General features: G+C 42.5%; 4 protein-coding genes across 4 annotated transcripts; 2 read left to right on the forward strand and 2 right to left on the reverse strand.

The window, feature by feature from the left end:
- The first annotated feature begins 7,845 nt into the window (after positions 1-7,845).
- LOC101834193 (dehydrodolichyl diphosphate synthase complex subunit Nus1-like) lies at positions 7,846-10,298 on the forward strand. The gene has a single exon (XM_040740499.1). The coding sequence runs from the start codon at positions 7,846-7,848 to the stop codon at positions 8,722-8,724; it is 879 nt and encodes a 292-aa protein (XP_040596433.1). The 3' UTR covers positions 8,725-10,298.
- Positions 10,299-15,246: 4,948 nt separating this feature from the next.
- Defb131a (defensin beta 131A) lies at positions 15,247-20,295 on the reverse strand. Its single transcript, XM_005075277.1, has 2 exons — positions 20,238-20,295; positions 15,247-15,401 (listed from the first exon to the last, which is right to left on the reverse strand). The coding sequence occupies exons 1-2, from the start codon at positions 20,293-20,295 to the stop codon at positions 15,247-15,249; spliced, it is 213 nt and encodes a 70-aa protein (XP_005075334.1).
- A 14,863-nt stretch (positions 20,296-35,158) lies between these two features.
- Positions 35,159-38,790, reverse strand: Defb130b (defensin beta 130B). Its single transcript, XM_005075278.4, has 2 exons — positions 38,720-38,790; positions 35,159-35,706 (listed from the first exon to the last, which is right to left on the reverse strand). Exons 1-2 carry the CDS (start codon positions 38,775-38,777, stop codon positions 35,525-35,527), a joined length of 240 nt encoding a protein of 79 aa, XP_005075335.1. The 5' UTR covers positions 38,778-38,790; the 3' UTR covers positions 35,159-35,524.
- Positions 38,791-52,651: 13,861 nt separating this feature from the next.
- On the forward strand, positions 52,652-58,907 carry Defb109b (defensin beta 109B). Its single transcript, XM_005075279.2, has 2 exons — positions 52,652-52,816; positions 58,699-58,907. Exons 1-2 carry the CDS (start codon positions 52,759-52,761, stop codon positions 58,902-58,904), a joined length of 264 nt encoding a protein of 87 aa, XP_005075336.1. The 5' UTR covers positions 52,652-52,758; the 3' UTR covers positions 58,905-58,907.
- The last annotated feature ends 12,650 nt before the right edge of the window (positions 58,908-71,557 follow it).

Consider the following 71,557-nt stretch of genomic DNA (forward strand, 5'->3'; position numbering starts at 1 on the left):
TGGTTAGGGTCAGTGGCCACCTTCAATCTCCTCACACACCAGACTAGACTAATGGGACCATCCCTTTGTATTGAAGAACACCAACTTACAATGTTATCATAGTCCATCCATTTAACAGATGTAAATCATGTGACTTGTGAGTTTTGGGTAGATATGAATAAGTTTCTGAGCAGCTATCTATATCTGTATTTTTCTATCTCCAAGCTGGAGAGAATATAAGTTTCTATGTCCACAAATGGCTGGGAGTAAGGATATTAGATTATATAAAAACTGTATCTTTAGTCTTTTTAGGAGCAGCATATTTCCCAAACTGTACTATTTTGCATTTGTACTAGCAGAGAATATTAACTGGTGCAGTCTTACTGACACTTGGTATTTTCAGATAAAAAAAATTACCCTTACTTGTATATGTAGTGTTAATTCATTGTGACCTTGGTGGTTCCTTAATGATCGAACACTCCAGCAATCTTTTTATGTGTTTGGCAAACTTCAGTCATGTGATTCTAGAGGCTGAGAAGTCCAGGCACCTTCCATTCACAAGCTGGAAACATGTGGAAACTCTACACTAATTCAGCCTGAGTCCAGAGGTCTGAGACCAAGGAGTCAGTGATGAAAACTTGAGACCAAACAGTGGTGAAAACAAAATGCTGTATCCCTGTTCACGCACACTGGTGGGAGGGTGTGCGGCAACTTACCTTATGTTTCATCATGGCTGTGTTCTCGATGGCCATGCGTGCTACTGGGGCTGCTCCCCAATTCTTACAGGCTTGTTCTGTCCTGCCGCACCTCCACCAGCCTCACCTGGCTGTTGGAAGGGCCCTAGGCTGTGCAAACAACGCCCCCTCCCTCCGTCCAGTATACATTTTTGGCAGAGGAAAATTTACATAGTATATTCTCTGTAGAAAATAGCTGTTCACCTCTAGGACAAGTTTAATTTATTTTATCTTTTTATTTTTAAATTTAAATTTAAATTAGAAACAAGGTTGCTTCACATGTCAATTCCCGGTCCCTCTCTCCCTTTCCCTCCCCTCATTCCAAACCCTCCCACCAACCCCTCCAATATCCCCTCCTTTCCCCAGGGAGGGTGAGGCCCTCCATGGGGGTATCCGTAGTCTGTCATTTCATCCAGGGCAGGGCCTAGACCCTCCTGCAAGAGTCCAGGGTGAGAATGCATCTCTCATTGTTGGATGGGAGTCCAAAGTCCATGTGTATACCTGGGATAAATACTGATCTACTACCCAAGGCTCAATAGATTACCTACGCCTCCTCACTGACACCCACATTCAGGGGGTCTTGATCAGTCCCATGCTGGATTCCCAGCCATCAGTCTGGGATTCAAGAGCTAACCCTTGTCAGGTCAGCTGCTTCTGGGGGTTAAACCAGCCCAGTCTTAATGCCTTTGGTCATCAGTCCTCCCTCTCTGTCACTGGGTTCCTTGACTTCAGTTCAGTGCTTAGCCATGGGAGTGTGCCTCTGCTTCCATCAGCCATTGAATGAAGGTTCTGTTTCCCAGACTCTCTGGACCATGGGACTGTAGGCTGGCACTCCCCAGATCTATGTCTAAAATCCATATATGAGAGAGTACATGCTATGTTTCTCTTTTTGTGACTGGGTTACCTCACTCAGGATGGTTTCTTCTAGTGCCATCCATTTGCCTGCAAATTTCAGGATTCCATTGTTTTTTTTTTCTGCTGAATAACACTCCATTGTGTAAATGTACCACATTTTCTCTATTCAGTCTTCGGTTGAGGGGCATCTAGCTTGCTTCCAAGTTCTGGCTATTACAAATAATGCTGCTATGAATATAGTGGAACAGACATCCTTGTTGTATGAATGGGCATCTTTTGGACATATGCCTAAGAGTGGAGTTGCTGGGTCTTGTGGTAGGTTTATTCTCATTTTTCTGAGGAATCTCCATACTGATTTCCAAAGTGGCTGTACAAGTTGGCACTCCCACCAGCAGTGGAGGAGTGTTCCCCTTTCACCACAACCTCTCCAGCATAAATTGTCGTTGGTGTTTTTGATTTCAGCCATTCTGACAGGAGTAAGATTATATCTCAGAGTTGTTTTGATTTGCATTTCCCTGATGGCTAAGGATGTTGAGCACTTTCTCAAGTGTCTCTCAGCCCTTTTAGACTCCTCTATTGAGAATTCTCTATTTAGTTCTGTAGCCTAATTTTTAATTGGATCCTTTGGTGTTTTGGAGACTTGCTTCTTGAGTTCTTTGTAAATTTTGGAGATTAGCCCTCTGTCAGATGTGGGGTTATTGAATATCTTTTCCCATTCTTTGGGCTGCCTTTTTGTCTTGCTGACTGTGTCCTTTGCCTTACAGAAGCTTCTCAGTTTCAGGAGGTCCCCTTTATTAATTGTTGACCTCACTGTCTGTGCTACTGGTGTTATGTTCAGGAAGTGTCTTCTGTACTAATTCATTCAAGGTACCACCCACTTTCTCTTCTAAGAGGTTCAGTGTGGCTGGATTTATGTTGAGGTCTTTGATCCATTTGGACTTAAGTTTTGTGCATGGCGATAGATATGGATCTATCTGCATTTTTCTACATGCCAGCCTCCAGTTATGCCAGCACCATTTGTTAAAGATGCTTTCTTTTTTTCCATTGTATATTTTTAGCTTCTTTGTTGAAGATCAGATGTTCATACATGTGTGGGTTAATATCAGGGTTTTCAATTCGATTCCATTGGTCTACCTCTCTATTTTTGTGCCAATACCAAACTGTTTTCAGGACTATAGCTCTATAATGGAGCTTGAGGTCAGGGATAGTGATGCCTCCAGATGTTGTTTTGTTGAGTAAGGTTGTTTTGGGTATCCTGGGTCTTTAGTTTTTCCATACAAAATTGATTATTGTTCTTTCAAGGTCTGTGAAGAATTGTGCTGGGATTTTAATGGGGATTGCATTGAGTCTGTAGATTGCTTTTGGCAGGATTGCCATTTTTACTACATTGATCCTACCTATCCAAGAGCATGGGAGATCTTTCCAACTTTAATTTTTTTAACTTGAACTATTCTGTCATTCACTCCCTCTTTCATCTTCCTAGTAAACTGTTTCCTAGGCTTTAAAGCCTTTCAGAGGGTTTTGGTTTTCTGCTAAAAATTTTTCCCTGGGAACTCTGACTGGAAACAAGTTTTGTCACATCTACTTTTGAAATTGAGGCAGGTTCCATCGTCTGCTCTCCTCCCCATCTCATCTTGGATTCGTTAGCACCTAAAACCCAATTTACATGCTGGTCCAAACCATTCCAGTGTTCCAGAGCCTATCATATCTCATGACAGTCATTCCCCATCATGGGCCTCAGCAAAATAAAGTCCCATCCCCCTCCCAAAGTCCCCATGAGTGGACTTGTGTCTCTTGCTCTAGCAGGCTAGGTAAGGTGGAAATCAAACACTGCCTCTCTCATGTCCAGTTTTCTCAGCAATGCCCATCCTTCCTGGGGACCACAGCCAGCACTGAGCCCTGGCTTGTATGGACCAGTTTCTTACGTTAAGTCACATCACACAGCTTTGGTCTCAAGGAAGGGAAAGCAGCCATATTAATCAGTTTCTGTACTTCTACGTCCTTAGACTGATCCCATCAGTCCCCACACCCCATGACCTCACTGGCTATGCTGTGAGGGGTTCTCTCATTTCTGTTTAAAAGCCTGCTTCAATCCAAAAAGCTCAGATGCAGACTGATAATTTCCAATTATAGTTTCCTATATTGGCCATTGTCAAGGCCCCTGTGTACATGTTGAATCATAGATTTTACATCTACACATTTGTGTGGTGGACTCCATTTATTAAGGAAGCATGACATTCTGCATATAGAGAGAGCATTCTCTGCTTCGTTGAGTGGGACCAGGAGAGAGCTGGGCTTCCCTTTCTCTGCACCACCATGTGAGCAAGAATGTGTTATGTCTTCATGTTGCCCTGCTTCATGTGCAGATGACTTTGTCACATGTCTTATCACTCATAGCAGAGCTCATACCACTTCGTACAATACCATCGGGAAAGGCGGCCACGGCGGGATTGCCCTCATGATTGCTTCACCCTCCAACAGATCAGCCTGAGATGGCTTCTCAGTCACTGCAGGGATGGTGAAACCCTGCTTCTTCTCTGTCCATGTCCGGTCTCTAGCTGAAGAATAAAAGGGTTCTTTGCTCAGCAAAGGTAGTTCAGTCCGCAGAGATGAATCTACCCCGCAGCTAGAAAAGGCTAAACCCTTGAGGTGTCTCTGCACTTCATTCCACAGGCCCATGAACACCCACACCTGGTACACAACATCATCTTTGCTTTTTGCCTGTCCCTGTTCAGGCTCTAACTGTGCTGTGGGACATTTTCTAGGGATATGCCAACAGGTGTCTGTTTCCCCAGAGAGGGCGCCAAAGACACAACCAAGAGATGATTGTACCCAAGTTTATCTTGACAAAACAGTGAGTTTATTGGAGTTACCAATGGGGCGAGGGGGCTTGGGAGCAGGGAGGAACACTGTGATGACAGACCCTCGGGTAGGAGCATCACTGAGAAGCTCCTACAGCTTACCGCAACACCTGGAGGGAGCTCCCCTGAAGCATCTCCTGGAATGTTTGCTGCCTGTGTAACCTCAGAGCAGGCTCTGGGAGTCTCATCATTTCCTAAGCCTTGTGAGCTTTATGACCTCTCTGTCCATGTTACATTAGCTAGTGCTACTATTAATGGATGTTTTCTAGAAATGCAGTTGAGTTTTGCATATTGACCTATTATCTGGTATCCTTGCTGAACTCATTTTTTTTTGTTGTTGTTGTTGTTTTTTGAGACAGGGTCTCTCTCTGTAGCTCTGGCTGTCCTGGAACTCACTTTGTAGAGCAGGCCAGCCTCAAACTCAGAGATCTGCCCCTACCCCCAGTTCTGGGATTAAAGTTGTGCGCTACTATCACCAGGAATGAACTCATTTCTTAGTTCTTATAGTTGTTTTTAATAGATGCCTTGAGATTGTCTATGTGGCTAATCACACACCCTAGACAAGAAGTTTTTCTTTGTATTTAATTGCTGACCTTTGACTTCTCCTCATCACATTGACTAGTAAATCCCCCCAGTAGGACACTGAGCAAGAATTTTGAGACCAGGTATTTTCTTCTTCATTTTTAATTTTTTTCTTTTTAGTATTTGTGTGTGTGAGTTTTTTTGCCTGCAGGTATGTCTATGCACTATGTGCACAAGGAGACCAGGAGGGGCATCAGATACCCTGGAACTCAAGTTACTGATAGTTGTGAGTCACCAAATGGGAGCTGGAAATAAAACTCTAGTCCTCTGGAAGAGCAGCCAGTGCTCTTAACCTCTGAGCCATCTCTGGAGAGATGCCCCTTTGCCTTCTTTTTGATTCTTGTGGCAATACAGTATTTCACCATTCACATGTTAGCTGTAGTTTTTGTTTGTTTGTTTTAAAATTACTTTGAGGAAGCTGCCTTCTTTGCCTAGTTTCTAAGATTTGTCAGCCTGAGTTATTTATATACTTATTTCTGTTAAGCAGAGTTTGTCACTCACAAGTGGCATATGCACTGCCAAACATGGAGTTTCACTCAGATGCCATCCTTACCCACTTGTAGTTTATGTTGAAAAGAACCAGAAGGGATGGACCTTGGAGTCACTTGGGGAGATGACATCTGAAGTTTAAGTTCCTTGAGATGTAAGTCATATGGTGACAAGCACATTATTTCCATCAAGAATTAGATACTAGGAAATATATTTCTCCATATCTATCACTTATATTACTGTCACATTAATTGTGTGTGTGTGTGTGTGTGTGTGTGTGTGTGTGTGTGTGTCGGAGCATCATAGTACATGTGTAGAGGTCAGGACGACTTCTGAGAATTGACTATTTTTTTCTCTCTTCTCTCACGATAGTGGATGGAACCCATGCCATCTGGTTTGGCACTTGCACCTTTATCTACTGAACCATCTTCCTGGCCCTATTTATGTCACTCATATCTTTCATAGTGTGTAGTGACAGTCACTAATGTCTAAATTGTTGCCTCTGAGGTTTCATTGTCCTTAGAAATCATGCTTACATATTTTTTTATAACTCAGATATGACATGTTCCCCAAAGGCCCATCTGTTGAAAGCTTAGCCTTCAACGCAAAAGTTTTAGAGGAGGAATTAGATGCAGAGGACTCTGGCTTCACTAGTCCAACAAATCCTCCTGTGTTGATGAGCTTTGGAGAAGTGAGGGGTACTCTGGAGCTCGGCCCCAGTTGAAGGGAAGTAGTCCTGACTGAACACGCACCAAGGACTAGGTACTGCCCCCCTTCCTCTCACAAACTCCTCTCCATACTGCAAGGTTGACTGCTTTGCTCTGTCACATACTCTCTGCCCTGGTGTTCTGCCTGGTCCTGTTTCAGAAGCAAGGATCCACACGACTGTAGACTGAAATCTCTTCAGTGTGAGTCAAAATAAAGATTCCTCTTTTAAGTGGCATTCCTTGGGGATTTTTGCCACAGCAATGAAAACTAATATGCTAATATGGGCATTTCTATGTTTAACTACATCTGAGAACCAGTGACTGAATGTTTTCTAGATTAGAAAGACATTTAGAACTGGAAAGGACAGCTTTCCCATGAGTTTGCATAGAATCCTTCCTCGTTAGAACTCTAAATGAGGACTCCAGACTAAAAATGAAGGTGCATTAAGGGCTTACTAGTTCCAGAGTCAGCCAGTAGAGCTGTTAAGTGTCCATGAAAGGCCGCTAAGTCAACACAAAGTCATGCAATTTATGCGGCTCAAGAGATTTCCAGCCCAATTACTTTAAATATTAACTCACTTGGAAGCCTAGGGCTAAAATAGGCAAAGGTTAGATCATTGTCTTGGTTCAACAATAATAACGTTGGACAACACTGAGTGAGAGAACATTCCTAGGGACACACCACCTTCATGGCCACCCCCCAGAGTCTCCCTAGAAGTCAATATAGAAAGTTAAATGGCATTTGGAGGTAGGAAGCTTGCTATAAAGTGTCTGAGACCATCTGCCCTTGGACTAGAAACCTTATATAATGGGATTTGGAAAATAGAGAGGAGCGAAAGGAGTTTGTGAACACCGGGGAGAGGAAACAGCTAAAGGTCAGATTGAAATCTATTCTGATGGAGGAGGAACATTGCCCCAGGAGGCTGAACACAGTGACATAACCCTATGATTTATATATATATTAAAAGCTACAAAAATTAAACTTACCAACTCTAATTATCTAATAAGTATCTGTAAGCAAATGAGTTAAATATATAGTCATCAAAAAGAAATCCAAATGACCAATAAAATTCTGAAAACTGTCCAGTCTTTTTATCTGTCAGGAAAATGTAAAATCAGAACTCCACCCCAGGGGCTAAAGAGACGGTTCATTCACTACCTGCACTTCTCGTGCAGAGGACCCTGGCTTGACTCAGCTTCCTCTGCTGCTCACTACTGTAATTCTGGTTCTGTATGGCCTGGCTCCCTCTTCTGGTTTCTACCAGCTCCTGCATCTAAACTTCAGCAAGCACAACACACATTCACCGTTAACATTAAAAAACAAACAAACAAACAAAAACAAAACTCTTTTAAAAAGTATTAAAATGACTGGGCATTGGTGGCGCACGCCTTTAATCCCAGCACTAAGGAGGCAGAGGCAAGTGGATCTCTGTGAGTTCGAAGCCAGCTCTAGTCTACAGAGCGAGTTGCAAGCAACATATATATATATATATATATATATTCCTCCAGATTCCTATCTCACTTGTGTCTGGGTGGCTATAATCAAGCAGTCGCGCAGCAGTGAGGGTGGGGCCGCGTTAGCCGGTCACAGCTGTGCACGTGGACCATGGCAGGAGGTGGCGCCCGGCTTCCAGGGCGATGGCTGGGCTGCAGTCACTGATACAGCGGGTGCTGAGCGCGCTATTGTGGCGGGCACTGCATGCACTGCTCTGCCCGCACCGTGCGCTCGCCTCGGCGCTGTGCGTGCGCCCGGGCACCTGGAACTGGATTTGGTGGCTGCCCAAGCCTCTGGCGAACCGTGGGAACCCTCGTCGCAGTCCGGACCCGCACCTGTACCAGCACTCGCACCGATACCTGCACGGGGACCCCGCACTAGCCGCCATGCATCCGGGGCCGCGCTGGCGCGTGGACCGCCGGACTTTGCATAAGCTGCCGGTGCACCTGGGTCTGTTGATCACGGAGCCGGAGCACAGTTTCTCGGATGTGGCGAGCATCGTGATGTGGTGCGTGTCCGTGGGGATCTCCTACGTTAGCGTCTACGACCACCAAGGTATTTTCAAGAGAAATAATTCCAGACTGATGGAGGAAATTTTAAAACGACGACAGTTACTTTTGGGCTTAGATTGTTCCAGGTACTCAGCAGAGTTGGTAGAGAGTAACGACAAAGACGGTTTAGTTTTAAATTGCCGGTCGGCAGTGCAGGTGCTGTCCCCAGAAGACGGAAAAGCAGGTATTGTGCGAGCAGCCCAGGACTTCTGCCAGCTGGTGGCGCGGCAGCAACGGAGAGCCACGGATCTCAACGTGGATGTATTTGACCGCTTGCTTCGTTCCCATGGCTTCCCGGATCCGGATTTAGTACTGAAGTTTGGTTCTGTGGACAGCACATTAGGCTTTCTCCCCTGGCAAATCAGACTGACTGAGATCATCTCCTTGCCTTCTCACCTGAACCTCAGTTACGAGGACTTCTTCTCTGCCCTTTGTCTGTATGCCATGAGTGAACCGCGTCTGGGAAAGTAGTGGTCACTGCATGATTTGATTCGGGCTTTTGGAACAAAGGACCCGAGTGACTCTAATGTTTACAAAGTACCTATAAAATCCTGTGCACACCTACTTCATATTCCTCATAATTTATCAGCAGACACAAAAAGTGTCTTATTCAGTGCGTGTGCTCACGCGTGCGTGTGTGTGTGTGTGTGTGTGTGTGTGTGTGTGTGTGTGTGTGGTGTGTTTGGGAAGAAACAGGGAGGCTGTAGGGAATGAAGTACTCCAGGATGTGAGCCTTCAGATTTAAAGGACTCAGCCCATACAACTTTCCTGGTCTTCTGAAGTACAGGGAGTGATTAGAACTGCTTGTTTGGAGTGGGGTGAGGTAAATTTTGTTCGGCTTATCCTAGTGACCAAGCTTTAATTTTTAAGAATAATATATTGACTGACTAGACGGGAGTATTCTCATTTTGAGGACAACTCGGAGAAGTGGAATCCTGCACTCATACGTTGAAAGCTTGATTACATTCAGAACATCTCTCTTCAGATTTCTGGCCGTTTCCATCCCTTTATTCTAGTCAGCAATGTGACTTTCGAGTTCTGCTTTGGTGGTCTGTGTTCTGTGTTGTAAAGATCATTTGAAAAAGAAATTTTACATGTTGAATTAGGCAGTCAAAAACTAAATAAAAAATAGTCTCAAAGGTGGAAAATTTCCTAAAAGGACAGTTTTGACGCCTTTGCTGGTATGAAGAGCATGTTACATAACGCCTAAAAACATTTCCATCAGCTTTTTATTTAAAATGGACATCTGGTTCCTCTTTTGAGTAACACCTGGGTTTTTTTTTCCTCCAGTAAATCTCAATAGCAATTTTGCATAGACGATTAAAGAGGATGGAGGCCTTGTCATCAAAGTCTATGAAAATAATTTAACTTGATCATTAATGTTCTCTTGTGTCACAGAGAACAGCACTGGCTCTATTATTTTAAGAATAAGACAATGACAGGGACTTAATGTGTTCCCACACTGCTCACATGTCTATGGAAACAATTCTCTATATGTGAGGGACAGTTTTGAGAAAGCTCTTACCAGCAAAAGCCATGTACTTTTAGTGTGGAGTCATTTGACTACCAGCCCCACAGAATCTGAAAAACAGCAAAGAAGACTGCGCTTGGAAACATGGTCTATTACAGCTTCTCAGACTCTGAGGGAAAGAGTATGTTTCCGCTTGGGATTACAAATCCCGTTTATGATGTAAAAATATTCTTATAATAAAAATTATTCAAATGAATTTTGATCCAGTGACATTACTTTGTACTAAAGTTTTTTTGTGCAAATTCTTTTTTTAAAGGTCTTAATTATTGCTAAAATTTTGTGTGAAGCTACAGCACATGCAAACATTAGAGAATCTCCCATTTCTGGTGTGTCCTGTGCAGTGATCCATGTTCCATTGGTTTTTATTCCCCCTAGGGGGGATGAGCTTAAAAAATTAATGCTTTTCATTAACATGATATATATGTTCTTAATAGAATTTCTGGAGTTTGTATGGCTTCAGTGAATTAAACTTAGCCTAATTAAAATAAAGGGATTTAAGACTTGTTAGCCCAACATGGTGGCTCACACCTTTAATCCTAGCACTCAAGAGGCAGAGGCAGGTGCATCTCTGTGAGCTCCACGTCTAAAACAAACAAACAAACAAACCAAAACCAAACCAAATCAAGCAAATTGTTAAAACAAAGTTGCCCATTAGAATAGAATCAAAATCCTAAGTCTGTTGTAGTCTTAGGAAGAATTGCTTAAATTCTAGGGTTTGCATTTAAATGTAAACATTCCAGAACTTTCTCACTTGATTGCTAACACAATCTGGACAACTTGAAGCATACTCTTCATTCTGTAATTCTTGCCAGGTCATCACAAGCTTACACCATCTCAATCCCTTTTGAACTTCCAGGGAACCACACGTCTTCGCGTGCATTAAAGGGTATTTTATTTAAGTTGTTTCTTCTTGACATTCTCCAAAATTGGAAAATTGCCAAATGAACCTACTTACAGATGGTACCTTGGAGCACATAAAGAAGTTGAAGGGTTTGAACTCCATTCTGAAGCCGGATTGTGAATTGCCTCTTCAAACTGACCAGCTACTCCTTGACGCTGAAAAGCATATGAAAATGTGAATAGCAAATTCTGGTGCATTGTGACTGAGTCCTGAGTGCCTGTTTCTGACAAGAAAATGCTACAATATTAATGAACAGTGCCAAATAAATTATACTTATCTATAATTCACTCTTTGAATGTATGCTAATTAGCTCCTCTCATCTGGGTGATGGTTCCATTTTTAGAATCAGTGAAATTTTTGTGATGTTTGAGGTAGAAATTTTGGCAACATGTGAGCAATGTATACAGCAGGTTTTTTATGATTAAGGAATCAAATTTATTGAATTTTATTAATAAAAGTTGAAACATGTCTGAATGAATATTCAATAAAAGTATATATTTTCTTCATGGACCATAGTGGCTATATAAATATTATATTTATTCTAAACAGGGACTGCTGAAGGACTGCTTATTTACTTTTCTTTCTTTTTTTTGAGACACAGACTGTTTTTTTTAAAGCTAATATATTCTTTTTTGAACTATATTCTTATTTTCACCAGTTATATCTTTGTAGCCTTAGGGGTTTTTTATTTATTTAAACCAAGAGGGTCGGCTTCCCCTTGCCAGAACTGTTGAATTCCACGGTAACTAAAAGCTGAATTTTCACTTTATCTAGAAATGGTGACTTACACTTTCTAGCCATTGAAGAATGACTTGGACAGTTTTCTGGGCAGGAAATTGAAAGGTAAGAAGTGTGACTTGCCTAAGCTCAGAGTGCTCACTTTCTAACACAAGACCCTGGTGTAGATGGCTTTGTAGGCACAGATTCCATCTAAAACCAGGACCTACCAAAAGCCGTGCTTTGACTCTGATTAATGGGAACCTCCTTTAACCAAAGTGACTGTACTTCAGCTTGAATGAAAACCCAGGGCCTGTGTCAGCAGTTGCCCAGGGTTCTAACTGATAGCTGTAAATGGATAAAAGCTATAAAAAAGCAGAATGTGAAAAGGCTTAAGAACATTTACTATAAATAATGACAATATTTAAGAAAATTAGAGGGTCAGAGAAAAAAAGCCAAGAGACCTTGATTACATCGTGATGACAATCCTTCCAAGATTTCCTTTTATTTAAAAAAACTACATTGGTTGAATAAAAAAGATTCTTTTAAACAAGAGAGAAAGAAAGAAATCAAACAAGTACTGGTGAGGTTGTAGAAGGAAGGAATGTTTATACACTGCCAGTGGGAATAAACTAGTGCAATTGCTGTGGAAGTCAGGCCAGAGGTCCCGCAGAGCACTAAATACGGGATGACCCTGGAATTCAGTTGCTTCACTCCCGGGTCTGTGCCTAAAGGAATCTACGTCAGCAACCGCAGAGATATTACACATCCGTGTCCACTTGCAGAACTAGTCACAATAGCAGTGACACACACCTACCTAGATGCCTACTGAGAGACAAATGAATAAACACAGTCTGTATCCACAATGAAACCATGGATAACCACTAAGAAAAATGAACTTTGGATAAGATGGTGCCTCTGAGCTGGTGAAGGGGCGGGGCGTGTCAGAACAAGACAAAGGAAGACTGCATTACAAGGAGAGAAGTGCTTTGGAGATCCATGCAGGGAGTGGAAGGTACTGGAAACGAGCAGAGGAAATAGTGCAGGGCACAGAGAAGTGAGTCAAACAGCATCAGCCAGGCAGTTGTCTGGCAGAGGGAGGGGAAACAGAAACCACTTCCAAAAGGTCAGCCAAATGAAAGTCACGTAGTCCCATCTCGATAAGCCACAGAAAGGCTTGAAAGCCTCAGATGCAGTCGGAGGTTTTGATGAGAAACGATTCATCTGCCAGATGGGTCAGCAGTGGACAGAACAGTTAGGGGCTGTTTCGTGAGATAATTATATGTTAGCAACTAGACCTGATGGAGGGCCCAAGATTAGGAAGCATCCCCAGGCAAAAGAGCTTCAGTTTGGTCTGCTGTACTTCTGGGAGAAGAAGGACCCAGTGAGGCTGTCTGGGAAAGCAAGAGGGCTGCAAGCCAGGGAGCCTGGCTCGGTCTAGGAAGTGTATAAGGAGAGATAGCTCTGCCTGCAGTGGCCAGGAGCAGATCTCATCAACTGAGAATTACCCTGCAGTTTGATAGCTCTGAGGCTGAGATCAGTGTATGGTTAAAATTCTGGAGAGCTCTGAGCTTGAGGGGGGTACATGACACCCCGAGCTGCATCCCTCCTGCAGGTTATTATTATGTAAGAGGCTCTGCCTGTGCTGATCTCAGTGGTGTGGCAATTTCCCACACAGCCAGTATACTTAAGAGACTTAGCAAAACAGTCACACCTGTGGGTACAGTCGGGGTGAGTGAGAGAACCTGCCCAACACCCAGGATGAAAAGCCAAGTGTGGCCAGCAGAGGCCCCCAATACACAAAGAAAACACTGCTGCTATGGGAAACATCTGTGGTGAACATCAGTCTCTCTGTTCAGCACAGGGAAGATGGCAAGTTCAATTAGCTCTCTCCGTACGCATGAGAGCCCAGCACAGACATCCCCCCCAAACACAGTCTAGCCAGAGATGTCAAAGATCTACACAAGGAAACTATAAAGAGCTGAAAAATAAACGTAAGGATGCATTATGAGGAAAGAAGCTCTTTCTCACCTCTTTCTCCTCCTCCCCTTCCTTTTTCCCCCTCCCTCATCTTCCTCCTTTCCCTCCTCCTTTTGAGACAAGGTCTCATTGTATAGCGTTGGCTGGTCTGAAACTTGCTATGTAGACGAGGCTGACCTCAAACTCATAGAGCTCCATCCATCTGCTTCTGCTTCCTAAATGCTGAGGTTAAAAGCATCCGCCACCTCTTCTAGCTGATACTCATGTTCCCTAATGGTTCAGATTCTATTATGGCTGATCCCAGCCTGATTGCTACCAGGGACTCACTAGCCACCACACATAGCTCAGAGCCCTAAAGCCCTAACAGCTGCTGGACTGGGATCCTCCAATTGCTCTCTCTGGCTTTGAGACCATGGACCAGTCCACATTGTCATGAGAAACTTGTTCCAGGCTTCTGACCAAATGAATAAAGGCATCAGGTGGTGACAGAGTAACAAGACCTGGGAGAGAGGCCATATTCCCAAATATGAGATAAACAGATGAGACCCACATCTTAACCCTGCTATGAGTTAGCCTCTTCCTGAACATTGCAAATACCTCTGCTGCAAGAAGAAAGTTATTGGAACAAAACAGGAAAATTCAGCCAATAAGCTAATTCTAGATGCACAAATCCCAATGCAGAAATAAAAACAACATACGCACACACGTGTGTGAAAGTGCACACACACAGACGCACACTCACACACAAAAGAAAAGATTTTGTCACCGCCAGAAAAACACAAATCCCATTGTAAGGTGTTGAAATGAGAATGACCTGGAAGAGCAACCAGGCAAAGAATTAAAAAGTATTGCAATCCAAAGAAGATAAAAAACAGACATGGGTGAAATGAAGAAAACCCAAACTGAAATGATGCTGGAAACGGGAAAAACAACAAACCAACGGAAATCCTCAGTGGAAAGCCTCAAACACAACACAAAATGGATCATGTCAAAAACAGAGAGTCATGGATTTAAGAGGAAGAAGAGCATTGGGTCACTCTGTAAAGTTCAATTAGGAAGAAAGTGAATAGAACATGGAAAACTTCTGGGACATCATGAAAAGACCTAGCCTCCAAATTATGGGTATAGGGGAAGAAGAAAAATACCACAATGAAGGCATAGAATATTTTCAGTGAAATCATAGAAGAAAATTTCCCAAATCCAGACTGAGATGCTTATCCAGGTAGAGGCCTATAGAACACCAAACAAATAAACTGGAAAAGAAATTCTCCACGACATATTATCATTAACACATTGAAAGCTGGTTTATTACTAAGGTATTAGATAACACCAGATTCCTTGACAGAGACCTTTAAACTCAGAAGGACCTATAAGAATATGAAAAGACAGCTTAACACATTCTAACTTACGTAATCATTGTAATATCTCATTACAGTAGTATTCTTAATAATTTTCAATTTACTCTTTGACAACTTCATACATGTGTTTAATACATGTTGATCATATCCCCCCACTCCTCTCGTTCCTCTTCCCCTCCCACTGAGCCTTTCTTCTTCCTAATACTTATCATACTTTTATTTCCTCTTCCTCTTCTTTTAAATAATCCATTGAGCTTGCTTAGCATCGCCAAAGCCAACCTTACATATATGATAGAGTATAGAGTTGAAAACACAATCTGATAAGAAATTACACATGTGAAAATAGACTGCAAGACCTGATGACACATGTATTTATTTCAATGTGACCATCTAAGCATGGCATTCCTTTTACTCATCATAGCATTTATTTACCATTTATTCTTCTGTAGACAAGGAACTTTTAAATGCTTTTGACTCCTTTTCCTAAGCAGATGGAGTTCAACTTGTCACCACATCTTTTTTTTCTTCACTTTTTTCTTCTTTGCCCAGCAGCAGATGGTCCAGTCCTCACAGTATCTGACAGCATATTCGGTGGTTTCACACTTCATTCTGCAGTGGCGGTTCTCTGAGGCGCAGTTCTGAGACCCCAGGAAACTTCTGGCTTCAAAAAGAGATGGCAGATACATTTCACTGTCCCACGTATTTGTTATTACATTGCAAAAAATTCATTTTTACCTCTTTAAAAATGTGTGTGTGTGTGCGCGCGCGCGTGCCTGCGCTGCCTGCCTGCCTGCCACATGTGTGTGAATGCTGGTGAAGTCCAGAAAAGGGCACTGGATCCCCCAGAGCTGGAGTTACAAGTGGTTATGAGCCACCTGACATGGGTGTTGAGGATCAAACTCAGATCCTTTGCAAGAGCAGTGTCTTAACCGCTGAGCCGTCTCTCCAGCCTTTTTTTGTTATTTTTATTTTTAGTATGAAGTTTTGAAATTTTACTTGCCATGTGTGAGTGGTTTTGCCTGCACATGTATTTGTGGACAATGTGCATGCCTGGTGCCCACGGAGGCCAGAAGAATTGTCAGGTCCCCTGGAAGTGCAGCTGCACATGACTGTGGGCTGCTGTGTGGGTTCCGAGACTGTAAAGCCCGGTCCTGTGCAAAAGCAGCCAGGGCTCTTAACCACTGAGCATTTCTCTAGCCCCTTTGATTTGCTATTCTTTGCTGTTTAGAAATAGCTTAAGGTTTAAGAACAGAATAAGAACTTTCCCAGGATGTAAGAAAAACAACATCAAAATGAATGCAAGAGAAAACAAGACGGTGATAAGTACAGACAAATGATGATTTCTTCTGGAAAGAGCAGGTAAATGAGGCAGGGATAGAACCATTTACTATACATTTCTGCCTACACACACACACACACACACACACACACACACAAAAGCATGTTTGTTCCTGAAGCAAAACTACTTCAAATGTGCTCATACTATCTGCGTCATAGGGTCAGTTTATGTGCCTGTTCACAGATAAGTAGATAAAGAGATAAGTAGATAAAGTTATAGAATAGGATAGAACATGTCACTTGCAGGGAAATATATGGGCCTGAAGATCATCACATCCATTAAGCAAAACCATCTGCACCAGAAAGAAAGCATTGAATGTTTCCCCTGCTTTCCTTCTATGGATTTTGAAACAGAATCTCACTATGTACCCTTGAATGGCCTGGTACTTATCATGTAGCCCAGGCTATCTTTGGACTCATGCCAACCCTCCTGGCTCAGCCTGGGAAGTCCTGAGATTACAGGTATTTGTCATCATGTCTTCCGTCATATGTGGAATCTAGAATAAATGAAAACATCTGAGTATGATGGAGATGTTCAGAGAGGTAAGGAGGGAGGAAGATTTGGAGAGGCAGGTACAGGAAGGGGAGGATGCTGGGTACTGGTGGACACCATCAGAAGACCTGGCCCTTCTATCAAGTTTTAAAAATTATTATTATTATTATTATTGGTTTTTCAAAACAGGGTTTCTCTGTGTAGCCTTGGCTGTCCTGGAGCTCACTTTGTAGACTAATCTGGCCTCAAACTCAAGGAGATCCACCTGCCTCTGCCTCCTGAGTGCTGGGATTAAAGGCGTGTGTCACCAAGTCCCACTAACGAATCTTAAATCTCTTTAAACTTCGATTAAGCTAAATTTAATTCACTAAAGCTGTAAAAGCCCCAGGATGTCTATTAAGAACTGACTGATCATGAACATCTTCATGTATATGGTAACATATGTTTTTAAATTACTTAAAACTATTGAAATTGGCCTATCTGTAACTTGACCCTGAAAACTTAATGATACAGACAATGTGTCCAATAAAATAATTTAAGACAACAACCTGGAGGGTGGGAGAAAATATTTACAAACTTAGATCTGACAAGGACTTAGTGCTGGAATACACAAAGAACTCACAACTCAATAATAAAGAAAAAATCTGGCCGGGCATTGGTGGTGCAGACCTTTAATCCCAGCACTGGAGGGGCAGAGGCAGGCAGATCTCTGTGAGTTTGAGGCCATCCTGGTCTACAAGAGCTAGTTCCAGGACAGCCTCAAAAACCACAGAGAAACCCTGTCTCGAAAAACAAAAACAAAGAAAAATCCAATTAAAAGTGGGAAAAACACTTAAGCAGATGTTTCTCTAAGGTCTGCAAATGACTAAAAAGCCAATGCAACCTGCAGCCATCGTTACTGATAGAGACATTCAGATAACTACAATGGGTTATCACTTAATTTCCATCATATGTCTGTTACGAAGAGTAGACGGCAGGCAATAGCAGGTGCTGGCTGACCGTGTGCACCATCACGGTAATGTAAAAAGAGCCAACAGCTATGGAGTACAGTTTGGCACCTCCTTGTGGGAACACCAGACCTTGAGCAGAGACCCACTTCCCCTTCTGCCTGGGAGTAGGCAGCTGTAAGACAATGTTTAGTAAAAACATGTTTACTAAAAAAACGATACAATGCCCGGGGCAATAAGTTCCTGGAAAAGGCCTTCCCACGGAAACCGCCCTGACCTCGACCTTGTCCAAAGACTAACCTCACCTTCAAAACCCACACACATCCACCTCTGATGTCAGAGCAGAACCAGCCAGGGGAGAGGAGAGAGCAGAAGCTTCTCTGGTGGGAGCTTTTCTTAGGAGGTTTTCTTGAACCTTTTTGGAGCCTGTTTAAAGTTTTCTTTATATCGTTGAACGAGTCTCTGTGTTGTCAATCCCCGACACCCTCCGCACGTTCTCGGACACAGGCCACGCAGCAGACGTGACACCTCCTCAAAACCACAGAATAGCTACAGAACACAAGAGTTTGACTACCACATTTATGCCTAAGAGAAATGAAAACATGTCCACATAAAACTTGGGCACAAATGTTCATGGAATCACTATTAATAATCCCAAAGCATAGCAACCAATTTACCAGCTGATATCAAACATCCAAAAGCCATAGAGTATAATTTTTTAAAAAATTTAAAAATTAGCCAGGCAGATTTTGCTGCATGCCTTTAATCCCGGCACATGGGAGGCAGAGGCAGGTGGATCTTCAAGTTCAAGGACAGCCTGGTCTACAGAGCGAGTTCCAGGACAGCCAGAGTTACATAGAAAAATCCTGTCTCAAAAAAAGTAATTTTAATTAATTAATTTTTAGTAGACACTCTATCGTTAGTTTTAAACTTTATGTATATGTATGTTTTGCTTGCATGTATGCCTGTTCACCTCCTTAGAGGAGAGAAGAGGTCATAGGATTCCCTGGAACTGGAATTGCAAGTGGCCTTCAACATCCTGTCAGAGGGAGGGGTGGGGCTACTGGGACATACCCCTTCCTGAGTATGCTCAGCTAATAGTTGATAGGAGAGGGAGAAACATTTTCTTCAGTGGTGTAACCACCGGTAATTTGCCCATGTTCCTGCAAACAAACTCGTCTAATGAGACTCACTGGAACACACACACACACACACACACACACACACACACACACACACACACACGAAAGGAAGAGAAAAAGGCAAAACAGAAACAACTACAACAACAACAGGCATAAACAGAGACTGCTCTAGAAAAACACAACCAGTCAAAATGCAGAGCTGTGGAGTCCAGTCCCAAGGGACACATCTACAAAACGCTTCTGCATCTAAACATAGTGGAAGAGGGGTTGGGGCAGGGGGTTTGCTGTGAGATTGGGTCTCCTAGTAATGTTGAAAGCTACACACATGAAGTCTCACTAGCATGACTGCCTAAACATGAGCTGAACAATGACATAAGAACAATACACATGCTAACATGTAAGGGAGAATGCTCAAGAGAGACCTCAACCCTACACGAAGAACTACAGGCAACTAAGGAATGCTGAGGGTGGGAGACAGAGTCTTCTTCAGGGAAGAGCAACTGCTTATCCATTGCCAAATGGTCGGCTCTGAAAACATGCATAGGAGTGACATTCTACAGACTGAGCAGGTTATATTTACAAATATATATACAGATAAATATATTATAAATATAAATATATTTACAAATATATATATATATATCACATGCAATAACAACTAATTTTTAAAAGGCATGAATTTGAAAGAGACCAAAGGAGGGGTTTATGGAGGGTTTGAGGGAGGAGAGGGAAGGGGGAAGAAATTATTATCTAAAACAAAACAAAAACCCCAAACACACAAACAAACAAACCCAAGGGAGTGCACCATCCACCATATACCCTCCCACCCAAAAAAAGACATGAGGGTGGAGAAAGAAGAAGGCCAGTTGGGAGGAAGAAAGGGGTTGGGGGAAGGGGATGGGGACAAGATTGGGGGAATTGAATATAATAAAAATGCGTCATGTACAAGTATGAAAATGTCACAGTGAAACTCATTATCATGTATAATTAATATACGTTAATGAATACTTTTTTTTTTTTGGTTTTTCGAGACAGGGTTTCTCTGTGGCTTTGGAGCCTGTCCTGGAACTAGCTCTGTAGACCAGGCTGGTCTCACACTCACAAAGATCCACCTGCCTCTACCTCCCGAGTGCTGGGAATAAAGGTGTTCTGAGTTCAGGTAGAACCTCCATTCTCACTTTATGTAAGTCCACACAGATTAAGCAAAAACAGCCAACTTTCCAAAGAAATACATGACACAGTCCTTTGTCTAGTGCTGATAGCATTCTGTGAACCCAGGACAGTGGAGAATATGCATCTTTCCCCCTCTCCTTCCTTTTGTTTGGGGAGGTTGCTTTTTCAAGACAGGGTTTCTCTGTGCAGCCCTGACTGTCCTGGAACTCACTCTGCAGATAAAGCTGATCTCAAACTCAGAGATTCTCCTGCCTCTGCCTCCCAAAGGCATATGCCACCACCATCTGGCTTCCCACTTTCTAATTGTCCACTTTCCTTTTCTTAATCTGTCAAATTTCTTACACACCGCATAGTCTCTTTCACCTCTATCTTCATATCCCTGGAATGAGAAGCTTTTGTCTTACCCATAGGAACTATGAACAGCAAGGTGAGGACTCCCAGGATTAAGAGCAGGACCCTCATAACTGAGGAGGGAGGCTAGTGAGAGTCAGGCCAGGATGAGGAGAGCTTGCATTTGGCTCTGGAGTGGTGAAGCTGCTGCGTGGTTATTGAACCTTCCAGTAGCAAGAACATTTCTGGGTTTCAATGAGGCTTTGTCCCAGGAGGCAGCATACAACGGACGTGACCATCATTCTCTTTAAGCACCTTTATCAAATGCTGACTGGGTGTGGGCACAGGTGGCAAACACACAGTGGGGAGACAAGGAGCAGTCCTAGAGAAGGCGGGGAGACCTGCAGCCAGCAATCTGTGTCGCCTCATAGTCTCTGGGGCTGTCCAGGTTAAATCCTCACTTACCAAGAGAAGCTGTTCTCCTCATTCCCTGGTGATGGGAAGAAACCCTTGATGGGACATTGTGCAGATTTGTCAGTTTTCTAGAGAATAGATATTCAGATTTGAAACCATTCATAGGCTAGTGAGATGTGTGTGTGTGTGGGGGAACTTTGGTTTTTATTTCTGAATTAACTGAATGAGATCAACTAACTTCTATACTGAAAGTCTTTTTTGTTTTGTTTTTTGTTTTTGTTTTTCAAGACAAGGCTTTTCTGTATTGCTTTGTAGACCAGACTGGCCTCGAACTCACAGAGATCTGCCTGCTTCTGCCTCCTGAGTTCGGGGATTAAAGGCATGAGTCACAACCGCTCAGCTTCTAATGCAAGTCTTAGTGAACACCAATTGGTCACACTTCTCAGTTGTGAAGTAATGTAGGAAAAATTAAGGCATTATAAAGCACACAAAGGCATGTAACACAAAAGCAATGGAATGACAACATGAGTTTATTTCTGTCAAAGTAGCATGACTAACCTGTTGGGCTCTGATGAGGCAAATATAGTGGATACCAGGGTAGTCTGATAGGCCCAGGGACGGTTTACAGGAGGCAGGAGGACCCCAACTTGAGAAACTATGAAGTATGCCCGTATCCTTGATACTGATCTTTATAATCTTAAATTAAAAATAACAAACTGTGTGTGTCTGTGTACAGGAATGTGCACATGAGTGTAGGTGCCTGAAGAGGCCGGAAGAGGGTGACAGATTCCCTGGAACTGCCGTTATGGGCAGTTGTGAGTAACCGGATGTGGGTGTTGGGAACTGAACTCAGTTGCTCAACTATTGAGATGTCTCTCCAGCCCCAGGATCTTCATTGCTTTCCAGATGTATTCATTCCAAGTTAGGGAACTTTTCCTCACTAAAACGGGAGTGTTTTTCTGTCAAGACTCACTAGAGTGCTCCTTCTGTTTTGGGCTTTCAGTAAATGGAATGCATAGTTACATTATGCATGCAGGTTTGTCTTGAATGTTGATACTTTGGGGATGCCATTGTCAGGATGATGGATTAACAGAGACCAGGGGACATGCCTGGAGGTCCTGAGAGAGAATGCACAAATTCTAGACTAAGAGGGCAAATGAGGGGAAGGAACTCCCTAGGGTGTCTGTCTCTAAGCCCAAGTTCAGGGCCTTGCTCTTTGTAAGTTGGTGAAACAAGCGTGTGGGCTCCCACTTCTCCAGGGTTCTAGAAGGTCCTTGGGGTATGTGCTATTTGTGATAACTCTTGCATCCACTAAGCTCAGCCTGGCTTGAGTTTTGACCATCTTTGATCATAAGTCACAAATATCCTGAGTTTTGTCTCCTATCTGCAATTCCTTGACTTCTTGAAGCACAGTTTGTGTGGTAAAGTGATAGAATTTATGAGAAGGAATGGAAATCCTTTATGCAGCACCGAAAGCAGAGTTTTTAAGGACTTTTTGACATTTTCGATCACTATGTATTTCCCCGTGTGATAGATTCGGAATGAGATGGTGCTGCCTGGAGGCCCAGGAACACTGTGTGATGCCCGTCATAGACATCAAAGGACTGATTCCACTCTGCTCAGGCTATCTACTGGCTAGTGAGCACCAGGGCATTGCCAGATCACCTGGGGCCTCTGTGGGGACAAGAAGAATGCTTTGACAATGCCTCTCCTCAAAGGTCAGAGAGCCATCAGCCATCAGGCACAAATTGTTACAGCAGAAAAAGAAGATAACTTAGTATCAGATAGTAAATTTGGCCTAGGTATCATGGGTTTTATTGAGTGCAGCTGGTCAGAAAGTCACTAGTTAGGATTTCCACAAGAAGACCAAGCTACATGTCACATAAATGCCGAGGGCCTAGGTCAATTCCATGCAACCTCACTAGTTGGTAGTTCAGTCTCTGTGAGCTCCTTTGTGCCCAGGTTAGTTGGTTCTGTGGGCTTTCTTGTGATGTCTTTGACCACTCTGGCTCATACAGTCCTTCCTCCCTCTCTTCAGCAGGATTCCCTGAGCTCAGCCTAATATCTGGATGTGGCTCTGCATCTGTTTCCACCAGTTTCTGGATGAAGCCTCTCTGATGACAGTTGGGCTAGGCACTAATCTATGAGTATAGCAGAATAGCATTGGACATCATTACATTGACATATTTTTCTCCAGTTGTGTTTGTTTCTATTCTAAGTCTCTGGACCACCCAGCCCTCTGGGTCCTGGCACTCCAGGCAGTGTTAGGGGAGTACACTCTCAGGCTGGACCAGTCATTGGTTGGCCACTCCCACAATCTCTGCATCACCCTTACTTAGCACATCCCACAGGTAGGACAGACTGTAGGTTGAAGGTTATGTGGCTGGGTTGGTGTCCCATGGGAAGTCTAGCCAGTTCAGGAGATGGCCAGTTCAGACTACATATTCCCTATTGCTAGGGGTCTTAGCTGGGGTCATCCTTGTAGATTCCTGGGAGTTTCCCTTGCACCAGCTTTCCAGCTCACCTCAGAATGCCTCCCTTGTCTCTTTCAGTGTGCTCCCCCTCCATCCTTCCCACACCAGACCCTCATGACATTCGCTTCTTACCCCATGGGTTCCTACATCTTTTCTTACCTTTGCATTACGTTGTAACAACTCTTATATGAATAAACAGTCACATGTGTGTGAATTTGTGCCTCTATGCTGTTTATTTATTTTTGAGATAGCATCTTTCACTATGTAGCCCTGGCTGGCCTGAACTCACTATGGAGCCCTGGCTGGGCTGGAACTCCAAGAGATTCACCTGCCTCTACCTCCATAGTGCTGAGATTAAAGGCCAGTGTCAGCTCACCCAGACTACTCAATCCTTTTATGTTTATTCTTTTTTCCTTTTTTTAAAATTTAAAATAGAAAAGAGCTTGTTTTACATGTCAATCCCAGTTCCCTCTCACTCCACTTGTATTCTGGCCCCCACTAAACCTCTGTCTCATCCCCTTTCTGCTCCCTAGGGAAGGGGAGGCCTTCCATGTGGGAATCTTCAAAGTCTGTCATATCATTTGGAATAGGGCATAGGCCCTCCCCCGAATGTCTAGGCTAAGAGAACATCCCTCTATGTGGAATAGGCTTCCAAAGTCCATTTGTATATTAGGGATAAATACTGATCCACTATCAGAGGCCCCATAGACTGCCCAACCTCCTAACTGACACCCATGTTCAGGGGGTCTGGGTCGGTCCTATGCTGGTTTCCCAGCTGTCAGTTTGGGGCCCATGAGCTCCCCCTTGTTCAGGTCAGCTGTTTCTGTGTGTTTCTCCAGCCTGGTCTTGGCCCCTTTGCTCATCAATCCTCCCTCTCTGCAACTGGATTCCAGAGTTTAGCTCAGTGTTTAGCTGTGGGTGACTGCTTCTGCTTGCATCAGCTACTGGATGAAGGCTCTAGGATGACCTATAAGGTAGTCATCAATCTCATTATAGGGCAAGGGCACTTAAGGTAGCCTCTCCACTATTGTTTAGATTCTTAGTTGGGGTCATCCTTGTATATCTCTGGACATTTCGCTAATGCCAGATTTCTCTTTAAACCTGTAATGGCTCCCTCTATTAAGGTATCTCTTTTCTTGCTCTCCTCTATTCTTCCCCTGACTCAATCTTCCTGATCCCTCATATCCTCTTCCCCCCTCCTCTTCTCCCCTTCTGTTTCTTCTAACTCCCTCTCCCCTCCCCCCATGCTCCCAATTTGATCAGGAGATCCTATCCCTTTCCCCTTCTCCAGGGAACCACGTATGTCCTCCTTGTTTCCTGGCTTCTCTGAAGGTGTGGATTATAGGCTGGTAATCCTTTGCTCTATGTCTAATATCCATATATGAGTAAGTACATAACATGTTTGTCTTTTTGTGACTGGGTTACCTCACTCAGGATGGTTTCTTCTAGTGCCATCCATTTGCCTGCAGATTTCAATACTCCATTGCTTTTCTTTTCCCTCTGAGTAGTACTCCATTGTGTAGATATACAACATTTTCTTTATCCATTCTTCAGTTAAGGGACATCTAGGTGGCTATTACAAATAATGCTGCTATGAACATAGTTGAAGAGATGTTCATGTTGTATGAATGTGCATCTTTTGGGTATAAGCCTAAGAGTGGAATTGCTGGATCTGTGGTAGACTGATTCCCATTTTCCTTAGGAACCACCATACTGATTTACAAAGTGGTTGTATGAGTTTGCACATCCCCTCTCTCCACATCCTCTTCACCATAAACTGTCGTTAGGATTTTTTATTCAGCCATTCTGACAGGAGTAAGATTGTATCTCAGAGTTGTTTTGATTTGCATTTCCCTGATGGCTAAGGATGTTGAACATTCTTTAAGTGTATTTCAGCCATTTTAGATTCCTCTATTGGGAATTCTCTGTTAAGTTCTGTACTCTATGTGGTACATTTACACAATGGAGTACTATTCAGTGGAAAAAAACCAATGGAATCTTGAAATTTGCAGGCAAATGGATGGCACTAGAAGAAACCATACTGAGTGAGGTAACCCAGTCATAAAAAGAGAAACATGGTATGTACTCATTTATGGATTTTAGACATGAATCAAGGAGTGCCAGCCTACAATCCCACTGCCAGAGAGTCTAGGATACAGAACCTTCATCCAGCGACTGATGGAAGCAGAGGCAGATACCCACAGACAAATACTGAACTGAACTAGAATCCAGTGTCAGAAAGAGAGAACTGATGGGCAAAGGAGTTAAGAGTGGGCTGGTTTAACCCACAGAAACAGCTGACCTGGACAAGGGGGAGCTCTTGGACTCCAGATTGATGGCTGTATGGAAAGCATGGGACTGATCCAGACCCCCTGAATATGGGTGTCAGTGAGGAGGCCTAGGTAATCTATGGGGCCTTGGGTAGTATTTACACCTGGCGTACAAATAGACTTTGAGTGCCCATGCCACAATATGGGAGGCTCTCTTAGCCGAGACTCTTGGGGGAGGGCCTAGGCCCTGCCCTGGATGAAATGACAGTTACTGGAGATCCACCATGGAGGGCCTCACCCTCCTTTGGGATCAGACTGGAGATTGGGTGGGAGACTGGTGAGAAGGGCGGGGGAAGAGGGGAGGGAGAGGGAACTGGGATTGACATGTGAAACAAAATTGTTTCTAACCTAAATACTTTTTAATTGGATTATTTCTTGTTTTGGTGACTAGTTTCTTGAGTTCTTTGTATATTTTGGAAATCAGTCCTCTGTCAGATGTGGGGTTGGTGAATATCTTTTCCCATTCTGTGGACTGCTTTTTTGTCTTGCTGACTGTGTCCTTTGCCTTACAGAAGCTTCTCAGTTTCAGGAGATCCCATTTATTAATTGTCAATCTCAGTGTCTGTGCTACTGGTGTAACGTTCAGGAAGCAGTCTCCTGTACCAATTCGTTCAAGGGTACCTCCCACTTTCTCTTCTAACAGGTTCAGTGTGGCTTGATTTATTTTGAGGTTTTTGATCCATCTGGACTTAAGTTTTGTGCATGGCGATAGATATGGATCTATCTGCAGTCTTCTACATGCCAGCATGCAGTTATGCCAGCACCATTTGTTGAAGATGCTTTCTTTTTTCCGTTGTATATTTTTAGCTTCTTTGTCAAAAATCAGGTGTTCGTAGGTGTGTGGGTGAATATCAGGGTTTTCAATTCGATTCCATTGGTCTACCTGTCTATTTTTGTGCCAATACCAAACTGTTTTCAGGACTATAGCTCTGTAATAGAGCTTGATGTCAGGGATGGTAATGCTTCCGGAAGTTTCCTTATTGTACAGGGTTGTTTTGGCTGTCCTGGGTCTTTTGTTTTCCCATATAAAGTTGAGTATTATTCTTTCAAGATCTGTGAAGAATTGTTCTGGTATTTTGATGGGGGTTGTATTGAATCTGTAGATGCTTTTGGCAAGATCGCCATTTTTACTGTATTGATCCTACCTATCCAAGAGCATGGGAGATCATTCCATTTTTCTGGTATTTTCTTTAATTTCTTTCTGTAAAGACTCAAAGTTCTTGCTATACATTATTGGTTAGCGTTATCCCAAAATATTTTGTGTTGTTTGTGCCTATTGTAAGGGGTGATGTTTCTCTGATATCTTTCTCAGCCCATTTATCTTCTGTATATAGTAGGGCTACTGATTGTTTTTGCATTAATCTTGCCACCTTGTTGAAGGTGTTTATCAGCTGTAGGAGTTTTACTTCTTCCTTTCCAGTTTGTGTCCCCTTGATCTCCTTTTCTTGTCTTATTGCTCTAGTTAGAACTTTAAGTACAATATTGAAGAGATATGGAGAGAATGGACAGCCTTGTCTTGTTCCTGATTTTAGAGGAATTGTGTTGAGTTTCTCTCCATGTAGTCTGATGTTGGCTGTTGGTTTGCTGTATTTTGCTTTTATTATATCTGGGTATGTTCCTGTTATCCCTGATCTCTCCAAGACCTTTATCATGAAGGGGTGTTGGATTTTGTCAAAGGCTTTTTCAGCATCTAGTGAGATGATCATGTGATGTTTGTTTTTCAGTTTGTGTATATGGTGGATTACATTGATAGATTTTCGTATGTTGAACCATGCCTGCATCCCTGGGATGAAGCCTACTTGATCATGAGGGATGATTTCTCTAATGTGTTCTTGGATTCTATTTGACAGTATTTTACTGAGTATTTTTGCATCAAAGTTCATGAGGGAAATTGGTCTGTAGTTCTCTTTCTTAGTTGTGTCTTTTTATGGCTTGAGTACCAAAGTGATTGTAGCCTTGTAAAAAGTGTTTGGCAATGAACCTTCTGCTTATATTGTGTGGAACAATTTGAGGAGTATTGATATTAGCGCTTCTTTGAATTTCTGGTAGAATTCTGCACTGAAACCATCTGTCCCTGGGCTTCTTTTGGTTGGGAGATATTTGATGACTGCTTGTATTTCATTAGGGTTAATAGGTGTGTTTAAATTGCTTATCTGTTCTTCATTTAATTTTGGTAAGTGATATCTATCCAGAAAGTTGTCCATTTCCTTTAAATTTTCGAGTACAGGTTTTCAAAGTATGACCTGAAGATTTTTCTGGATTTCCTCAGTGTCTGTTTTTATGTCCCCCTTTTCATTTCTGATTTTGTTAATTTATATGTTCTCTCTCTGCCTTTTGATTAGTTTGGATAAAGGTTTGTCTATCTTGTTGATTTTCTCAGCGAGCCAACAATTTGTTACATTGATTCTTTGTATTGTTTTCCTTGTTTCTTCTTTATTTATTTCAGCCCTCAGTTTGATTATTTCCTGGCATCTACTCCTCTGGATGAGTTTACTTCTTTTTGTAGAACTTTCAGTTGTACTGTTAATTCTCTAGTGTGACTATTCTCCAGTTTCTTCATGTGGGCACTTAGTGCTATGAACTTTCCTTTTAGTACTACTTTCAAAGTGTTTCATGAGTTGGGTATGTTGTGTCTTCATTTTCATTGAATCTAGAAAGACGTTAATTTCCTTCTTGTTTCTTCCTTCACCCAGGAGTGGTGCAATTGCACATTGTTCACTTTCCATGAGTTTGTAGGGTCTGCAATTTGTGTTGCTGTTGAATTATAACTTTAAAGGATGGTGATCTGATAAGATACAGGGGGTTGTTCCAATTTTTTGTATCTGTTGAGGTTTGCTATGTTACTGAGTATGTGGTCGATTTTAGAGAAGGTTTCATGTGGTCCTGAGAAGAAGGTATATTCTTTTTTGTTTGGATGGAATGTTCTATAGATGACTGTGAAACCCAATTGGGTCATAACTTCTGTTAGTTCTTTTGTTTCTTTATTAAGTTTCTGTCTGGCGGTCTTGTCTAGTGGTGAGAGTAGGGTCTTGAAGTCTCCCTCTACAAGAGTGTGAGGTTTTATGTGTGATTTGAATTTTAGTAATGTTTCTTTTATGAGCACGTGTGCCTTTGTATTTGGGGCATAGATGTTCAGAATAGAGACTTCATCCTGATGGATTTTTCCTGTGATGAATATGAAATTACTTTCTTCATGTCTTTTGATTGATTTTAGTTTGAAGTCTAATTTGATAGATATTAGGATAGCTACACCAGCTTGCTTCTTGGGTCCATTTGATTGGAAAATCTTATCCCAATCCTTTACTCTGAGGTAACGTCTGACTTTGAAGTTGAGGTGCGTTTCTTGTATGCAGCAGAAGGATGGATTCTATCTTCATATCCATTCTGTTAGCCTCTGTCTTTTTATAGGCAAGTTAAGACCATTAATATTGAGGGAAATTAAGGACTACTGAGTGTTAACTCTTGCTTGTTTTGGATTTGTTGGTGGTGGTGATATTGTGTGTGCATTTATCTAGCTTTTTCTTTTGGCTTTTGGTTAAAGTGGTTAACTTTTGTGAGTGTAGTTAACTTCCTTTTCTGTAAGACTGGATTAGTGGATATGTATTGTTTAAAGTTACATGGTTTGTTATGGAATATCTTGTTTTCTCCGTCTATAGTGATTTAAAGCTTTACTGGGTATAGCAGTCTGAGCTGGCATCCATGGTGTCTTAGTGTTTGTAGAATATCCAGTACCTTCTGGCTTTCAGAGAAATCAGGTGTAATTCTGATAGGTTTGCCTTTATATGTCACTTGGTCTTTTTCCTTTGTTGCTCTTAATATTCTTTCTTTTCTGTATGCATGGTGTTTTGATTATTATGTGGCAAGGGAACTTTTTTTGTGGCCCACTCTATTTGGTGTTCTGTAAGCTCCTTGCACTTTCATTGGTATGTCTTTCTTTAGGTTGGGAAAGTTTTCTTCTATGATTTCATTGAATATATTTTCTGTACCTTTGAGTTGGGTTTCTTCACCTTCTATCTATAGGTTTGGTCTTTTCATGGTGTCCAATATTTCCTGGATATTTTGTGTTAGGTATTTGTTGGACTTAAGGTTTTCTTTGGTCAATGAATCTATTTCTCCTAGTGTATCTTCAATGCCTGAGATTCTGTCTTCCATCTCCTGTATTCTGTTGGTTATTCTTGCATCTGTAGTTCCTGATTGTTTACCCAGCTTTTCTATTTCCAGCATTCTATCAGTTTGTGTTTTCTTTATTGTCTCTATTTCCATTTTCAAGTTTTAAACTGTTTTGATTGTTTCCTTCATCTGTTTGATTGTTTTTTTCTTGGCTTTCCTTGATTTCTTTAAGAGATTTGTTGATTTCTTGCATTTTTTGGTTTGTTTTATCTTCCATTTCTTCAAGGGATTTTCTCATATCCTCTTTGAGGGCCTCTATCATTTTCATGAAGTTTTTTTAAAGGTCATTCTCTTCTGCTTCACCTGCGTTGGAATGTTCAGGTCTTGCTGGTGTAGAGCCCCTAAGGTGACATCATATTGGTTTTTCCATTGTTGAATGTGTTTTTATAGTGTTGTCTTCCTATCCCTTCTTCCAGTCAGTGCAAGTGGGGTCTCTTCCTCTCCTGGTGAGTACGGGTCCAAGGTTTTCTTCCGGTGGGTAAGGAGGTCCAGTACTCTAATGGGTCTCACGATGGTGCCGTAGGGTCTGAAACACTCCCTCTCCTGCTGGGTGGAGGTAGGACTAGCACAGCAATGTCAGCAGACTCTGGATTGCTTGGAGCTGGGGGCGAGTCAATCTGCCCACAGTCCCCAGGCCAGGAGATCCCAGAGAGGGCAAGCAGATGTCAGCCTGGGTCCAGAGGCCCATCTCTCTGGCAATTCCAGATGACATCAAGCTGACAGTTAACACTAAATATTATAACTTCTAACAGTGTCTACCTTTGCTTTGTGTAATTGGGTACTCCAGCAGTGGGTGTGTGTAAACTTGTTATTTTCTCATATTGAAATGATCTGTAGACCCCTTCTTCTCCCACCCCCATGCCCACTCAGTTTTAGCTGACTGAGAGTAGCAGCTTCTGCTTATATCTTTTTTTTCTACTTGCATAGAATAGCTCTTTCCAGTCCTTCACTTTTGTTTTTGTTTTGGGGTTTTTTTTTTTGGTTTTTGTTTTTTTTGGTTTTACGAGACAGGGTTTCTCTGTATTGTTTTGGAGGCTGTCGGTCCAGCCTGGCCTCGAACTCACAGAGATTCGCCTGCCTCTGCCTCCCGAGTGCTGGGATTAAAGGTGTGCGCCACCAACGCCCGGCCCAGTCCTTCACTTTTGATGAAAGGGAAGGCACTCTGTCAAAAGGGCTGGCCCTTGATGAAGGCAGCGATGGGCACTAGGAGTGGGGTGGAATCAGTGTTGGAACACGGGTCAAACCTCCAACCTCACCTCCCGCTGTGCTGAGCACCTGCCCCTGTATTGTAGGGCACTGTCTGGTCTTCGTTTCTTATTTGGGGGTCTATAGAGATTTATGGGGTGACAGCAATGACGTCATGGGAATCCAGGATGCTGTACACTGAAACCAGTGTTCTCCCAGGAAGAATGGATCCTCACGGCGACTTCGGCCGACGGTTTGTAGTGGCTCAGCCTGGTCTCATGAATTGGGGGTGGGGCATGGCAAGTCCCTTTCCTGAAGCAGAGCTGCTGTGAGGATTCTGGTGCTCCTAATTTGGCCTCTGGCCTGTGATGAGTGGGGCACTCTCCTGTAACTAGGATTGATGATGTTCAGAGGAACGGAGTCTCTCTGACTGTGCTATTTACCCTTTCTTCTGCTGTGGGAAGTCCCCTGGGCAGGAAGTCCCCGGGTCAACCTTCCAAGTGTCCATGTCTGAAGGGTCCCAGCTTTTCCTTGCTGAGTCCCATAGCCACTCACTCCAGATGCCCATCATTCACTGTCTTTGCTTCTTCTCTGTGGAGGACACAGCTCTGTAACGTCTATGTAGCCTTCTTTTGATCCCGTTTCTTTTAACTTTATCCATTAATCTTATTTTTACTTATTGTGTGTGTGGTGTGGTGCTGTGTAAGTGTGTGTGTGGGGTACACACACATGTCTGCACGTGTGGTGTGGTGCCGTGTAAGTGTGTGTGTGGGGTACACACACATGTCTGCACGTGTGGTGTAGTGCTGCGTAAGTGTGTGTGGGGTACACACACATGTCTGCACGTGTGGTGTGGTGCCATGTAAGTGTGTGTGGGGTACACACACATGTCTGCACGTGTGGTGTGGTGCTGCGTAAGTGTGTGGGATACACACACATGTCTGCACGTGTGGTGTGGTGCTGTGTAAGTGTGTGTGTGGGGTACACACACATGTCTGCACGTGTGGTGTGGTGCCGTATAAGTGTGTGGGGGGGTACACACACATATCTGCACGTGTGGTGTGGTGCTGTGTAAGTGTGTGGGATACACACACATGTCTGCACGTGTGGTGTGGTGCTGTGTAAGTGTGTGGGGGGGTACACACACATGTTTGCACGTGTGGTGTGGTGCTGTGTAAGTGTGGGGGGGGTACACACATGTTTGCATGTGTCGTGTGGTGCTGTGTGTGTGGGAGGGGTACACACACATGTTTGCACGTGTGGTGTGGTGCTGTGTAAGTGTGTGTGGGATACACACATGTCTGCACGTGTGGTGTGGTGCTGTGTAAGTGTGTGTGTGGGGGTACACACACATTTGCACGTGTGGTGTGGTGCTGTGTAAGTGTGTGTGTGGTACACACACATGTCTGCATGTGTGGTGTGGTGCTGTGTAAGTGTGTGTGGGTACACACACATGTTTGCACATGTGGTGTGGTGCTGTGTAAGTGTGTGTGGGATACACACACATGTTTGCACATGTGGTGTGGTGCTGTGTAAGTGTGTGTGTGGGGTACACACACATGTCTGCATGTGTGGTGTGGTGCTGTGTAAGTGTGTGTGGGTACACACACATGTTTGCACATGTGGTGTGGTGCTGTGTGTGTGTGGGATACACACACATGTTTGCACATGTGGTGTGGTGCTGTGTAAGTGTGTGTGTGGGGTACACACACGTGTCTGCATGTGTGGTGTGGTGCTGTGTGAGTGTGTGTGTGTGGGTACACACACATGTCTGCATGTGTGGTGTGGTGCTGTGTGAGTGTGTGTGGGGTACACACATGTCTGCATGTGTGGTGTGGTGCTGTGTAAGTGTGTGGGATACACACACATGTCTGCACTGTGGTGTGGTGCTGTGTAAGTGTGTGTGGGATACACACACATGTCTGCACGTGTGGTGTGGTGCTGTGTAAATGTGGGGGGGGGTACACACATGTTTGTATGTGTGGTGTGGTGCTGTGTAAGTGTGTGGGGGTACACACACATGTTTGCACGTGTGGTGTGGTGCTGTGTAAGTGTGGGGTACACACACACGTCTGCATGTGCGGATGGAGGGAGGTCTCATTTTGACTGCCCTCCACTTCCACTTTTTGAAAGCATCTCTCACTGACCCTGAAGCTTGTCATCAGTTTGACTAGGCTGCCTGGCCAAGGAGCTTCAAGGATACTCCCATTGGCCTCCCATCCCAAGACTGGGGTTACAGTCACATGACTCCATGCTAAGCTTTTAAACAGAGTTCTGGGGACCTAACCTGAGGTCTGTTTACTTGTGTGGTAGGAACTTTGCCAAATGAGCTATCTCCTTGGCTGTTTGGTGTAGTTTTTGTTTCCCTTAGCTAATCCTTTGCTTAGATGAAACAGACTATGGGAGACTGGATACTGAATTGATGAAATCTTCCCAAGTCACTGGAGGATCTTTCTGATAAGAATCAAAAGTCGATGCTGGAGCTTTCAGTTATTTAGTTGAAAACTTTGGATTTCAGTGTAGGAAAGAGAATATCAGGAACAGATTTTGATGTCTATGGGCTTTGACATATGTTTGGAGGGATTTGTTCTTTGAGTTTTGATTCCAGACTTAAATAATTTCTCTCTAGACATTTGGTAAGGAGGAGCTGGAGAGCGGCTCAGTTGCTCAGAGCACTTGCTGCTCTTCTACTAAGTCCCTGAGTTGGTTTTCCAGCACTCAGGCCAGGCAGCTCACAACCGCTTGTAATTCCAGCTTCAGCTTCAGGGGATCGGATGCCCTCTTTTGGCCTCTGCAGGTACCTGTACACACCGAAGCATGCATGCGTGCACATGTGCATGCACGCGCGCGCACACACACACACACACACACACACACACGTCCTCTCTTTGACCTGCACTAGCATCCGTCTATCTGATGAGATTCCAAGAGCTTTCCTCAGAGAAGCAAAGCTCATTTTGCTTGAAGAAGACTGAAAGTTACTGTCTTCTCAGAAATAACCACAGGACCCATGAGGTAAGAAGACACATATGAAAGATGCTGTTGGGTCAATAGGATTATTTTAGTCAAATTTGGGTCTGCATGCAGTAGCAAGAGGAATGGATTTTGCCTTTATTAGGATTTCTAAGACACTGTGCCCAAAAGCAACCTGGGGAGGAAAGGGTTTATCTCACTCACAGTTTGTAGTCCATCATAGAGGGAAGCCAGGGTAGGAACTCGGGGCAGGAACTGGAGTAGAAGCAATGGAAGACCTCTGCTTACTGGCTTGCTCATGGTTTGCTCAGCCAACTTTCTTGGAGAACCTAGGACAACCCTCCCAGGGGTTGCACCACCCCTAATGGGATGGGCCCTCTCAATCAATCATTCATCAAGAAAATGCCCCCACAGGCTTGCCTACGTGACAGTCTTAGAGAGATATTTTCTCAATTAAGAGTCATTTCCCCAGATATGTCTAGATCTGTGTTAAGTTGACAAAAACCAACAGAACATATTTCATGCACCAGACTCAGTGCACAGAGTATATTAGGGCATCCTTATGTTTCAGGATTGTGCACATACACAGGAATGCTGAGACTTTGTCAGTGAAAAGACATGCCATTTTTCCTTCACTTGGGGAAGATAAGGTTTCAGATCATTGTGTGGCCATTGGTGGTGAAAATTCATCCTGTCTTCTTGATAGACTTCATGTGTCTGTCACAATTTTTAAAACTACCACAGTTCTAAATGGAGGAGCACCCAATCCCCAATCACAGTGGTATGAATGTATATATTTCACTTTGCCTTATTTATGACATATCCGATTTGTTCATAATTGTTATACCTGTGCAACAATTGCTATTATGCAAAACAATGTATGTTTTTCTTAAGTATTTTACTGTAATACTAGCCTGTAAGATGGTAAGATGGTCTGTTATATTCTAAAGTTTCACAGGTGAATTGCCCTTTTGTGTTACTAGATGTATTGTAAAGAAAATTACTTTCCCCCATAATCATACTTTAGGAAAGTTTTTTATCTTTTGTGATAGACACAAAGAGAAGTAATCTTTGGGGATTTTAAGAACTTGGTTTTTGGCATTTGAGTTTTTCTTTTGGGGGAAGGAGTAGGGATTACAGCCTAGTTCTCAGGTGCAGTATCAGCAAGATCACATGATTGACAGGCTCTTACCCATATGCTCCAAGTAGATCTCATCAGTAGTAAAAATTATATTTATATTTAGTGGTTCAAGCCAAGGCTAGTCAAGCACTTTGTTTCTGAGCTACACTCCCAACCCAGAAAAACACTATGCTGTCAGAAGCAAATGAGATAAAGTGTTTATATTCCAGTGAAGACAATCAAACATTATGCACTTCATATTCATTAATTTATATGTTTAAAGTTTCATCTTGATATTTTTTGTTGAACATGCATTTTGCTTAAATATTTTCAAGGTATGGTGCTCTCATACATTTTTTCTAGTTATTGTTATTATTATTATTGTGATTAGTGTTGTCTAGAGAGGAGAGTATTGCTATGGTAAATCCTAAATAATTTGTCAACCCTGTTTTAAAAATAATGAAGTTGGACATTGAACAGAGGTGTTCCAGTACATTCTGAAGCAGTAAGGGGATTTCCCCTCTTAGTTCCTGTTACTAACTTCTAAAAGATTTTTTAGAGGCTTACAGAGACCAGTGAGTATGGACTGAGGACATTTATTTCCAGACACTGGAGAAGGTGAGTATAGTAAAGCAGAAGTCTGCAAAGCTTATCCATGCTTTCCGGAGTCTGAAGTGCTTACAGTTTCCTCCCCTCTAAGGAGACTTTCCTTTGGGAATGGGCGTTGGGTAGGGATCAAACACCCACCATTTCCTACAACACTTTTTATCATCGTTACATTCGCCAATGGTATCGTCTGTGGACGTGCATGCTATGTCTTTGCAGATTCCTTTCAACAAAATGCATTGCTTTTCCCCTGGGAGAAGACCAGCCTTTCCTGTACAGGAAGAAATTGGACAACACTGTTAATTCACTTTCAAAGTACCATAAATGTGCACAAAGCCACAGCCCAGAAGATGGTCTGGAATGGGAGACACAATACTGTCTACACAGATCATATGCTTACACAGAAATAGTATTATTTTTCAGGGAGAGGGGCTAAGAGCTTGGGATTATACACACCTTGGAGTGAGCAGGATAAGTTGTGGGAATTTAGAGATTTGGTCCTCACCCTGGGTGGTACATTTTGAGGGCATGGAAGTGTTAACTGTTCCCATGATGGAGAAGATGTCTTTGGAACCCTAGTGGATAAGTAATGCCTTGTTCGGTTTCCTTTCTAGTGAATCACCCTGAACTGAAACCATCAATGCCTCCACCGAGAAGCAGTTTCAACAGCACCATTATCAGATGCACATGTTCTCATCTCCAACCTGCTTTGTAGAAAATCAGCCCACCCTTCTACTTCCATCTCAGCTCCGCCTTCGGAACTGTGTAAGACACATGTTTATTGAGTTACTCCATGCCTTTTGCATATACATGCATGGAAGGACTTCTCAGAACCAAAAGTTTTCCTCAAGTATATCCACTTGTCTTCTTAATTCATTTGACTTTTGAGGAGATCGTAGCTAAGGCTACATGCTTGCCTTTGCAGCACCACGAAGGCTCGTTCTTTCCACTGATGACAATAAGGGATGTTATGTAAAAGACACATGCCTGCTTACGGTTCTTAGTAAAAGTTGACTCAGTAGTTTCAAAAACAAAGCACCCGGGGCTAAGGGCATGGGGTTCAGGTTCCAGCGTAGATAACCTTTGGCCCTGGCCCTGGCTTGCTTCCCCACTGGCTTTGGCCTCCCCCACTTCTCCTTGTGCACTGCAGAAACACACATTCCCCTCTCCACCTTCCATTCTGCTGCTGGCTGCAACATCCGTCTCTAGGCCTGTTACTATAGTACCCACCTGAATGTCGATAAACAGCTGCTGAAGCAAGAATGACTGCTTAAAATAAAAACAAAGCACACTACACCAAGAGAGAAAAGTGGTGGGGGAATAGAGGAAGAATTAGAGGGGAGGGGTTAAGGAATGGGCTTCATCAAAACATATTATGTGCATGTATAAACTTCTCAAACAATAAAAAGAATAAAACACAACCAAAGTAAGATACTTTGATCTTTTCCTGGGTCTTTGACATCCTGGGTTCACAAGAGACCTGGCTGTGTGAAGTGCTCCCCTCCATGGTGTGAAGTGCTCCCCTCCACTGTGTGACGTGCTCCCCTCCACTGAGGAACTGCATGACTTTGGTTTACTCTATCCTCACAGTACAACCCATTTGGGAAGAGCAAGGGAAGGCTGATCTTGAGGGGTCAGGGATCCTGACTTGCAGTCTAGGGCAGGAGGTTACCTCTCCCCTCCTCCTAAACAGCCTTTCAGTACTCTCTTTATTACAATAAGAACACTTACCATGAGATCCAACTCCTCCACATTTTTAAGTGCTATGGTCAGGACGTTTTAGACTTCATCTATAAAATGTACTCATAAAATTCTTCAACTGAAGATCTAAAAAGATCAAACTCCCCAGTCCTCTGCCCCTCATCTTCCAGCTCTCATAGCCACCATTGCAGTGTCTTTTCCAAGTTGATAATTTTAGGTCGTTGCAATAGCTAAAATAACACCTCTGGATTATTTAGTAACCTCTGGATTCTTTAATGCTGTCACACATGACAAAGAATCCCCTTAGTCTCCTCAATATTCAGTTAGGAGACCTTGAAGCAAAAGTCTGGCAGAAATCAGTTGCCATTTTTATGTCCGTGTGTATCCGTGGAAACAACAATGACCCGGAGGAAGAGAAACTTAGTTCAGTGTTGTAACCACATGTATGATTGTAATGAAAACTTTTTTTCCATGTGAGCATGGCTTCTGTTATCTAAAGTGAAATATATGACAGCTAAAGTGCCATGTATGTTCAGGTAATTACCATCATATTTTACATGTTCCTGGGGGTCTGTCAACCTCCACCATGTTTTGTGACTAGGGCTGAGAAATGAACTGAGGATGGCATCAACTCCTTTGTGAGAGTGCAGCGATGTGCCAGGTATAAGTGAAGATGTTCATAAATTAGGCCAAAGTTCACAAGTGAGAGACGTTGGCTGTCCTATAAAAGGATCTCAGTGATGAGCCAAGCAGGGCTGTCTCTTAGCGAGGACAGAGAGATGTGGACATCCTGCTCTTAGTGAGGACAGAGAGATGTGGACATCCTGCTCTTAGTGAGGACAGAGAGATGTGGACATCCTGCTGCTGGTGGGCAGTGCTGTTACTTCCGTCCAGCCCAATGCTCCCTCGGGCATGCTCAACAAGCCCCTTTTCTTCCAAAAAGTAGTAGGGACAAGTTCTGTAAGTTCTCACCAGGATCTGCATGAAGCAGCCAGAAGAGGACTGGAATGGCTTTAAATTTGATTCTATATTCTAACACTCAAACTTGCGAATTGCAGGTTTTAAGGATGCAACCAGATTCTTACATGCTTCCTATCACTTTCCAATTAGCATCTTTTTAAATTGATGCTTCCCATTGTCTTCACTTTCCCCATAATTCCGCGGCTCCCGAGTTTTCTTATTTGCTTCTAGCGTTTGCATACACGTCTCACCAATAGACTCTATATCTCCATCCACTCTGCAACATGAATTAATCTCCATACTCCTTGGAGACTGGGTTGCTGGTGGTAGCCATTTTTTTTTGTAAAAGTATATTGACTTAGGTTTTATGTCAAGTAATTTCTTGGCCTCTATTTCTCTACTTGGACTTTTCCCTCCCAGTGTTGGGGTTCTTGGGCCCCATTTTATGTTGGTAGGACTCCTTGACTCCTTTCTGAATTTCAACCTCATCAGTTCTGAAGGTGCTGGATTTTGGGATACTCAAGTCTGTGTACTGACATCTAAGTTATGAGGGACACAGTATAATTGTGCACCTCAGTAGACCTCCTGAGAAGCCCTGCTCCTGCTGCCATTTCCCAACTTACCTTCCGGCATTATCATCACAAAGAGGAAGAGGACAGGCAGGCAGGAATGGACCCTCATGGTTGAGTGGCCAGCAGTGTGGAAGATGGTCAGTGATGGAGACGCCTGGGGCTTTTATTCATTTCTGGGGGCCTGAAGTTCCTTCTGGTCAGTGAAGCTTGACACACAAAGAAGAAAAACTGCTCTTTTTTGGAATATTTCCAAGCCTTGGAGTTTCTAAATTTGGTAACAAATTAACCTAATAATGGAAGACGAGATGATTAATTAACCTTTTCCTTCTTCTATGGACTCTTAATTTCACCAGAGGTCTGTACCTTTAGCCAATTCTCTTTTTGGAAAACACAATTCATGATTAAGTTTTTTATATGACATATAATGTTCCTGCCTGTGTGTGGAGGGCAGTGTTGTAATCAGCTATACATACACAGCAGGTAATGGTCAAATTAGGATAATTAGCAACTGTCTTCCTGCAAACATGATCAAACATTTATCCCCTAATGTTTTGAACTGTCTAATTCAATATTGTGTATCTTTTTCTAATAGCCCACTATGTTTCCTTTGTGCTGCTTGAATACTTACCATTCGAGGTTATCCACAGGACCGTGGTCCACCTACTAGGGGCCACACCTTTAAAGAAAACAAGCTTGTCTTCCCCCAGAAGTTGTCAGCTTCCACAGCTCCTCAGTGGGAAGGGGGCACATATGAACCCCTTCCCACTTTGTGCTGCAATGTTGACTGGCGTGATCTGGTACCTTATGCAGGCAGATCACAGCTGCCTTGAACTCAAGAGGACAGTTCCTGTCATGTCCAGAAGACCTGGTTTTTGCCTTGCTCACCCCTGACCTCTGGCTCTTATATCTTTCATTCCTTTCTTCTGCAATGGTTCCTGAGCCTTGTGTGTGTGTGTGTGTGTGTGTGTGTGTGTGTGTGTGTGTGTGTGTGTGTGTGTGATACAGATGTCCCATTTGAGCCTGAGCACTCTACTTACACTTATTCTCTGCACTTTGGCCAGCTGTGAATTTCTGTGTTAGCCACCATCCACTGTACACAAAAAACTCTAATGAGGTCCAAGATTGCTCTAACTTATAGGTAGATAGATATTTATTTAGAAGGCAATATGATGCCTTGGTATTTTCATCAAATAAAGCAGTAGGTTTACTCCTGGGACCCATGGGCTCCCCAATTATGGGTCCTTGGTTAGATTTACACACTAGGAATGTGTTTCCTTCTTAAGAGGGGCTTTAAATCTGAGCAGAACAACCTGGAATGTTTTTTGCTTGTTTGTTTTTTTAGACAGGGTTTCTCTGTGTAATGGTCTGACTGTACTGGAACTCTCTTTGTAGACCAGGCTAGCCTTGAACTCACAGAGATCCACTTGCCCCTGCCTCCCAAGTTCTGGGATTAAAAGCATGCACTACTTGACCCTATAATGTTCTTGACACTATTGTACCTATGGGCATGCCTTGCAAAAAAAGAAAGAAAGAAAGAAAGAAAGAAAGAAAGAAAGAAAGAAAGAAAGAAAGAAAAGAAAAACAGAAGACACAGAGTTGGAAGTTGGGGTAAGGAGGGGAGCAGTGGGAGGAGAGTTGGATTTGTGAGGAGTTAGAAGTAGTGGTGAACAAGATTAGAATACATTGTAGACATGCTTGACCTTCTCAGAAATGCATGGTAAGAACTGTATGCTGTATAACATTAGAACTTCTTGCCCTCACTGGTATCATCTTGGCACCTACTCTCCTCTTTCTCACTCCTGGACATTCCCTGCTCTAGCTGGACCTCCAGGGATGACTAGTCTACTCTCTTCTCACTAGAGAGTTGCCAGGTTGGGAGAGTGTAGACAGGAATGGTGTGGTGGTTGTCTTCCTGTGGCTGGTTTTCAAAGAACATTGAAATTAATCTCCAGCTCTACCTACAACACTGCTAGAGTGCTGTCCCTTTTAAATGATGGGACAGTATCTTATTGTATTCATGTATGGATATCACATTTTTTCTTCCCTCTGAGGTTGGGTGTTAGGTGTGTTCTGTTTCTTTGCTAATGAGAATCATGTTGCAGTAAATATTGGAGTGCAGACAGATGGTCCTTGAAAACACGATCGCATTTCTGTCTGTCTGTGCCACAGCTGGAGCCTGTGGTTCTGTTTGTGACTCTGAGCAGCCTCCACTCCACCCCCTCTCTTGGCTGTACTAGTTTCCATCCCCATTGGCACTGTGGGAGTCATTTCCCCTCACAACCTCATTGGCTTTTGCAATTTTTTTCTTTTTGGTAATTGCCATCCCAACTGGGGTGAGGGGACACCTTACTATGAACACAATTTGCATTTTCTGGGTTCTTACAATTTTTCCATATACTTCTTGGTTATTTGTGTGCTCTCTTTTGAGAAAAGTCTATTCAAATAGCTTTCCCTTTTGTTAAAAAATCAGATTTTCTCGCTTTATATTGAGTTCCTGATATATTCTGAATATTACTCCCTCATCAGATAAATGGTGTGCAAACATTTTCTCCCATTCAGCAGTTTGTCCCTTGATTCTGCCGATTGATTCCTTTGATGCAAAGATGCTTTGTAGTTTGATATTATCCCATTTGTATAGCTTCAATTGTTGCCTTTGCTTTTGGGGTGGGATGAAAAGAAACCGTTGTTTACCCGACTTGTTAAATTCTCCACCATTCTCTTCTAGTGTTTATTTATTGTCTCTGAGCTAACATTTAGGTTGCTGGTCCATTTTCAGTAAAGATGAAGGTCACGTCCATCCTTGTGTGTATGTGCTATTGCTTCCTGGCACCACTCTGCAAAAGGTCATCTCTGTCCCCTGCATAGTTTTGGCTTCTTTATTGAGAATCAGTCCGCTGAAGATGCATGAGATTGTTTCTGAACACTGTATGCTATTGCCTGCATATCTGTTTCTTTGGAGATACCTCGCTGCTTATTTACCCTTTGATGATAACATGTCCTGGTTCTTTGGGTTCACCATGTTTGGAGACTTAGATTTGCCGTACCTAGTTGCTCATATCTTTCCCCAGATTTGGGACATCTCATTCCTTTGTTCATTTGCTCATTCATTCATTCATTCATTCATTTTAAAACATGTTTACTTATTTTTATTGTATGCCTGTTGCCTGTGGAGGTCAGAAGGCTCCAGAACTTGTAGGAGAACTCCTGGGACTGCTGTTAAAGATGGTGATCTACTTTATTGAGTTAACTTTACAACAAAGCACAAAAAGCAAAAGACACCCCCCAAGAAATTAGAAAAACAAAACAGAAACTTCTGATATTTTAAGAGTTCAAATGTTTTGAATTTTTGAAGATTTTGAGTTGCCCATATGGAACACTTAAAATGTCCTTCTGGCCAAATCAGACACAGGAGAATAAAATCTAGTTTAAATACCTTTACATGTTTTCTACTTGCCTATTTAATTTATATTTACATATATTGATTATGCAAATTTTAAGATTTTTTTCACATACATGCATCATGTTAATCACGTCCTTTAACTAGGGTCCACACCCACTCAACAAGCAGAGTTTGCAGCTTCATACCCCAAAGAAAACTCTATTAAAGAGATCTACAGCTGTATCTGAGTTACACAATATGGAGATGTATGGAAAGTCACTCAGTGTATCACATGAACATGTCATCTAGTCTGACAAGGAGAAACTGTGGGAAGAATTAATGTGATGAATCATTTAACCTTAACTCAGGTTGGATTAAGCAGGTGAAACAAATGCAGCCACTTTCGCTGGGTGGTGGTGGCCCACGCCTTTAATACCAGCACTCAGGAGGCAGAGGCAGGTGAATCTCTGTGAGTTCGAGGCCAGACTGGTCTACAAAGCTACACAGAGAAACCCTGTCTTGAAAAATCAAAAATAAATAAATAAAATAAAAAATAAAAATAGAATGTAAATTGGGAAATAATTTTAAGGGTATAGTATTTTTTAAAGCCAATGGTCCTTATAAGTGTTGGGTTGCAGGTAGAAGTCAGTTGAAATCTGAGTTAATTGATCCTTGGACTTTGCATCTCTTTATTAACCACTTACTGTAAATACAGGTTCCCTTTCTATTAGGCTTTCACATAGTAGCAAGCTTGTTCACCCTAGCTTAGAAGACTGGGTGGGGGATGAGCACTGTGCTGAGTCACTGAGCATCCCTCCATCTCAACATCTCTCGCTTCCTACCACGACTGTGTGATGATGATTTGCTCCATGGCAGGAATCGCAGAACAGCCCATGCACCCCAGAACCAGACGAGTCTTGGCATACAGAGGGAATTCAGGAAATGGTTGTGGAACAATGGCTTTTCTTGCAGTCCACTCCTGTGGCAAATAGGTGAGGGAATTTACTGTCCGCCTTAGTCTACATGCTTTATGCTGTTTAGCTGTGCAGCTGAATTTCCTGACCATTAAGTCCTTAAATTACAAAACTTCACATGTGACATGTCATATGGACTCATAAGAATTGAAGTAACATTAGGTGCTTTTTGTCAAATGGCTTCTTTGCTACTAAACTTTGTTCATTTCATAGTGTGAACCCTGTCATTTCTATCTGCTTGGAATGCAAACAGAATCTAGACTCAGAACAAATCCTCAGATCATCTCTCCAAAGCACTGGTAGAGGAGGAAGTAAGGCTGAGGGAAAGGACTAGATCATCTAGTGACCTAGTGTTGGAGGTGATGGGGACCGAGTTGTAATTCATGCACCCACCCTTATTCTGTCTCCCTGCCTGCTTTCTCTCTCTTCCTCTCTCCTAACCTTACCTCCTAAAGCTGCAGTTGGACTGAAAGTGTCCACCCCAGGACTGTGGGAGAGGACCCGCCTTCCTATGGCTTCTTTAACATTGTCCCTCATTCCATTTTGGTGATAAGAAATGGTATTCCTTTGCTCATTTTATGACATCACCTGTCCTTTATTTTACTTGAAAGGCAATGAGAAAATGGTTAAGTGTGTGTGTGGGGGGCATAGCTCAGTTACTAGAGTGCTTGCCTAGCCTACAAGAAGGTTTGATCCCCGTACCGCAGTCATGTGGTAGTGCATGCCTGGCATCCCAGCACTTGGGAGGTGGAGGCAGGAGGACCAGAAACTCAAGGCCATTCCTGATTATACTGCCAGTTCAAGGGCTACAAGAAACCTGTCACATTCCAAAAGGCAAACGAGACCAAACTAAACACAAATGATAAACCCACAAACACACAGAGAACAGAGCAGGTTTTCCAAATTTCATTTTAATTAAAAAAAACTGTGACAGGGTTTCACATAGCAACCGAGGTTGAGTAGTGGCTAGTGACGACTTTCTGGGAATCAAAGGTGATCATATAATTTTGTTCTTTGAGCTCTTGCTTTCCAGCAGAGAGTCCCTGCATAGTGAGTATCTACAATGCTAAACTGGTTTTTTATTTCCATTTTCTTCCCATTTCCACCTTTCCCTTTTCTATTTTGTATTTCCTGATTCTGAGTTGGAATTGTGCTACAAGCTGTCCCCCACTCCCACCCCCAGCATGAAGTGCCATGAACTAGCTCCCTGTAAGCACTCTTTAACCGAACATATTCAGAGAAGAAATTCCATTTATCAAGGTGATCATACCTCTCATGACATTTTCTGCTGGACATTATCAGCAGGGTCTCTTTGCACATGTGAAGCACACAGCCAAAGTAAGAGAGATGGAAGTCCACATTCTGACTCTACTCCATCCATCCCTGGAGGTCCGGCAGGCACCAGAGAAGATGAGACTGGATTCCTTCTGCTGTAAAGTGATGTGCTGATTATTATCTCTTGGCTCGACATTTCTAGGAATTCTAGATTTCCTGATGTGTTTTCATTGCCATGTTAAAGCCTGCACACATTACTCCAAACAAAGGGCCATTTCTTATGGTTCATGCTGACACATGCCAGAAGTACTCTCTGATTTCCACATTCCAGTTCTATTTTAATAGCCCCGGTGTTGAAAAGGAAGGGGGAAGCCAGGACTGTGCTGAAGCCTTCAGGGGCAAGGTCAAGGCCAAGGAATCAGACCTTTTACAGTGATGGGTTAGGGATTTTGCAGTTGTAGCAATCCTCTCAAGGTCACAACTCCCACCAGCCCCTTCTGCCTGCGCTTACAGAGCTCTTAGGCCAGTTGGTTAGGTAAGCAACTTTTCTGAAGTAGAGAGCACTGAAGATAAAGATTTACTAGAATTGTCTGGGTTTTTTTTTAACTATTCAGATCTAGAAATTGCCAGTAACTTTGTCCAATTAAATTCACACTTACAATGGCGTAAAGGGAGTTGTAAGCACTGGAAATACCCTTGACTTCATTTTCTCTGACAGTTGTAGAGGAAAATGGATGAGTCAGCTGGCCCAGATCTCTCCCCCAATGGGTCTTCAGGATTTCTTGTGAGAGTCTCTTTTGGGCATCAGGTGACAGTGACTAGCCTTTGAGCATTGTTTTCCCTTAACCATCTCCTCTTACCTGGGCATCTGCAGAGTTTATCTTGTTACCTGGTAGAACTTGAGTTATGAAGAAGAGAGTGGAGAAGCAGAGGACGGCGATCTTCACAGTGAAAGGCGTAGAAGAAGAAAGCCTGGCCTTGCTTCTGGGAGGCAGTAAAGACTTCTACCTGTGGCTTGATAGCATTGGTGGGATGCCTTTGTCTGGACAATGAGTGTCCCTCTGTTCCTCATTAGGGATGCTCATGGATGGCAGCATACTGCAGGGTGATCTCCATGGGAAGACTGAGGAGTCCTTGTTTGTTGGTCACTGGGCTCGTAGAGGATGTGGTTGCATGCCCAGTTTTGATCAGAAAACCTTGCTAGAAGGAACGTGGTTTCCAAACATTTTGGCTACAGATGAAAGTTCATGATCACACAGCCATCTATATTAAATTACAGTGAGCTAGGCTCTGCTAAGGCATCTGCTGGCTTACTAAGAGACTAGCTTTGACTAGGGACTATTTCTCAGAATTATTAAACTTATTAATAATTAATCATCCACCAAATTCTTGGCTTGAACTTCCACAGTGCTTTGCTCGTCCTGGGCAGCTCACCATATTGCATGGATATTTGCTTCCAACAATATGCTGTGAACTTTTTGCCTTGAGGGGGTTATTGATTGACATGGTCATTTATTCTCAAGGCTTTTGTCATCCATGGAACAACACATAGAAAAATGCTACTGTGTGTGAGGGAGAGCAGGGGGCCTGGATTTCAGTTTTAAATCTCTAGATCAGCTAGTGTCTTGAGATATGGGCATAGGCAGGAAAAAATGCCTTCTTTAGACACCTCCATAGCTTCTGGTCTCTTGGTTCTGCATCGGGTGATTCTTAGTCACAGCTGTGTTCAAAATTAATTGAGCAGGTTGGTTTAAAAGTCACTTAGCCCCATTCCAAGAAGTTTTATCATTTTTAAAGTTAACCAGGAATTCCAGAGGCCAGTGAGATGGCTCAGTACAGATATGCAGACAGAGCCCTCTGCTTTGCTGAGGGATGTAACATTGCATATGAAGACACTCAGTTATTTTATGTCCTTAGCAATTTGTAACCTGTAAAATCTACTTAAGCAGAAAAAGGTACACACTGAACCTGAAATCCGGAAAAATACCCCCACACAGTGCAATAATCTCAGAACAGGATGTGTGATTTCTTTATATCTCAATGATGAAGTGTCCCTGACCCATTATAATGTGGTCAAGCAGGAGGGTGACAAACTCCATGGGATTGCCTTTACCAACAGGATGTTCTCTAGTCTGAATGCAATTAAATTGGAAAGAAACAGGGGGAGGAAACGAAGGAGTGCAGCAAACATTTGGAAACCAAACATCATGTTTTTAAATAATATACGGGCGAAATAAAGAAGAAATTTATAGTGGGAGTTAGTTAGTACTTTGAACAGAATGTAAATGAAACCAAAGCATATGAGCTTGCAGAATATATCTGAGTCAGTGTGAATAGCCCCAGATGCCTATTGGGTCAGTGTGAAGAGGGGAATGTATAGTCCCAGATGCCTCTGTTAGGCAACAAGGAATCACAGGCTGCTAGTCTAAGCTGTCCTCAAGAATACCAAGGAAAACAGTAAGCCATGTTCAAAGCAGGGAAAAAAGAGAAGGAAACAATAAAGGAAAGAATGAGAGTCAATGGAATACAGAGAAACAGTGAAGCCAAAAGTTGATTCTTTTAAAAGTCCAGACAACAGGTAAAACTAAACACTGGCAGAAAACCTAAAGAAGAGACTCAAATTATTAGAACCAGGAATAAAATGGAGCATAAGACTACAAACTTATGGAAATGAGACTTCTGTGGGAATGCTAAGGACAACAATGCCCATATGGAAGCAACAGACACGTTCCTATGATGCAAGCGACTAGAAAATATAGGTAGACCTACAAAAATAGAATAAATAATAATAATAGTAGTGTTTTTGAAGCACATTTGGAGTTCTTAAAGATATTTTAATGTGTATTTTTAAACAACAGGATTAAGTGAAAGGACAGTGTTCAGGAAGAGCGTCTGGAAGCATTCCGAACATTGGACCTACGGCATCTTTAGAGATGTGTGACCTCACTAGCCATGTGGGAAAGAAGCTGCTGTGTTCTCATGGGCAGGAAGCTCAGGTGTCTGATGGCTGCTCTTTGTTGAACCCACAGGCTGCCTACACTGATGACCTTTAGTCCCCATCAGTTGCTTGAGGTTTGGACTAAACCGTTGAGTGTCTAGTTCTTCCGGATGCAAGCATGGGACAGAATGTTCCCAAATCTTATCCTAAAGCACACAGACTACCTTGTATCAAGGCCCCAGAAAAAAGAAAGATACTCCTCTCAGGGGGGAACATTCCAAAATCCCTCTAGGAACCTGGGGCAAAGCCACACCTCTCCTTGAGTAAAGCTTATTCTTTTTTTTCAGAAGTTTTTTGCTGTTTTGTTTCTAAAGTATGTTTTAGCTATACAAAATAATGGTGGGAAATCTATGCATATGTAGTTGGCTCACATTCACCGGCCCTGCTTTTTCCTCTCATCACTCCGGCTCTCTCTCTCTTTCTCATAACAGGCCCTTTTATATCTCCAAGTCTTATTATTTATTTAATTAAATTTATTTGTTCTCTGAATGACTTATCATTTATTACTTTAGTGTGTGTGTGTGTCTGTCTGTCTGTCTGTCTGTTTATGTGCATGTGGGGGCCAGAGAATGTCAGATTACCTGAAGTTGAAGTTACAGGCAGTTATGAGCCATTCGATATAAGTTCTGGGAACTAAACTGGAGTCCTTGGCAAGAGTAGCAAGTGCTCTGAACTGTTGAGCCACCTCTCCAGCTTCTAACCTAGTGAAAGAATACATGGCATCATTATCTTCCTGAGTTTGTCTTGTCTCATCCAACACTACCATCTCAAGTTCCATCATTCTCCTTTAAATGACATGATTTCATTCTTCCTTATGGCTGGTAACACACCATTGTCTCCATAAGCTTTGTACGTCCATCCACTGATAGACATTGCATTAGTTACTTTCCTGTTGCTGTGATAACACACCATAAGCAGAAGCGACTTATCTACAGGTGGGAGAGTCCCAGAGACAGAAGAATACGCCGCAGCGGGGAGGCAGGGGAGCGAGCCTCACAGCAGTAGCAGCAGCAGCAGGAGCAAGAGTCTGGGTGCTCATACCATCAATTGCAAGCACTGGAAGCAGGGAGAGTGAACTGCAAGTGACCCAGGGGAGGCTTTAAAACTCTCCAAGTTCGCTCCCCAGTAAGACACTTACTCAAGGAGAGCTGTACTTCCTACTTCCCCCACCCCAAACAGTGCTACCAACTAGGGACAAAGTGTTCAAACACCTAGGCCTAAGAAGACATTTCTCATTCAAACCCACAGATACCTAGGCGGGTTCCTTGGCCAGCATGAAGAGTATATGACAGACATGTGTATGCAGGCGTATATATGTATCAGTAGGTGCTGATGTTGAGTTCTCTTGGCACATATCCAGGGATGTTACAACTGGATCATGTGGTAATTCTACTTTTGGCTTTTTGAGGACCCTCTATGTTGATATACATTGCAGATATACTAGTTTAAATTCCTAGCAATGGTCTATGAACACTCAGCCCTGCCCCACCCTTGAACCCTCTCTGGCATTGCTTTTTTAATTGTTGTGTTTGTTTTGTTGTTGATTCCATTCTGACTGGAGTAAAAGGAATGTCAGTGTAGTTTCAATTGGTATTTTCCTGATGGCTAAAGACACTGAATGTTTCTTCACACAGTGATTGGGCATAGTCAACTGCTTTGAGAAGTGTCTGCCCAGTTCTTGTGTCCATTTTCAGTGGTTGGCTTTTTTCTTCTTCTGGTGCTACCTTTACGCATTCTTTATATATATTCTAGCTATTAATCTTCTGATGGATGAGTTGCTGGCAAGGATTATTGCCCATCCTGCATAGCATTTCTATTTTAATTGAAAATAAATTTTAAATTATTATTGTCTTTTGCAGGAGTTGGTTCTTTTCTTCCATCATGTGGGGCCCGGGGGTTGTCAGGCTTGGCGGCAAGCACCTTTACTTGCTGAGATATCCCTCAAGCCTCAAGACTTTTTCTTCACTTCAGAAATGGATTCCTTTGCTATGCGGGAGGTTTTGAATTTGATGCAAGTTCATTTGTCAATTCCTATCATTTCCTTAGTAGTGTCCTATTTAGAAGTATGCCTGTTTTTATATCAATATCATGAATTTTTATCCACACTTTTTTTTAGAAATGTCATGTGTTACATTGAGGTCTTTGAGCTACTTAGAGTTGACTTTGTACACAAGAGGCAAGCATCTGGTTTTTCTCTCCAACATCTGGAGAATCTGCCTTCCCAGGTAGTTATGTGTGGCCTTGTTTATGGGTCTTCTATTTGAATATGCTTCATTTGTCTACATGTCTGCTTTGTACAGTGTTTTATAATTTTCTTTGTATTGATCTCTCATCTCCCTGGTTAGGTTTACTCATAAGAATTTTTGGGAGGGGGGTCCGTCAGGTGGGTTAGGGATGTGGCCCTTAATGTGATAATCATCTTAATTCTTTCCCAGAAAATTCGTATGCAGGAAAAAAGGTTATTTATTTTGTATCCTATTTGCTGAATTATTATTTCTATAATGTCTATGTACTTACTTATCTAGTGTATGTGTCCATGTGCACATGTAGGTTCCAGCGTGATATTTGGAGGTCAGAGGACAATGGTTCTCTGTTCTCTCTTTCCACCGTGTGTGAGCCAGGAATTCAACGCAGGTCATCAGGCTTGGCAGCAGGCACCTTTATTTGCTGACCCATTTTGTTGGCTCTTTTTCTAAGATCCTGAGGAAAACAATAGGCTATTCATTTGACATCTCTTTGTCTTATAAATTCATATCTATAAGCCTTGCTCTTAGGACTGTTTTCACTGCCTCTCATAGGTCCGTGGTATATTGCATTGCTATTTTCCTTTGATCCTGGAAAATTTTAATTCTCTCATTTTCCTTCAGTGACACTGTTCAAGGGTAATTGTAATTCCCCACTTGCTAAAAAATTCTGTACTTTTCCCTTGCTGTTTATTTTTAGCTTAATTCAGTTATGATTCAATAAAATGCAAGAAATTATGCTATTTTTTGGTATTTTTAAGATCTGATTCATGGTTGAAGACATGATATGTTTTGGGGAAAAGTTCTGTGAGCTGACAAAAAGAATGTGTATTCTGGGACTATTGAATAGGCTATTTTGTAGATGTCTGTTAAGTCCTTTTAATATAGTGTTTATCTTCAGGGTTCCCTGCTAATTTTTTTTGTTTGGATACCCATCCATTGATGAAAGAGAGGCATTAAAATCACTTGCTATTTCTTGACTTATACCCAGTATTATATTTTTATAAAATTGTGTAGTCTGACATCATTTGTATATACGATGTTTTAGATGTGCGCGCACACACGCGCGCACACACACACACACACACACACACACACACGCCTACCTTCTTGACCTGTTGTCTCTCTAGCAATATGTGATGACTGTCAATTGTCTCTTCTGACCGAGTTTGCCTTGAAGTCTGCTGTATTAACTATGAATATGGTTCCTCCTGCTGGACTTTGTCTTCTGTTCACCTGGATACAGTTTTCTATTCTTTCCATATCCAGTCTGAGAATAGCTTAACCAGCCAGGTGAGTTTCTTACAAGTAGCAAGTTGTTAAGATTTATTGATTGATTGATTGGTTGATTTAAAAAATCAAATCAACCATTTTACGTCTTTCAACTAAGACCATTTATATTCAAGGTTATTTTTAAAAGGCATGTACTAGTTTCTGCTGTTTTTAAGTCTTTTTTTTTTTAGTTGTGTTCATTTCTTTTTTTTTCCTTCATTCATGTTGGAGGTCTGGCATTTTACTCTGTTATTTATGGCTTCTCCTCATTTGCTTGGCTTTTCTTCTAGTGATATCCTTTCTCATGTTCTCATGGTGGCATTGGTCTAGATTTCTCCCAGTATTTTATGTGACGCCAGTCTATTGCTTATACATGTCTTAGTTTGTATTTATTTTGGAGAAGTCATTACTTCTTGTTCAATTTTGAAGGGTACCTTTGTAGGATATAGTATTTTAGTTAGGCAGTCATCTTCTAGCCGGGCCTGAAGCATATCATTCCATGTCTTCTTGAGTTGTATAACTTCTGGTGACAAACTGGCTTTTGTTTATCACCAGTTTGTCTTTATAAGTGACTTGGATTTTGTTTCTTGCAGCTTTAAATGTTCTCCTTTGTCCTGAGTTTTTGATATTTTAACTATAATGCATCCTGGAGCAGTTTTTTTTAAAAGTCATGTCTCATTGGACTCTTAAAGCTTCCTGTATCTGGATGTCCATTGGAAAATATCTTGTTAGCTTTTTAGGTTTTAAACAATTTTAAAAAGTTGTTAATTTTAGTTCATGTGCAGGTTTTGTATGGGTATAAAGCTTTCTATTTAGGTAGATTTCAAGAATTAACATGGTAAAGGTAAATTTTGCTAATCATTTTTACTCAGTGGCAAAGTTGTACTGGTGTCCTATAATGAGTTCATGTTCCTGTTTCTTCACACCATTTCTGATATCCATTAGGGCTGGTATTTCAGGTTAGGGCCTTTTGGTCTGTAATGGGATTTTACTGTGATGTTCACAAGTACAATAAAGTATGATGTTGAGCGAGTTTTCTTTTCCTTTTCTCTTTAGTACATTTGCTTACTGCCCATCTATGGCAAAACTCTTGTTCATTCTTTTCATCTGATTTTGTGTTGCTTGCTCTATTATCAAGTTTTAGGCATTGTTTATATATCTTATATACCAGAACTTTATTAAATATTTTATAGAGGCTTTTTTATCTACCCTTTCTCTCAGCATCATCTTAAGAATGTCCTTCACATAAGAAAAGCTGCTAATTTTAATGAAGTCTAAGTTGTCAGTTCTATTTTTTAAGTCATGATTTTGAAATTTCATATTTTAAAAAGTTAATGTTAAATCTTAGGTCACCTAGATATTTTCCAACATTATTTTCTAGGCATCACACCACTCTGTGTTTTATGTTGAGCAATACCATCAGTCTTAACTTAATTTTTGTGACAGTTATAAGATATGCACTTAGATATATAGTTCTAAATGTAGGTTTCAAGTTTTGCTATAACTTTATTTGCTGAGAAATTAATTTTTTCTCACTGAATAATCTTTGGTTTTTGTAAAAAAAGCAACAATTTTTGTGTAAGTCTAATTCTAGGACTTTTATATTCTTTTATTGATGTATTGATTTACTATTTTGTAATCTATCTCGATTATTGGGAGTTTGTTACAGTAAGTATTGAGGTTGGGTATTGTTTGTTTTCTGACTTTGTTCTTTCCCTCAACAATTGTATTGGCTATTTTGGGTCTACTGCTTTTTCATCCATTTATGTCCTCTTGTGTGTCTGAAGATTTCATGTGGGAGAATAAGTTATTCTCTTTTGGTTAGGCTCTGCTAGCCAAGAACAAACCACAGTCCTGGGACCATCATAAAAAGCTCTGGATCTGCCATAGTCCACGTCTTCAGACTCCAACAGGTTTCTCTACATCTTCACATCTCAGACCCTTCAGCCATGAGATTTCATCTGCTTCTCCATATTCTTCTCTTCCTTTTGGCCTTCTTACCCCCAGGTAAGTTGATGGCTAATTATAGAGCATGGGGGTCTTCAGTTTAAAAGTCTCTCTGGAAGGTGAGAAATTAATTAACTTCACAGGTTCAGAAACCTAATATCAACAGCTACACTTAGATTATGTCAGAGTGAGACAGACATCCATTACCATTAACCCAAATGCCAAATGTGGTCAGATAGTACTATATCCTTTTGTTGTGTCTCTGGGTTTCTTGTGAGGCATGGGAATTTCTTTGTAGATGCTTAGATCTTCTAGAATACTGGCAGGAACATCTGTGATTACATCACTATCTCAAAAGAAAAGGATGGAATCTCTTCAGAGTGAAGTAATGTTGAATGAGGGTCATAAACGCCTGGAAATTTAATGGAAAGAGACAAATCTATGGAGTGATTATTATTCCAAAACAAGTGAAAAGTCGGAGTTCCTGTCAGCCAACAGGAAGTTAGCGAGGGAAGTTATTGGCTTTGTGAAATGGGTCAAAATGTAAGCCAACAAAAGTCAAAGTAACACACTTTGTAAAAGTTGTTATACACGAAAAATGCTTTGCAAAATGGACCTGTGGAATGAAAAGAGGGCAACAATTACAAACAAATAATAAGCAAAGGCACCAAGTTGTAGTGACTTGGTGTATAATAGGTTTATACTTGGTAACTGAAAACATAAGGATGGATGTAAAGAATGGCAAAACTACAGAAATTTAGTAGGCTGAGAATGCGTTATGTGTTGTTAGAAAAGGTATCATAATAAATTGAAAGACTAAATCAGACAAGAACTAATAAACACAAGAAACAAAGGAAATAGAAGATCAATAAAACAAAACAAAAATGTGTTTATTAAAAGAATGTCATACTTCATAGTAATCTGATAATAATGATCAAGAAGATTAGAACATACTTAAAATAGCCATTTTACAGATGACTGGGTTGATATCACAGCAAATGTTCCCAAGACTTAAAGAAAAACTGTAAGATTTATTATAAATGTGTGTGATATATTCCATCTCCTTCTGTATATTTAGGAACCTAAATACACAATACAAAGCATTCTTCTAGAACACTGGCAGGAACATCTGTGATGGCATCACTTTCTCAGAAGAGTGTAAAATCAGTGATTTTACATTAATAATATTCATATTGGGCCATCACCATCAAGATACAAATATTTTAATGTTTATCTGATCTTTAAAAAAAAACTCTGTCTTTGCTTCTCCTGTTCCATTTTGTGGAAAATGCCTTAAAATCATGACGTGTGGTTTTGCAATTGAAAGCATCCCTTTTCATTCCCTCTTAAATGTATACCCATCAAATATTCTTCCCAACCCTCCCACTCTGTTGTTGAAATTTCTTTTGTCTTTACCCACTCATTTAAAAAAAGCTTTTTCTTCCTCCCTGCACAAGTCATTAATAATTGCCGGGCTGTTGGCCCAACTAGCTACTCATCATTGTTAACTTACTTTGCCCATTAGCAGGCTTTTCCAAGCCTGCCCCTCCTGTCTTTATAATGTGCCATACTCCCCCAAATACTCCAGGATGGAAGCTTCACTTAATTTTCAGTCTACCTCACTGATGGCTCCTCCTCAGTTTCTGCCACTGCTTCCTCATTTCTGGTGATTCCTCCTGGAGGGGAACACCAGGGCTCGGTTCCTGATCCTCTTTTCTGGTCTACATCCACTCACTTGTTAAGGGACTTAGCTAGTCTCATTCCCTTTAAAGTCTCCCTTGGAATTTTCTTTAAAACTCCAGTTTTGGAATGAAAGATCCAATGGCTCACCTGATGTCTCTATTTAGATGTTTGATTTCAAAATTAGTAAGTCTAAAATGGAACTCATGATGTTTTTCTCACATTCCTCTATGAGTAGTTTCTGCCACTAGAGTGCTGTGGCTGCTGTACCAGATGGACATGTTGGACCTCCGCTTATCATCAGGGATTCTCCACTGCTGTACTTCAAAGGGGCTCTGTTGGAGTTCCTGTCTCTCAGTTCATTTCGGGGTATTAGGTGCCTCATACCCATAGTACATCTTGTCTTCTGCCCTGTCATCAACTTTATCAATCTGTCTACCTGTGTATTTGTAACTAAAGAGACAGGAGTTTTTTTTCCCTCAGCCCCTGTGCTCCCTTTACAGGGGTGGAGGTTGTGATCTGAGACCCCAAGGAAGGTCTTAATAGTCTCCAATGAGGACCTCAAATTGGAATATATCCTGTGTGCCCACCACATGGAGTTGTCCTATGTTTCTTAATAAATACTCATTAGAGCAGTGGTTCTCAGCCTTTAATGCTCTGATTCTTTAATATAGTTCCTCATGTTGTGGTGACTCCCAGCCATAAAATTAGTCTTGTAGTAGGGCGGTAGTGGCACACACCTTTAATCCCAGCACTCAGGAGACAGTGGCAGGTGGACCTCTGTGAGTTCCAGGACCACCAAAGCTCACAGAGAAACCCTGTCTTGAAAAAACAAAACTGTGTGTGTGTGTGTGTGTGTATGCATGCATGTATTTGCTACTTCATAACTGTAATTTTGCTACTGTTATTAATCATAATGTAAATATCTGTGCCTCCTGATGTCCTTAGGCAACCCATATGAAATGGGTGTTTGACCCCCAAAGGGGTCATGACCCATGGGATGAGAACCACTGCTCTAGGAGGTCATAAAAAAGAGGGAGTCAAAATGTGACTGAGACCCTGGAGATGCTAAAAAATAAAAACAAAACAACAACAATAAAAAGCATCGTCTTCTTCCTACAGACGTTGGCTTGAAATTTAGGACTCTCTTCTCATATATGTCAATGGCAACTGCTTTTTCTCCCCACTCAGCCACACGTGCAAACATCTGCCAGTCTCTTCCCTTTAGCTGGGTAATTCTCAGTTAGCTTTCACTAAGCCCCCCGGCTCCGTAGTGAGCTCTAAACTCCAGGGTCTGTTTTACAAGCACTATTCAACTTGTGCTCTTTCTTAGGAAAAGAACATTTGCTTTTGTAACTCTCTATATCCCAAACTGAGTCACGTTTGATTCTGCTCCTTCCAGATCTACAAATGGTGGAGAGCACTTATTAATATAATCAATTTGGTGGTATTAGCACAGATTTTTAACTTGGCTCTGAAGTCCATCTAAATTGCATTGCTTCCTCCAGAAACATCATTTCTTTCTTGCAGATGTCTTCTTGGTAAAACATTTCAATTTTGTTAAAAGATTTATTTATTTTAATTTTATATGTCTGAGTGTTTTGCCTACATTTATGTCTAAACACCAAGTATATGCATGCCCATGAAAGCCGGAAGAGGGCATTGAATCCTCTAGAACTGGAGTTACAGATGGTTGTGAGCCACCATGTGGGTGCTGGGAACCTAATCCAGGCTCCTACTTAACTCTTTTCTTGGAAGGTGGATTTTCTGAGAACCCAATTCTACAACAATAGATAGACACTTTTTATTGACATTTCTTTTACAAGCACACTTATATTTACCTTCCTTTTTGTCTGTTTCAGTGATGTAAATTGTGTCTCAGAGTATTTGCTATCTTATATTTGTTTGTTTTTTCATGTTTCCAACTAACTGGCATTTTGCATAGTATCTCCTAAAGTCCTTTTCTTGATTTCCTGGGGCTGTGCTTCTACATGACTTACTACTGAAAACCCCTGGAAATGCTGACCCTCTTATTCTTTCCTTTGTGTTGGGTCAGTCTGGTTTCAGTGCTGTCTTCTGAGTAAATAATTTAAGTATGTCTCTTTCTTCACAAATTCTCCTGTCACCATTATAGAATTTGTCATTAACATTTTGTCTGCTTTTTCAACTGTAGTTTATAATCTTCACACTTGCTTATTCTTTCTCTCATCTATAGTATTTTTTGTTTTTTTATACTACCCCTGACATATTAAGCAAACAGAAAACTGATAGCATATGACTAAGATACACTTAACTACTGAAGTAGATAGTTCAGGAATAAATATGGAAGAAAAGCCAACTCCTGCTTCCTTCTAAGCTGAACAAAACATGAAGAAATTGAAAGACAAGAATTTTAGCTTGGAGGAGTAATTCCATCAAAATGAAGAGTAGGAGATAGTGACTTCCATCCCATTCACACACACAAGATACATATAACAATTGCTTAACCAAAGTATCCTTTGAAGGCTCAAGCAAAAGGAAAAGAAAACCTGATTATTCGCACACAAAGGGTTTCTGGGAGTTGGCATCAGAAGACCACACGAAATGGCTATGAGCAAAAAGGAAAGGCAGACATTATCATTATCAGCCACATTCGTGGTCCACAAGCAGCCTGCTCTGGGATGTTTTGCCATTGAGGTAATTAATAACCAATCCTCCCAGGGATATGGAAACAGAGAGATGATGCTCACCTTAGCCACCCCTACAAAGAAGTAGGCACCATTGTTTCACTCTGAAATTGGAGCTACCAGTTCTCTTAACTAAAGTTGCAAATATTCCTACTGGGCCCAACACCAGAACTCCGGCTGTCTTTCCTACTATGTCTACTCCTCAAATACTGAGCCTTTCATATATTGAACTTCACAAGCAGAGTTCATGAACTACACCTCTCTGCAAATGCCTATGCACTAGTTACCAAATCCGTCGCCATAGTGAATTCACTCATGCAACAGATCATAGAGCCACTGAGGCCATGTACACCAGTAGTCAAAGTCTGCATGAAATGTAAAATGTACAGCCACTGCTCTAAGGAGTTAACTTACAGGCTGAGTCTGGAGCCAAATTCTCTCAGTATATATCAGTGCTGCAGACACCCGCTCCATACAGAGACAGCCTCACCCAGTGGAAACCGTGATTCGACAATATGAACTGATAATGTTTGACCTCATGCTGTATGACATTATATGTGTATATCAATTAAAAAATAAAATAGGAAAATCAGCTCAGCATAGACTAGCACGACAACTGACTACAATGTTTTCCCATGAAATCTCGATTCTGCCCTATCAAAGGGAGAGAGGGAGAGAGGGAGAGAAGAAGTAAGAAGAGCAAACCTTAAGACAACTGTCATAACCGTCAGGAAGGGAGATGAAGTAAGGCAACAACAACGTCAGAGATGTGAGTCTTCACCCTTGCCCTGGTCCATAAGCCTGGCACAAGCCGGATCCTGGTTAATCTCGCCTGACTTTCTAACATGCTTGATCCATCCAAGTCTTAGTCTGGGGGCTCAGGTCTTGCTGTCCTGTGTGCTCTTTGAACTTTCACTTGGATAATGGCTTATTGTTTTCATGACCTCAGGAAGCAGGAAGTCTGTCTCTCTTATTGGTTCTGTCCCCCAGGCTCTATCTGATTCATTACTGTATCATTTTGTCTGAATCATTTGCAATTTTTGGAATCACCTCATTACTCCATGGTTTGTTCATTTGGTTTTGGTTTTGGTTTTTGCATGGTTAGATTTTTTGATCAGTTGTAACCTCTGTGTATTTGGGCCATTTGTACTGTTCTAGTATAATGAAGAGAAGTGTTTGACGAGTGAATAGCAAGAATTTGTTGACATTCTGCATATAGAAGACATCAGTATATTTAGGGCATCTATTTGTCTCTCTCCTTCTTGTTACAGTCTGATATTTAATGAAGTAACTTCTGAAGTGTTATCTACACTTTTCATATATGTATAAGGAAATCCAGGAGTGATCTGTGAATAAATTATTGGGAGAAGGGGAGAGAGGGTGGATGTATTTCAGTGTGAAGGAGCTGCTAAGGGGATCTTTGATCTGGCTCCTTTCCTCACAGAGACAGGTACTCAGCCCACAATTGTTATGTCCCCGTGCAATGGTGCTGATGCTGTTCCCGTGCAATGGTGCTGATGCTGTTCCCGTGCAATGGTGCTGATGCTTTGACATCCACACGCAGGGCTAACTGCTGCTCTGATCTCTTCCCTGCAGTTAGAAGTGGCTTAGGTGCTGCTGAGACCCACTGTCTCAACCTGGAGGGCACCTGCAGACGAGACATTTGCAAAGTAGTAGAAGATGAAATCGGTGCTTGCCGAAGACGATGGAAATGCTGCAGGTTCTGGTGGATTCTTGTGCCAATCCCAACACCAGTTATCTTTTCAGACTATCAAGAACCCGTCAAGACCAAGTTAAAATAAAAGTATGGCAAAAAAACTCAAGAAGAGCTTTGTGCCTCTAGAGCAACGGGATCACCACACTGAACACTTTCAGCTCTTAAATCAGATTCTATTCCCGCTAGCCAATAAAACTAAATACTGATTTCAAATATGCTCAGAGATCACTTCTTTATGGCATTTCCAAATTTAAGCAAAATATGTAAGTGTGAGAGACTCCTCTTGCACTGGAGAAAGGGCCGCTCTTCGGGAGTACCTGTGTTCAGTCTCCCGGGACCCACATGTTGGCTCACAACCATCTCTAACTCCAGTTCCAGGGCATCCAGCAATCTCTTCTGCTTCACAGGTTCCAGACACATGCTGGTTACACATACATACATGCAGGCTAAACACAAATAACACATACATACATGCAGGCTAAACACAAATAACCATAAAATAAAAATAAGAATCTTTTTTAAAGTCCTGTTTCCTGGCTGGGCAGCTGTGGCACACATCTTTAATCCCAGCCATCAGGAGGCAGAAGCAGGTGGATCTCTGTGAATTCGAGGCCAGCTTGGTCTACAGAATGAGTTCCAGGACACCTGGGACTACACAGAGAAACCCTGTCTTGAAAAACCAATACATTATTCTATTAAAAATATTTTTCCAACTGTAATAGGAACTCAACAGATTAACAACTAGCAACAAAGAAGATAAAATTATAAAACATAGTTAAATCCACACAAACAGAACAGATAAATTAAAAGACAGGATGCAGGGTTTCCAGACCATACCAGAGCAGAGAGAAAGAGATCACTGGGGAGAGGGGAAGGGTCTGGAGTAAGGTTAGGAGAAAATGATTTGGTATAAATATATGAAGACTTCAAGTGTATGAGAATTAATCAGAAGTATATGAAAGCAAAGGATAAACCAGAGAGGGTGGAGAAGAGAGTAAAAAGGAGAGACAGAGAGAAGCTAAAAGCTAATAGAAGAGGCTAAAAACTTCCAGTCATTAATCAATATAAATAGAAATAATTTTAAATTAACCAATAGAAAAATTAAATTTTATTGCTTAATTTAAAATTTTAAATTAAATTATTTTTTTTACTTTTTAAATACTTCAAAAGTAAAAGCCTCAACTAACTGTTTGATGTTTTGCTCCTATGAACAAACGGCACAATTGTTTACAGATTATGTCTGCCTTATACTTACCCAGACAAACAATTTTCCCACACAAGAACTAACCATTTTGCTGTAAGTTTTGGTAAGTGCTATAGGCACAGGCTGTCAATACCCCTTCCTGATGCAGCATCGCTCTGACTATACCTCCCCTTGCTCCGTCCACCTCAAGGTCACGGTTACTTTAGCTGAATGGAACAGAACCTCAGCTCTAGCTCAGGCCTCAGTGCAGAAGGGAATCCATAAAGGGCTGCACATGTCACGTCATCCAGCTGTGGATAGTCAGCTAGCGTTAAGATACCAGGGGCAAATCTGGGTGCTAGGAACCAACCCTGGGACCTCTGCAAGAGCAACCAGTTTCTCCAGCCTTCTGCTGTTGTTTGTTTTTATGCGTGTGGGCTATTGCCTGTGTGCATGTCTGTGCATCAGGTGTGCCCAGTGCCTGCCGAAGCCAAGAGCGGGAGTTGATCCCCTCGGAACTGGAGTTACAGAAGGCTGTGAAGGGCAGCGTGGGTGCTGAAAGTCAGACCCCCCTTTGGAAGAGTAGCCAGTTCTTTATTTTTTTTTAATTATCTGTTTTTCACAGCATGTATCTTGATCCCACGCATTCTCCATCCCTTTGCGTCAGCCCTCCCCCCTCCAGAATAAAACGAAATTCAAGAGAAAACATGGAAGAAAATAAAATGAGAAAAAATTTAAAAGGGGGAAGGAATTAAAAATCTCGCCATGGAAGCTGCAGTGCGACCCAACAAGTCATGCGGTACCCCCCCCTTTGGCCATACACCTCTACTTGCAAGCGTTCATTGCAGAGCCATTGGTCTGGTTCAAGGACCCTGGTCTTCACTACACGTTCAATGCTGGGCCCCCACTAGGACCTGAAATCCTACTAGTGTCCTATATTGTGGAGATCCTGCGACTTTGGGTTTGTGGGTCAACAGATAACAGATGGGGTGCCTGCTGGGTCTGGGCCTGAGCAGCTGTGGGGTTGGTCTGCCAGATGACAAACGGGCACAGCTCTCCCACAGTCACGATTTCAGGGCTGGCTCACCTACACCTACGCTAACAGTGTTGACTCGATTAACCATCTCTCTAGCTACCCCCTCACGGCTGGCATCTTCAAACATTCCTTCCCCTTTCCTCTCCTACACCTACATTTTTCCCATTTCCCCTTCATAGCGCCTGTGTGTGCCCTGCTATTCCAGGACGGACATTCTTTAAAGAAAAACTCGAATCCTCTTGCCATTCTTCACGTTATTTACCCCAGGCAAGCTTTTCACTCATTGTACTTTATGTCTCGGAAATATACCTATCTAAAGAAAATTATGGAAAAACATCTATGAGGTCAATGCTACTACAATATTCAGTATGCATTTACGACAAAATGGAAGACTGACAAAGTGTCAGGTAACGGAATTTATTTCGTCAAAAGACTTCATTTCAAGCACAATGAATCAAAAACCTCCTTACAATGTGTTCTATACAGCAAACACAAGAGAAAATTTTTATAGGAAATATTCATCAAATATGGGTTTGAAAAAACGGTCCTGGCTGAGTCGAAATCCCGAATCAAGAGCTTATGGGAGGTGAGTCTACCCTGCTCAAAGCCGATGATCTCCAGCAGAGGGCGCTGCAGACTGCTCCCAAGAATCCAGAGCTTTCTAGGGTTTAACTTTTATCAGGACCCGGAGCAGTTTCTTCCACATACAAATTGTCATTCTCGGGGTTCAGCGGGGGTCAAGCAAGGACACAGCAGAGGGATGGAGACCACCTGAAGGGTGAGACACTCTGTCCTACCTGGTGGGAGAATTCATTTTTTGCTTCAATAGTAGAGCGCTAGTAAACAGAATGCCAGCCCATCCTTGTTCTTGGTCTCTCTCCCTGACTGCAGAGCTGTGCAGTTTCATTACCCCTACCCACAACAGACAGGAGCCTGGCGGAATTGCAACCAGGGTAATTCTCCTTGTCAGGACAGTTCTTTCCTCTGTGTCTGGACTTGTGAATCTGCGTTTGGCTGGCAGAGTGGGTTCAACTGTCCTGAGATTCAGCGCAGGCTGCGGGCTGCTGTGCTTCTGAAGGACTTTCCAGTGGTCCAAGGAGATTTCTTTGGTTTCTGTATTCTCCATGTGTCCCTGTGGCTCTGCAGTTTCCATGTGAGATCCTCTGTTGAGCTTTCTCTGCTGGGCTTTCCCAACCTGGCGTTTAGGGGCTAAGAGCCTCGCTCACTCCGCCTACAGGCGCAGTGACACTGTCCTTTTTTGAGGTCAGTCTGCTGGACATAGAAGAGCACTTAGGAAGGCTCTCTCAGGACAGAAGCCACATCATACCAGGAGATGTTAGAATCACCCATCTTATACCACCGGCCATTGCCAGCTTTGATAACACGGAAATAATGTCCTCTGGGACCAGTTCGGCTGACATGGACCGTCACAGCATAGACAGCATACACAAATGGTCTTCTATTAGATTCTGACACAAATGGCTGTAGGCCAAGGAACTCAAGGGTTAGAAACTGTGGCAGGTCTAGTGTCCAGGTCTCAAGTACCCTGTGGGCATGGCCTTGGGCATCTCCGGGGGAGGTTTTCTGAGGGGCAGGGTTGGAAGGGGCAAGATTTCCCCCTAACAGTATGTGTTCTTCAGTATCAAACATTCAGCCGTGATTTAATTCTTCCCATAAAAACAAGCATATCCTCTTCACCATATGAATTTGCTTTTGTCAGTAATAAACGGTAAGATGTATATCTACATACATTAAAGAATTGCTTTTAAATAAATTTGTAAAAATGTCCTGGTTGCTTTTTTGTCAACTTGACATAATCTAGAATCATCTTGGAAGAGGATGTCAATTGAGTGACTGATACCATCGCATTTCCTGTGGGTAATTCTGTAGGGCGCTCTGTTAAATAATGCTTGACACGGGGAGGGCCCAGCCCACTGGGGTGGTGTACTGGGAAGATGATCCCGAGTAGTATCAAGATGGTGATCAAGTCAAGGATGGCAAGCCAGTGAGCAGCACTCCTCCAAGGCTGCTGCCTCAGTTCCTGCCTCAGGTTCCTCTTCACAACGGCTGTAGCCTGTGAGGGGAGACAGGAACTCTTTCCTCCCTGGCCAAGTTGCTGTTAGTGCGATCTTTATCACAACCACAGAAAGTTAGAGGCAGAAATTGGCACCAGAGAGGAAATTAATGCAGAGGCAGACCTGACCGTGTTGTCATGGGAGGATTGTGAAGGATTTTAGAACGCGGCTTGAAAAGATGTTGTGTGTTCAGAGCTTAATGAGCTCTTGTGGGAACTCGGAAGATAAAGCTGGAGCAGTGAGGACGATGGAGGCCCGGGCCGTGAAGTTCCAGAGGGAAATTTGAGAGTCCCTTAAAGACTCTATTGGGGCCTCTCGTGTGATGTTTTGAATGAAGGACCTGTTGAAGAGTCAGCTGTGATTAAGACAAGCCCAGCATCATCGATTTCCTCACGTTGGGCATGCAGAAGCCATGGTCCAGGGTGGGCCGTGGCTGTCTCTAGCTGGTATCTAAAATTGATAACGTGTGAGAGTTCCCCAGGCAGTAGTCATTTTGAAGGCTTGAAGGAGTCATGGAGATCAGCTAAGGTGTGGCACTGAGAGGCCGTTGGTGAAGGTGCAGCCTCAGTTGGAACCCCAGGATCAGAGGGACCATGGGGAGAAGTTAAGACTTAGTACCGCATGGCGGGGTGGGGGGAGTTATTGTTTAAGGGCTGCAGTGGAAGCCCCAGCATTTTGGAGGTGCCAGTACCACAGGACGGCCACAAAGGGCGGCGGCAGCTGTGGTGTGGAGGTGGCCTAAGCCTATGACATGAGTTATATGTGTTGGTAGAGTCAGAGAGGTGGTGCTGTCCAAGCCCTTTGACTCCCAGAAGATCATAAGTGAGTTCCAGAAGTGGGACACTGAGCTACAGTTATTTGCATTGTTGGAGTTTTGCTTGGTTTTGCTTTATTGTAGCCTTGCTTCTGGTTCTTCCCTCTTGGCATAAGAACTGTTTTTTTTTTTTTTTAATTTTATAGGAGCCCACAGTTAAGAGACTTAGAATTTTTAGAGACACTTTGGATAGTTTAAAAAGACTGGACCTTTAAAGTATTTCAATTTTTAAAGACTTGGAGACATTGTAGATATTGACATTAATATGAAGACCTGACCATAGACAAGGAAGGACAGGCAGGTTTGATGGCGATGAGCTGGGTATATTAAGTTGATAAAGGGGTCAGTTGTCCTGGTTGGTTAACGTCATCTGGGGAGATAATCTTCAACTGAGAAATGCCCTTATCGAATTGATGATACTATAATTGGGACTGATGGGGGAGGGTCCAGGCCACACTGGGACGTGCCATCCCTGGAAGGGCGGTACTGAGTGTTAAGGGAGGCTAATCCAGCCATGGGGAGCAGGCCAGTAGGTGGCACCCCTCCATGCTCTCTGCTTCAGTTTCTGCCTTGAGAGCTTCTTGACTTCCCTCCATGATGGACTATAAGCTCTAAGGAGGAATAAATCCTTTCATCCCCAGGTTTCATTTGTTCATGGTGTTTAATGTAGCAATGGAAAGCAAATTGGGCAACAGTTAACACTTATTTTTGTGTATGGCACATGTACAGATGTGTACATGTTCATGCATGTGTACATATATGCACTGGAGGTTGATGTGTGGTATCTGCCTTATAAAAGAAATTCCTTTGTGGCTTATTACCAATAAGTGCTTGACCTACTTCTTATACTTCTGTACCTGGGGTCATGTATAGATTTCCAATGTGAAAAGTGGGCAAGTTTAAGTGACAACCTAGGTGACAGCTTCTCCTCATGGGACCTGTAGAAGTTGAATTCCGTTAGCCCTGTCCTGCTCTCTTCTCTCCTCTCCCCCTCCTCCCACACTCTCATGTGTCCCGAGGCCTCTACCCAACCCACATTTCTTCTCTGAACTTCAAGTCTAGATCGCAAGTACCCCAAACACAGCATGGCCAACACTGGCCTTTTGTCACCCCTCTGTGTCCTGCTCCCTCTCTAATTAGCCCCACGGTGGTACCTGGCATCACCCTTGTGTGCACTGCTCACTCATCCTCGATCCGTCCCTTTCTGGCCTCACCCACTCCATCAAGGATGCCTTCCAGATACCTCTGAAACTTGCCTTCAGCCTGTCCCATCCCTTCAGCTCTGATTCTGCCACTCTGGTCTAAAGGCCTTGGCCACCATGAAGCTGGGTGCTCTTGGAGGACCCTGTTTCCCACTGACTGTCACCAAAGGCTTCTTGACAAAGCTGGTGGAGGGGCCTCAGACACACAGGTGTGTCTCTTGTTTTGTACCAGTTGACAGTATTTGCTGGTACTGACCTTGGAACTTCCTGCTCTAAGTGGCCTAACTTCCGCTTTGCTCCCTAAGTGGCACTGCCTGGTTGAACTCTTCCTCCCCACACCCTTTCTCCTCCCTGGCCTTCCGTCTGCTTATTTTCGCCTCTCTCCTGTGACTTAGCTGAAATGTCACTTCCCCGTTGCACGAGCCACCCTGCCCCTCTCCCATGTGCTCACAATGGTTTCCACTATTTCAGCTTGGCCATTGCCTCCCGTGGAGATGGAGGCTGGCTGGCTGCTGCCTGGTGATGCCTGGTGAGTACTGTGCAGCAGTGAGCACTATTGCTGGTCCTTGATAAACATCTGTGGAGTGAATGGAACTAGAGAAGGGAATGTTAGAGTTGGGGGTAAGATGGAAGGACCACAATTCTTCCTTTACCATTCCAGTCCTATGAATAGAACCCCCAAAACAAACTGATATCTCTGGATAGACTTCTAGTGAGATTTCACCCCCCCTGGCTTTGAAATCACATGAGTATAATTTGTAAGGTTAGCACATGGGTGCCCAAGCTCACCAGATGGGGTTAGCCTGTGCAGCAGTCTGTCTTTCTGACTCAAGACCAGGATCTATCCGCCCAGGAACAGAAAGACAGCAGTGTTTCCTGGTATACAGCACAAGGGGCAGACTATTTAACCCCTTGGTCAATAACCAAATTAGCTTTTAAAGTTAAATTTTTGACGTTTCATTCAAACACTTTAATTGTGTGTGTGTGTGTGTGTGTGTGTGTGTGTGTGTGCGCGCGCGCGCGCGCGCGCGTGCGTGCCCATGAAGGCCAGAGGGTGATTTGGGGGAGTCACCAGGCTTACGAAGCTTTTTCACTTACTGAGCCATCTTGTCAACTCAATTTTTAATTCAAGATGACTTCACAGGTTTTGTTTTCTGTTTCTTAATTTTTTAATTTGTTTATTTTACCAGTATTTACTTGCACGCATATTTATGTGACAGTGTTGGATCTCCTGGAACTTGAGTTACAGAGTTGTGAGCTATCATATGGTTGCTGGGAATTGAACTTGGGTCCTCTGGAAGAGTAGCCAGCGCTTTTAACTGCTGAGTCATTTCTCCAGCACTAAGGTTTTTTTTTAATTAAAAAATTCAAATCACTTTATTTCCTTGCTTGTTTATTAATTCATTTGCGTGTGCCTGTGTGCATGAACCACGGCGTGAGTGTGGAAGGTCAGAGGACAACTTTTGGGAGCCATTCACTCCTTCCACTTTGTGGGTCCCAGGGAGGGAACTCAGGTCTCTAGGCAAGTGTTTTTACCCTCTGAGTCATCTCACTGTCCTTTTAAATACATGTTCCTCATTTTGTTGTACAGGAAGTTGAACTCAAGACTTTGGGCGAACTAGAAAAGTAGTTTTTCCACATGGTCGTCTCACTAGATGCTGAAAAAGCCTTTGGCACAATCCAACACCCCTTCATGATGAAGGTCTTGGATAGATCAGGGATAACAGGAACATACATAAACATAATAAAAGCTATATACATCAAACCAACAGCCATCATCAAACTAAATGGAAAGAAACTCAATTTGATCCCACTAAAATCAGGAACAAGACAAGGCTGTCCATTCTCTCCATACCTCTTCAATATTGTACTTGAAGTTCTAGCTAGAGCAACAAAAGGAGATCAAGGGCATACGATTTGGAAAAGAAGAAATCAAACTTTCACTATTTGCAGATGATATGATAGTTTATACAAGTGAAATGAAAAACTCTACCAGGGAACTCCTACAGCTGATAAACACCTTCAGCAAAGTGACAGGATACAAGATTAACTCAAAGAAATCAGTAGCCCTACTAAAAACAGACCATAAATGGGCTAAGAAAGAAATCAGAGAAACATCACCCTTTACAATAGGCACAAACGACATAAAATATCTTGGGATAATGCTAACCAAACAAGTGAAAGACCTGTATAACAAGAACTTTGAGTCTTTACAGAAAGAAATTAAAGAAGATACCAGAAAATGGAATGATCTCCCATGCTCTTGGATAGGTAGGATCAATATAGTAAAAATGGCAGTCTTGCCAAAAGCAATCTACAGATTCAATGCAATCTCCATCAAAATACTGGCACAATTCTTCACAGACCTTGAAAGAATAATACTCAAATTTATATGGAAAAACAAAAGACCCAGGATAGCCAAAACAACCCTGTACAATAAAGGAACTTCCAGAGGCATCACCATCCCTGACTTCAAGCTCTATTATAGAGCTATAGACCTGAAAACAGCTTGGTATTAGCGCAAAAATAGGCAGGTAGACCAATGGAAACGAATTGAAAACCCTGCTATGGACCCTGCTATGAACACCTGATTTTTGACAAAGAAACTAAAATTATACAATGGTAAAAAGAAAACATCTTCAACAAATGGTGCTTGCATAACTGGATGCTGGCATGTAGAATACTGAAGATAGATCCATATCTATTGCCATGTACAAAACTTAAGTCCAAATGAATCAAAGGCCTCAACTAAATCTAATGCCACTGAACCTCTTAGAAGAGAAAGTGGGAGGTACCCTTGAACGAATTGGTACAGGAGACTGCTTCCTGAACATAACACCAGTAGCACAGACACTGAGATCGACAATTAATAAATGGGACCGCCTGAAACTGAGAAGCTTCTCTAAGGCAAAGGACACAGTCAGCAAGACAAAAAGGCAACACAAAGAATGGGAAAAGATCTTCACCAACCCCACATCTGACAGAGGGCTGATTTCTACATTCAAAGAAATCAAGAAGCTAGTCATCAAAACACCAGATAATCCAATTAAAAAGTAGGATACAGAACTAAATAGAGAATTCCCAATAGAGGAATTTAAAATGGCTGAAAGACACTTAAGAAAGTGCTCAACATCCTTGGCCATCAGGGAAATGCAAATCAAAACAACTCTGAGATACCATCTTACTCCTGTCAGAATGGCTAAATCAAAAACCACCAAAGACAGTTTATGCTGGAGAGGATGTGGAGAAAGGGGAACACCCCTCTATTCCTGGTGGGTGTGCAAACTTATACAGCCACTTTGGATATCCGTATAGTGGTTCCTCAGGAAAATGGGAATCAGTCTACCACAAGACCTAGGAATTCCACTCTTAGGCTTATACCCAAAAGATGCACATTCATACAACAAGAACATCTATCTCTTCAACTATGTTCACAGCAGCATTATTTGTAATAGCCAGAGCTTGGAAACAGCCTAGATGCCCCTCAACTGAAGATTGGATAAAGAAAATTTCGTATATCTACACAATGGAATACTATTCATAGGGAAAAAAAGCAATGGAATCTTGAAATTCGCAGGCAAATGGATGGCACTAGAAGAAACCATCCTGAGTGAGGTAACCCAGTCACTAAAAGACAAACATGGTATGTACTCTCTCATATATGAATTTTAGACACAGATCTGGGGAGTGTCAGCCTGCAATCCCATGGCCAGAGCGTCTGGGAAACAGAATCTTCATTCAATGGCTGATGGAAGCAGAGGCAGACTCCCACAGCTAAACACTGAACTGAAGTCAAGGAACCCAGTGACAGAGAGGGAGGACTGATGAGCAAAGGGGTTAAGACTGGGCTGGTTTAACCCCCAGCAACAGCTGACCTGACAAGGGTTAGCTCTTGAATACCAGACTGATGGCTGGGAATCCAGCATGGGACTGATCAAGACCCCCTGAACATGGGTGTCAGTGAGGAGGCCTGGGCAGTCTATGGGGCCTCTGGTAGGGGATCAGTATTTATCCCTAGTGTATGATTGGATTTTGGGAGCCCATTGCACACAGAGGGATACTCTCTCAGCCTAAACACATGGGGGAGGGAGGGCCCAGGCCCTGCTCCAAATGATATGACAGACTTTGAAGATCCCCTGTGGAAGGCCTCACACTCCCTGGGGGGCAGAAAGGGAATGGGATAGGGAGTCAGTGGGGGCAGGGCAGGAGAGGAGGGAGTGGGAACTGGGATTGACATGTAAAACAAGATCGTTTCTAATTTAAAATTTAAAAAGAGAGGAGAAAAAGAAGAAAAATGTTTTTTATCACTGAGCTACATCCCAGACCCTCATAAGCATCTTAAGGGAAATGCCAGTCAGTTTTACTATGCTATATTTAAAAACTTAGTTATGGTTACTATTGCTGTAACGAAACACTATGACAAAGGCAATTTGGAGAGGAAAGGTTTATTTGACTTATACTTCCATATCACAGTTCAGCATTAAAAACAAACAAATAAACAAAAACAAAAAATGTCGGGATGGGAACTAAACAAGGCCGGAACCTGGAGGCAGATGTGATGCAGAGGCCATGGAGGGTGCTGCTTACTGACTTTCTCAGCCTGCTTTCTTATAGAACTTAGGACCACCAGCCCAGGAATGACACCACCCACAACAATGGGCTTGGCTCTCCCCCATCAATCACTAATTAAGTAAATGCCCTACAGTCAGAGCTTACAGAGGCATTTTCTCAATTGAGGTTCCCTCCATTCAGGTAATGTAGCTTGTTGACATAAAACTAGCCAGTACAAGCTGCAAATGGTTACCTTTAATGCAGTTACAGTTGACTACACCCGAGACAACACTGCATAGTTTATGCATCTTTAGGATCTTCTATTTAGTGATACTTTTTAAGAGCATGGAGTCTCTCCGTTACCATTCCCATTGCATCCTTTCTTAATTAGTTTATTGAGACAGATATTTGCTCCGAGTCATGTATCCATGCAATAAAAGTCCTTGCTGCTGTATTTAGAAGACTGTGTCCAACATAAATTCCACTCCCAAATCTCCATGTAATGAGCCTCCATTGAGATAATGAGTTTCTCGGGAGGAATTGTGTACATTAGAAACACTGATGAATATTTTTATGATATATGCAATGCTGATGGACTATTTTGCCTGTTAGTAGGAGCAAGATTAATTTCCCAATAGCTGACAGTACCTTTCCTACCCCCAGACCTGCCCTCCCCTGGGAGTCTATACTCTTATCATTGCTCCAGCCCCCTCCCCATTAAATTCTTGACTGTCCCCAATACTGGATAAGAGTCTTAGTGGAAAGAAGGCCCTAGATTGGATCATGCAGAAAAATGATGACTGACACACACATTACCATTTCCAGCCATGGCTGGTCCGTGTCTTTCCCGAGAAACATTCTTTTGTTTGTTTGGTTTGGTTTTGGTTTTGGTTTTTGAGACAGGGTTTCTCTATGTAACAGCTGAAGATGTTCCTGAACCGACTCTGTAGACCAGGCTGGCCTCGAACTCACAGATATCCGTGTGCCTCTGCCTCCTGAGTGCTGAGGTTAAAGGCAGCTCCCCAGTGAAACACTCTCTTTTGAAAGTTAGTTGACTATCCCAGGAGGACATCCTATATTTTATGAGTGCCCTAGAGATTGCTTATTAAGAACAGAAACCTACTCAAGCAAGCTATCAGAGGGAGGTAAGTAACCTTGGAGAACTCAGAGGCGGAAGAGTTGGTGTCTAGGAGGGCCAGACCATCATGGAAGGGCTGTCAGTAACTGAGTAAACTCTGCCTCTTTGTGACGGCTGTCCATCGACTCTTATCAACTGCTTAGCTCTTTCCTTCCATGCACAGGGTCAAATACAGCTGTTGGTGTGCCAGTCCAATGGTCTGACTCCTACACTTAACAGAGGGTTTCATTTGGCACAGTTCAGATCAGGTAACATCCTAGGCTCACTCCATAATGCCTATGGGGGTCAAGGCTACATGGAACAGACAGCCCCTGGTCCAGAGTAAAGACTCAGGGATGTGTCTGCTGCTATAAACTGGATGTGGGGAGAGGAGTGGGAACTTCTCTAGAAGTGGGGCTGTAGAGTTCCCTTGCTTAACTCATCAGGGACCTCAGCATGTTGAAGGATCCTGGGGAAAGGAGAGTGACACTAATTTGTATATCAATGACAGGACTATGGGTGGATCTCACAAACTGGGTAGGGAGCAGTTGGCACCATGCTTACTAAGGGGATAAAATAGATTCCCATTCTCACAGAATTGGCTGGGATTCATCTGGTTATTGACTCAAGAAAAAAGATATTCACCACCTGTTGTCCACTCGGGTAAGTGACAGAGCCTCTTTGAGAGTCTATATGACAACTATTGTATAGACATACATGTCTGCCTCATGTATTTTATCTGATTTTGGAAGCTTATTTT

Source organism: Mesocricetus auratus, unplaced genomic scaffold (assembly GCF_017639785.1).
Source record: "Mesocricetus auratus isolate SY011 unplaced genomic scaffold, BCM_Maur_2.0 Super-Scaffold_100707, whole genome shotgun sequence".
NCBI classification, from domain to species: Eukaryota; Metazoa; Chordata; class Mammalia; order Rodentia; family Cricetidae; genus Mesocricetus; species Mesocricetus auratus.

Coding starts and splice junctions, on each gene's coding strand:
- LOC101834193 (XM_040740499.1), top strand. CDS start 7,846: ATGGCTGGGCTGCAGTCACTGATACAGCGGGTGCTGAGCGCGCTATTG.
- Defb131a (XM_005075277.1), bottom strand. CDS start 20,295: ATGAGGGTCCTGCTCTTAATCCTGGGAGTCCTCACCTTGCTGTTCATA. Junction 15,402..20,237: donor GCTGTTCATAGTTCCTATGG/GTAAGACAAAAG, acceptor CTCTTTTTGAAG/CCAGAAGTTTCCTGGGGTCT.
- Defb130b (XM_005075278.4), bottom strand. CDS start 38,777: ATGAGGGTCCATTCCTGCCTGCCTGTCCTCTTCCTCTTTGTGATGATA. Junction 35,707..38,719: donor TGTGATGATAATGCCGGAAG/GTAAGTTGGGAA, acceptor CTTCCTGTACAG/GAAAGGCTGGTCTTCTCCCA.
- Defb109b (XM_005075279.2), top strand. CDS start 52,759: ATGAGATTTCATCTGCTTCTCCATATTCTTCTCTTCCTTTTGGCCTTC. Junction 52,817..58,698: donor TTTGGCCTTCTTACCCCCAG/GTAAGTTGATGG, acceptor TCTTCCCTGCAG/TTAGAAGTGGCTTAGGTGCT.